Source organism: Hibiscus syriacus, unplaced genomic scaffold, assembly GCF_006381635.1.
Source record: "Hibiscus syriacus cultivar Baekdansim isolate YM2019G1 unplaced genomic scaffold, ASM638163v2 tig00110372_pilon, whole genome shotgun sequence".
Lineage (NCBI taxonomy): Eukaryota > Viridiplantae > Streptophyta > Magnoliopsida > Malvales > Malvaceae > Hibiscus > Hibiscus syriacus.
The window spans coordinates 1,761,534-1,833,622 of record NW_024062709.1 but is presented as its reverse complement, the minus strand read 5'-3'; the positions used below and the strand labels follow the sequence as shown (position 1 = coordinate 1,833,622).

Genomic DNA, 72,089 nt, shown 5'->3' with positions numbered 1-72,089 from the left:
TATTTTTACCGAGGAAACCGATGGTGGTTTTGGACCCGATGTTATGGACATCGTGACACCGCTAAAGTGGAAGAAATTCGCCCGTCATCCTGGTTTGGTAAATGCCTCGGTGGTTAAGGAGTTATACGCGAATATTTCCGAGACCAACCAACACTCTATCTTCGTTCGAGGTAAGTAGATCCGTTTTACACCCACTATGATTAACCAATATTTTCATTTACATGATGTAGTAGATGGGCATGCCACATTCGAAGAGGAGGCTGATAGTACCACATACGATGGGGTCTTGGAGGACATTTTTTTTGAAAACACTGAGTGGAATGGGCGTCAAACGAGTCGATACTCGGTCAACCGAGAACGTCTTCAGCCGCGTGTCAAGTGATGGAATCTTTTCCTTAAGCATAAACTCATGCCCACTTCCCCAACACTACGGTATCACTTTCACGCTTACTGCTTTTACATTCGATAATGGTGTCCCGTCCTATTGATGTTGGGCGTATTATTATTCAGCAAGTTCATGACTGCTTAAGTAAAAAGGAAAGTGCTTTAGTGTTTCCTAACTTAATTATTGCCTTATATCGTAAGAAAAAGGTTGAGGAAAATACTTTTGATGAAATTTTACCTGGATTATCGAGCATTACTAGAGCCAGACTCCCACTGCTATTAGGACTTGAAAATCCTAAATCTAAAGAATCTACTCATGAACAATCTGCAGGTACTACACAATCAAATGCCGAGGCAAGGCTAATTGCTCTCGAGGAAGCTGTGATGCAGACTCAGACACACCTGCATGCTTTACACGGTGATATCCATAACTTCTTTGGATACGTGAAGCATAGAGATGTTGTGGTGGAATCAATGTTTCAAGAAATTATTCCCTACGGTCAATGGAATTTCTCTGGCTTCCCAGACGAAATTCTGTCAGCATTTAATGCTGAGGCATATCCAGAGCCCGAACAAGATACAACCAATCCTCCCACTGATGATCCGATTCCTACTCTGCACCGTTATGAAACTCCTGAATATCCACCCACTGTCCCTGTCGAAGAAACACCCAGCCCTGTCTCAACAACCAATCATTCTCCCACACCACGTAGTGGTCGACGCACCAAGACCACGGCTGGACGCATTGCGCGTCATTACTCCACTTCTTCCGAGTCCAGCCCAGCACCAATACGCAAGCGCACCAAGCAAGGAACTGCTAGCACCTCTAAGGCACCACCACCACGCGAACATTAAGGTACCTCCTTTGTATTCATTATAATTTAGTTGCATTTCATTGCATGACATTTAGTTTATATTTAGTTTAGTATAAGCATTGAGGACAATGCTTCCCTTAAGTTTGGGGGAGGTATTGTTCTTGGTAGGTCATATGCATGATAGCATTAGCGTAGTATTATGCCATGGCATCAGTAAATGGTAGGATAGTTAGATAGAATGTTTTTAGGATACCCGATGATGATGATTTTTGTTAGGCTATATTCTGAATGTAAATGACTGTTGAGAATGATAAAACTCACTCTAAGGTTTGATGCTTTGTGAAAATGTTACACGATTTGTATGCTTTTTATACTTAGAAAATTTAGAAATTTTTTTATGAAAGAACTCTAGTTAGTTTTGGAATTGAAATATAGTTTTGTGCTTAAAAGAAAAAAAAAAAAAAAACTCCCTTGGAAATGAAACTATGAATAAATGCTTAGGCATAGCTATAGAGGGACACTCCTATTTGTCGTGGCATTGCGTGGAACTTTCTTTAATAAATGACAGCCTTGTGCATATGAGTGAATGAAAGTAGTCACAGGATGACTGTACTTAACTAGCTCGGGGGTGGAAGGTATGCTCCCTTTCATCTAGAGTGTGGGAGAGTAGGTGTGATGAGCTGACTCCCTTCATAACAGCAAGTAATTAAAAAAAAGGGAGTAAAAATGTGCTTAATGAATAAGTAAATGCCTTGGCAAAAACTAGAGGACTAGATTAGAAATTATCTAAGTTTGGTAAGTATAGATTGGATACAATCACGCACACACACTACCACAAAGGATCTTGACCTAGAGAAAAGTACTTGAATTCTTGATAAGTCTAGCATGTTGAAGCCTATTTTTTTTCTGAGGGTTGAAATTCAATTTTATCCTACTGTCTTACTGTCGAACATTGCCATGACATTTTACTTATGTAACTGCTATCCATTGCTTGAGGATAATCAATAGCTTAAGTTTGGGGGTGTGATAACTTCCTAAAAAGGCTACTTTTAAGGCCTTTTTCACTTAAGTTATTGTTTGTTTAAAAGCTCATTTTAGGCATTTTAGGATCATGTAGTTGCATATAGTTGCATTTGTGGTGGTAGTGTTATTTTATTTCTTAATGGTGTTGCTTAAGGGAAATGTGCAGTTTGTTTGTGGTGTGCAGGGAATAGCAAGAAAAAGGATTCTTTGGGAAGCAATGCCGCGGCATCACACGTTGCTAAAGCAGAATGAAATGCTTCGCATTTCTGGCTCAGAAAAAGACAAAAAAGATATTTCTGCACAAGGACAGCTGGCACTAGACAGCTGTCTTGTACGTGAAGGACTGTTGTAACCGTCTGCCAGAGCCGCCAGAGGACCACTGCAACTTGGAAGATAAATTCACGCTCAACATGTGATTCTAGGGGTATTTTGCACCCAACAATATCATCATTACCCATACATATTTTTTTATTATATATGACAGCTCATGGGAGAGAGGAAGAGAGGATTGACGCACACGCATACTGTAGCAAAAATCATATTTTTATTTTCTTTTTCCTTTATTCTTCCTTGGGATATTCCTCTATTGATAAAGCTCCAAGGAGTGGCAAGCTAGGCGCCGAAAGGAGCTAGCGAGCTAGGTGGTTCAAGGTGGCCGAGAGAAGACCTCCGGTGGCGCGTCGAAGGCTTCTTCTCAACTTCCCTTTTTACTGCTATTTTATATTTATTTGTGGGGTATTGGAACAAATATTTTCATGACTTTGTGTTTGGATATTTTGAACCCCACCATGAACTAACTTATTTGGTGGTGGTTGATTTAATGGTTGTTTGAACTTTATTTTTAATGGTGTATTTAAGTTTATTTTGGTTCTTTATTTACTTTGCTTATGAATACTTCACCATCTAGGCTTATAAGAGGCATGGAAATGTCCATTTCTTAGATGAAGGTTAGGTATTCAGAAGAATCCTAGACTAAAAATACTTGTAATTATTCAGAAGAAACGCAAGATAAGATCCTCATAAGCAATGGGTTATTGTATTTTCAAGGGGCTTTAAACCGGCCTAGGAATATTATAACTTAATCCCTTAGATTTCGGAAGAGACTAGGATAGGATTTCAATGACTAAAAAGGGTATCTTTATCAATAGGGTAGGCTGTCCAACATCGTTGAGTGAGAGCAGATGCCTTGGCATCCTATTCTGTTAGGTTCTTTTGAACACTTTAGGAAAGCTCTGTCGAGTAAGTAAAGACCAGGTAGGTTAAATATACTTGAGAAATAAGTTTAGCAACCTTAGATCAATCCCTACCATTCATTCTCTTGGAAGCTTGTCACTGAGGATTATTTTCTTTACATTCTATTTTATTTTTATTTACTGTTTTTACCATTTTTCATTGCCTTGACATTTCACCATACTCAACATTAAACATCCATCATTGCCATTGCATTTCCATTTGCTACACCATCAGACCATCACTCCATATCCACCAGCATACACATTTACATTGCCGTGACATTTGTATATATCAAGACTAACTATACTTAGATAGAATAGTGCATTGCTTTGGTTAGACTTTTGTAATTCACCCAATCCCTGTGGAGACGATACTCACTCATCATTATATTACTTGAGCGATTGTGTATACTTGCACATTATTTGCGTATAATTTATAATACTCACAACACGCGAACAAATGTCTTTACCAGAAGTTTTACATATTACTTGAAACAAGGACAACCCACAATCGTGTTTGTAAATTTCAAAGAATTAGGCCTAGGGTTGGTTCTTTTCCTTAGACAGCCTTAATTATAGCCTAGGCAATCAAAGTATGCATTCATCATTGGGCATCCCTAATTCATTCCTTATAATAATCTTAACCTGCTTATTTCATGACAACCAAAATTTTCAACCAATTATCATCAACTGCTATTTAACAAAGTATGACATAATATGGTACAATACCTCCCCCAAACTTGAGGGATGTATTGTCCTCAATGCATGATAACTAAAACTACATGATGCTATATGCAGATGCGAAAAAAAAAAAAAAAACTAAAACTAAATGAAAACTCACTATGGTGGGGTGGCTTGACTGGACGCCCTTGTTCGACGTTGATTGGGAGGGGAGGGACTCTCAGTTCCCAAGTCTACTGCTACTGTCGTCGAAGGAGATGGCTGAAGTATACGTCCTGCGGTTCTCTTGTAGTGCTTCTTGCTGGTCAAGGCTCGTGCTATAGTTGACTGCTCGGCAGCAAGAGTCAGTTGTGCTGGAACTGGTGCTGGAACTGGTGCTGGACTTGGAGCTGCTGTGGTACTGGCGTTGTTTGATGAACTGGGGACGAAATGGGATCTTGCTCGGGTTGCTTCGATGCTGGAGTGAAATCTTCATCGGAGAATAAGTTGGGTAGGGTATCTTGACTGCTATCGGAGGTGGAAAAAGAGGAGGAGCTGAGGAACTCTTATGTGTCGCCTTGCCCTTCCTCTGGTACGGGTAGGACATGGGTTGCTAGTGGTGGTACATCAGTGGGCACTCCTGGGGGAACTTCTGGAGGGATATGCGATGTCGAGGCATTGTATGTGCTACCGCCTGCATTGTATTTGAGGATGACACTAGGGAAGGTCGACAGTCTGGTGTTAGTGCTCGGGAGCAACTCCTTGAAGAAGACATTGAGTTGCATGTCCCTAGCCTTGACATACTTGAAGTAAATTTCCATGTGATCCTCCAGGCGTATGATCTTTTCATGCGTTTCTCGAGTGTGCGTAACCACAACGGTCATTCTAGGCGTGACAACCGATTTTACTCTCAGCTCCAAACCTTCATGCGGGGTGTTGTCATCGAAACTCATCAACTCGGGTACCTTCTTCTTGGTGATACCCTCATTGGATTTAATGAAATCCTTAAAGGGCTCCTCAGAAACCTTTTTCTTCCTGCACAGTGCGGTTATCATGTTGGGAAATAGTAGGTTACCCCGATTCCTATTGGCACATTCATGGATTTTCTTGAAGATTAGTTCTCCAACGTCGATCTTCCTCCCGTATATGATTGAGTACAAGAGCATCAATCTTTTCACGAGGACAGTGGTGTTGTGAGATGTTGACATCAGATTTTCTTTGAGAAAATGGTTCCAAAACTTCACGTTTGGTTTAAGGGCTTGGCAATCTACTCTTTTTCTCGTTGGGGTATTTCCTTCGAACTTGGGCTACTTGAAGCATAAATCTTCCAGCACTCTGTTGTACGCTTCTTAATCCGCCTCAGCCACGAATCGTTTGTGCTATTCCTCCACTTTCCCCAACTTAAAGTATTTTTTGAGTGTTGAAGGGGAAAATCGAAGGAGCTTCCCTCGGATGTACACTGTGTGGTTGGACAGTCTTCGAGATGGGCGTAGAACTCCCTTACCGTGGCCGGTGCTACAGCTTTGGGATAGTGAGCAAACTTCTCCCAGTTGTGTTTTCGTATCACGTCCATCACTTCTGGTCCAAACGGTTCCTCATCCTCCGGCTGGGAAGATGAATTCATTTTCCAAATATATTTGTCGTTTCTGAAGGATTTTGTAGCGTGCTTCTACTTCGGCTGTTTCTAAACGTTCGAAACTCTGTGTTGAGGCTGGGGCTTTTCTTGATCGTACCATTGTACTTGGTTAGTATGGTGAAATCAGTGGTGGCGATGGGGAGGATTTCATTGAGAGAAAGAAAATTTTTCTTGTTTGGTAGAGAGATAGTGAGGCACGATGAAGAAGATGAAGTTGGACAGTTTTTTTCTTTAGAAGGTTATGGGTGGTTTTGGGGTAGTTTTGTCCTTACACAAAGGGAAAAGATTTTCGTATTCAATGAGAAATATATGATTTGATATAAAGTGGGTGAAAAGATCTTTTTCCATCTTTATTCTGCCACCAAAACCATACACCTTAGGGTTTACTTTTATTTTCATGCATGCTCCAACTCCTCATGCTACTATGTGTGATGTATACACCTGTAATAAAAAAAAATAAAATTAAATGAATAATAAAATCAGAAAATAACTTGATTTATTTATGTAAAGAATTCAAATATTTGTTGCCTAGGACATGAATTTTGTTCAAGTAAATAAAGAAAACTCTTGGGCATCATGTGCCAACGATGCCAGTTTGTCGCGCATGACTAGAGTTCCTTTGTACTCATTGAGTCTCTGCCCGTTCACCTTGAAGATGGATTTTGTCATTTTGGTTCTGTATTTTGATTGCTCCACTATCATTGACTTGATGTACGATGAACGGTCTTGACCATCGTGATTTTAGCTTGCTGGGGAATAACTTAAGACGTGAATTGTAGAGCAATACTTGTTGTCCAGAATAAAATTACCTTGGCAAAATTTTTCTATCGTGCCATCGTTTTATTTTCTCCTTGTATAGGCGGGCATTCTCGTAAGCGTGTGCTCTGAATTCATCCATTTTGCTCAATTCCAAGAGTCTTCTTTCTCCTGCAAGCTGAGCATCCATGTTTAACTTTTTTATGTCTCAGTAGGCTCTATGTTCGAGTTCAACAGGTAGATGACATTCTTTTCCATAGACCAGTTTGAACGGTGACATTCCCAATGGTGTCTTGAATGTTGTGCGATAGGCCCATAGTGTTTCATCTAGCTTCGACGACCAGTCCTTTCGACTTGGGTTGATTACCTTCTCAAGGATCTGTTTAATTTCCCGGTTAGACACTTCGGCTTGTCCATTCATTTGAGGATGATACGCCATAGTTATCTATGTCGTACTCCATATTGTTTCAGTGCCTTGGCAATCAATTTATTATCAAAATGCGTACCTTCATCGCTAATGATAGCTCGTGGTGTTCCAAATCGGGTGAATATATTTTTGTGCAAAAATTTTAAAACTATCTTGGAATTATTTTTAGGTGTTGCAATGGCCTCAACCCACTTTGATACATAATCCACTTATAAGAGAATGTACAAATCTTTAAAAGATATGGGAAAAGGTCCCATTAAGTCTATTCACCATACGTCGAAGAGTTCAATTTCCAGAATATTTTGCAATGGCATCTCATGTCGTTTCGATATGTTTCCTGTTCGTTGGCATCTATCACATGACTTATAGAATTCATGCGCATCTTTGAACAAGGTTGGCCAATAAAATCCAGAAAGAAAGCACTTTCGCTGCTGTTCTCATTCCACCAAAATGCCCTCCATATGGTGACGAGTGGAATTGGTGTAGAATATCTTTCTGTTCTTCTTTTGGAATGCATCTTTGAATTATTTGGTCTCCGCATTGCTTGAATAGGAATGGTTCATCCCAGTAGTATTATCGCACATCATTTCGAAACTTCTTTCTGCCCTGGCTAGATACATCAGAGGAACAATACCACTAATAAGAAAGTTAAATATGTCAGCATACCACGACGCAACTGTGACAAATAATATTTTCTCATCAGTGAAATCCTCTTTAATTTCTGTTATGACATGACAAACAGGTTTGTTATCTAGCCTAGATAAATGGGTGATTTGTCCAGTAAGGCCATTTGCTGAGGCATCTAGCATCATTCTAGTTGGTGCATTGACTCCGTAGTAAAACATCACCACTTGCGTCCAATCGTGAAAGCCATGGTTAACACATTTGCAAAGTAGACTTTTATACCTATCCCAATATTCATATATTGATTCATCATCTCCTTGGAAAACTTGCAATGTCATTGCGAAGCTGTGTATTCATATTGGGCGGATTGTATCGGAGTAGAAAACTCTTGCATAAATCTTCCCATGACTCAATTGAGCAGGAATGAACTACGCTGAGCCATGCTCTTTCTCTATTGTATATGGAGTAAGGGAAAGGTTTTAATTTAAACACGTCCTCATGTACTCCTTGTTGCCGAAACGAGTCGCATACTTCAAGGAAAGCACGAACATGTTACCTAGCATCCTCATTGGGTGAACCACCAAATTGTCCAACAGAGTTAAGCATGTTAAACATCACCGGTTTGAGTTCAAAATGAGTGGCTTGTATTTCAGGTGCCACTATTCCTGGATTGAGATCATCGAGAATCAGGTTCAAATGATCTCGTATCGCTCTTAGCCTTGCAACTTAAAGATGAATAGCTACATCAGGTCCTAAATCTCCCATGTTGTCTTGCATTTGAATTTGGTTTAATTGTTCTCTGGTTCTTTGGGCATGCAACCTTTGTCTGAGTGATTGCTCAATTTTAGGGTCAAATGGTTCCAAAGGCTTACCAGCAGATCTCAGGGTCATACAAAAACCTACAAAAGAAAATAATAAACTATGTTAGACTAAATATATATAAGGTGACACAAAAAGAACTTGTTATGGCTAAAAATTTCGTCAGTTGCCAATCCCCGGCAACGGTGCCAAAAACTTGATCGCTTGTAAATGTATATGTTAAGGCAACCAAATATGTGCAAGTATATACAATCGATTCAAGTAATATATGGTAAGTTTGTATAGTCTCCACAGGGATTGGATTAGAAATATATTTTCACCACAACTAGAACTAGTGTCACGTACTAACTCCTACTAAGTATCAACTTAAGAACTAATATTAATAAAACGAAGAAGTGATTTAATGATTGTAGAAAAGTTTGGTTGAAGCAAAATAAGTATGTAGAATACTAAAATAAAATAAAACAAGACAAATGTTGATATAAATATAATGCAAACAACCTCACATATTCATACATATGACAGAGCACTTATGTTAAACCTTTATATTGTCAACAATTATTTTTAAGTCTAGAATGAATTATTATGACTTGCTAAACTTGCCCGACATGATTACTAGGTATTCTTAGATGGTTGTTATGGCAATATCCCTCAGCGTTAACTACAACCTTTGGTTTGTCAAACTGTTGTTGTAGCAATACCTCTCAGCGTAAACTATAGTCGTTGTCTATCATACTCTAGCGTCTATCCCTTTTAGTCGATTGAAACTCACTCCTTATCTCTAAGGTAACAAGTTAGAACTTCACCATTCCGGATTTATTCCATTGATCATGTGGATCTATCTTAATTCTCTCGAAACTAAGAATCACTATCTAGACAAAAAGCTATCTCTCGATGCTCTTATATTGGCAAGACATGATTTACCAAAACCCCAGACCATCTCTCGATGCTCTTACAGCGTAAGGTAAAATATTTAAATAATGAGCAAAATAGTCATAAGCAAAACATAATTCATCATTCATAAAACATAAGAACATTGTTCAGGCAAAACAAAGTTTAACACCAAGTAAGACAGTCATGGTGCTATCAAATATCATCCAAGATTCAATGTTTAAGACAACCCTAAATAAATAAAGAGTTAAGAACAAAGGAAGAACGACTCCCAAAACCGGGGGCTCTGTCGCGACGATTCTGATCAGCACCGCGCCTGTCTTGGTGATCAGCCTCTCTCGAGACCTGATCACCGCTCTGCTAAAGTTTGGTTATGGAGGACACCAAGGAAGGTTGCTTGCTCATGCCTTGGATAAAGCTCTTCTCTCTTCTTTCTTGCCTTTTTTCTTTGGAGGCTACGACTGGTTATTTATAAGGAAAGATCTCCTAGGGCTTTACATGCTTTTGGAGTTTCCTTAAATAACCGTTATTAAATGCCCATACTTAAAAAGGAAAGGCGACTGTCAGAATAATTAAGGCTTGCTTGCACGTGAAGTAGGTCATCCAACTGGCGTATTTCATAGGCGGTTTCATCACACCTGCTTCAGACTTCTTCAGATAAACCTTGCTTCGGTGTGATAAATCTACTTTTCACGTTCTTATCTATTCCATTGGCCTTTGCAAATTTATGTTGTCACGACTGAAATGTTTTTTCCTCTGTAAGTTTCCTGCACAAACACTATCCAAACAACCCTTTCTCCTCAGCAGCATCAGTCAAACCAAATAAATCTTGCTGAAGCAAAATTTATCCACCAGAAGCTAACATAACCTATATGCAACTAAATGCCCACTAAAATGATGTGCATACTTTGTTTAGATGAGAAATAACTTAAGTAAAAAGACTGGAAATTAAGTCTTTTTACGGAGTTATCACACCCCCAAACTTAAGCTATTGCTTGTCCTCAAGCAATATATAATAACTAGAAGGAAATCAAAATTGTCATGGCAAGCAGTGTTAAAAAAATCATATGGTTTGAGATTTCAGCCCTCAACAAAAATATTTGGCCTCAACATGTTCGACAGTCATATCAGTCAAATCCCTTCCCTAGTCAGGATTCTTTTCTATTGTGTGTGCATGATTGTAACCAGTTTATGCATAAAGGTAATTAGAAAACTTAAAGCAAGCACTTCTGGATTGTCAAGGCGTCAAATTATTTTTCAGGCTTGGTTTATACTCCTAGTTATTTATCAAATTTTTTATTTTTTTTTTCAGGGGAGTCAGCTCATCACACTTACCGTTCCATACTCTAGGTGAAAGGGAGCATACCTTCCACCTCCAAGCTAGTCGGTAGAGTCATCCTGTGACTACTTTAATTAACTCATATGCCCTGGCTACTCTTAATTTCTTATAGAGTTTTCTGTTTATGCCTTTGCACAGAGGAGTGCCCTCTTTTTTGTTTTTCAAGTTTTTAAACACTGGAGAGTTTTCACTTTACCCTTAAAATATTTTAAAGGCTTGGCAAGCATAAAGTCTTTACCAAAAGTTTTATAGATTACCTTAAACAAGGACAACCCACAATCGTGTTTGTAAATTTCAAAGAATTAGGCCTAGGGTTGGTTCTTTTCCTTAGACAGTCTTATAATAATTCTGGCCTAGGCAATCAAATTATGCATTCATCATTGGGCATCCCTAATTCATTCCATACAATAATTTTAACCTGCTTATTTCATGACAACCAAAATTTTCAACCAATTATCATCAACTGCTATTTAACAAAGTATGGTAGAATATGGTACAATACCTCCCCCAAACTTAAGGGATGCATTGTCCTCAATGCGTGATAACGAAAACTAGATGATACTATATGCAGATGCGAAAAAAATAAAAAAAAACTAAAACTAAATGAAAACTCACTATGGTGGGGTGGCTTGACTGGACGCCCTCATTCAACGTCGTTTGGGAAGAGAGGGACTCTCGGATCCCAAGTCTAATGCTGCCGTCGTTGAATGAGATGGCTAAAAGTGTACGGCCTGCGGTTCTCTTGTAGTGCTTCTTGCTAGTCGAGGCTCGTGCTGTAGTTGACTGCTCGGCAGTATGAGTCAGTTGTGCTGGAACTGGTGCTGGACTTGGAGTTGCTGCTGGGACTGGCGTTGTTTGATGAACTAGGGATAGAATGGGATCTTGCTCGGGTTGCTTCGATGCTGGAGTGAAATCTTCATCAGAGAAGAAGTTAGGTGGGGTATCTTGACTGCTATCGGAGGTGGAAAAGGAGGAGGAGCTGAAGAACTCTTATGTGTCACCTTGGCCTTCCTCTGGTATGGGTGGGACATGGGTTGCCAGTGGTGGCACATCAGTGGGCACTCCTGGGGGAACTTCTGGAGGGACATGCGATGTCGAGGCATGGTATGTGCTGCCGCCTGAATTATATTTGAGGATGACTCTAGGGAAGGTCAGCAGTCTGGTGTTAGTGCTCGGGAGGAACTCCTTGAAGAACGCGTTGAGTTGCATGTCCCTAGCCTTGACATACTCGAAGTAAATTTCCATGTGATCTTCTAGGCGTCTGATCTTTTCATGTGTTTCTCGAGTGTGCATGACCACAACGACCATTCTAGCCGCGACAATCGATTTTACTCCCAGCTCCAAACCTTCATACGGGGTGTCGTCATCGAAAGTCTTCAACTCGGGTGCCTTCTTCTTGGTGATACCCTCCTTGGATTTAATGAAATACTCAAAGGGCTCCTCAAAAACCTTCTTCTTCCTGCGCAATGCGATTATCATGTTGGGAAATAGTAGGTTACCCCGGTTCCTATTGGTACATTTATGGATTTTCTTGAAGATTAGTTCTCCAACGTCGATCTTCCTCCCGTATATGATCGAGTACAAGAGCATCAATCTTTTCACGAGGACAGTGGTGTTGTGAGATGTTGGCATCAGATTTTCTTTGAGAAAATGGTTTTAAAACTTCACGTTTGGTTTAAGGGCTTGGCAATCTACTCTTTTTCTCGTTGGGGTATTCCCTTCGAACTTGGCCCACTTGAAGCATAAATCTTCCAGCACTCTGTTGTACGTTTCTTGATCCACCACAGCCACGAATCGCTTGTGTTGCTCCTCCACTTTCCCCAACTTAAAATATTTGTTAAGTGCTGAAGGGGAAAATCGAAGGAGCTTCCCTCTGACGTACACTGTGTGGTTGGACGGGTCTTCGAGATGGGCGTAGAACTCCCTTACCATCGCCGGTGCTACAACTTTGGGATATCAAGCAAACTTCTCCCATTTGTGTTTTCGTATCACGTCTATCACTTTTGGTCCAAACGGTTCCTCATCCTCGGCTAGGAAGACGAATCCATCTTCCAAATATACTTGTCATTTCTGAAGGATTTTGTAGCGTGCTTCTACTTCGGCTGTTTGGAAACGTTCGAAACTCTGTGGTGGCGATGGGGAGGATTTCGTTGAGAGAAAGAAAATTTTTCTTGTTTGATAGAGAGATAGTGAGGCATGATGAAGAAGATGAAGTTGTACATTTTTTTCTTTAGAAGGTTATGGGTGGTTTTAGGGTAGTTTTGTCCTTACACAAAGAGAAAAGATTTTTTTATTCAATGAGAAATATATGATTGGATATAAAGTGGGTGAAAATATCTCTTTCCCTCTTTATTCTGCCGCCAAAACCATGCACCTTAGGGTTTATTTTTATTTTCATGCAAGCTCCAACTCCCCATGCTACCACGTGTGATATATACACCTGCAATAAAAAGAAATAAAATTAAATGAATAATAAAATCATAAAATAACTTGATTTATTTATGTATAGAATTCAAATATTCATTGCCTAGGAAATGAACTTTGTTCTAGTAAATAAAGCAAACTCTTGGCCATCATATGCCAACTATGTCGGGTTGTCGCGCATAACTAGAGCTCCTTTATACTCCTTGAGTGTCTGCCCGTTCACCTTGAAGATGGAGTCGTTGTTTTGGTTATGTATTTTGATTGCTCCACTATTATGGACTTGGTGTACGATGAACGGTCTTGACCATCGTGATTTTATTTTGCCTGGGAATAACTTAAGACGTGAATTGTAGAGCAGTACTTGTTGTCCATAATAAAATTGCCTTGGCAAAATTTTCTATCGTGTCATCGTTTTTTTTCTCCTTGTATAGGCGGGCATTCTCGTAAGCGTGTTCTCTGAATTCATCCATTTCGCTCAGTTCCAAGAGTCTTCTTTCTCCTGCAAGCTGAGTATCCATGTTTATTGTTTCATCCATTTCGCTCAGTTCCATTGTCGTACTCCATATTGTTTCAGTGCCTTCATCGCTAATGATAGCTCGTGGTGTTCCAAATCGGGTGAATATATTTTTGTGCAAAAATTTTTAACACTATCTTGGAATCATTTTTAGGTATTGCAATGGCCTCAACCCACTTTGATATATAATCCACTTCTAAGAGAATGTACAAATCTCTAAAAGATGTGGGAAAATGTCCCATGAAGTCTATTCCCCATACGTCGAAGACTTCAATTTCCAGAATATTTTGCCATGGCATCTCATGCTGTTTCGATATGTTTCCTATTCGTTGGCATCTATCACATGACTTATAGAATTCATGCGTATCTTTGATCAAGGTTGGCCAATAAAATCCAGACTGAAGCACTTTCGCTGCTGTTCTCATTCCACAAAAATGCCCTCCATATGGTGACGAGTGGCATTGGTGTAGAATATCTTTCTGTTCTTCTTCTGGAATGCATCTTCAGATTATTTGGTATCCACATTGCTTGAATAGGAATGGTTCATCCCAGTAGTAATGTCGCACATCATGTCGAAACTTCTTTCTGCCATGGCTAGATAAATGAGGAGGAACAATACCACTAATAAGAAAGTTAACTATGTCAGTATACCCAACGCAACTGTGACAAATAATATTTTCTCATCAGTGAAATCCTCTTTAATTTTTTGTTATGTCAGGACAATCAGGTTTGTTATCTAGCCTAGACAAATGGGTGATTTGTCCAGTAATGTACCATTTGCTGAGGCATCTAGCATCATTCTAGTTGGTGCATTGACTTCATTGTAAAACATCATCACTTGCGTCCAATCGTGAAAGCCATGGTTAACACATTTGCGAAGTAGACTTTTATACCTATCCCAACATTTATATATTGATTCGGCAAAAACTTGCAATGTCATTGCAAAGCTGTGTATTCATATTGGGCGGATTGTATCGGAGTAGAAAACTCTTGCATAAATCTTCCCATGACTCCATTGAGCCGGAATGAACTCCGCTGAGCCAGGCTCTTTCTCTATTGCATAGGGAGTAAGGGAAAGGTTTTAATTTAAACACGTCTTCATGTACTCCTTGTTGCCGAAACGAGTCGCATACTTCAAGGAAAGCACGAACATGTTACCTAGCATCCTCATTGGGTGAACCACCAAATTGTCCAATAGAGTTAAGCATGTTAAACATCACCGGTTTGAGTTCAAAATGAGTGGCTTGTATTTCAGGTGCCACTATGCCTGGATTGAGATTAGGGGTGTAAACGAGCCGAGTCGAGCTCGAGTATTGCTGAGCTCGACTCGACTCGAAAACTCTGAAATGGAGCTCGACTCGACTCGACTCGAAAACTCGAGAGCTTAAAATTTTTAAGCTCGACTCGAACTCGAAATCCTGAACTGAAGCTCGTGAGCAGCTCGAAAAGGCTCGAAATGAAAAAAAAAATCTTAAACTTAACAAGATTGAATCCTCAAATTCAAACTCGAACCTAAACATTAAATACATGAAAGCCTTATTGTATTTTTTTAAAAAAATCAACACATAAATGTTAATATTATTAATAATTTATTTTTTAAAAAATAAAATCTTAATATATTATATTTTCGAGTTACTCACGAGCTTTTCGAGTCGAGTATCAAGTAGCTCGTTTCGGCTCGTTAAGAATTCGAGTCGAGATCGAGTTCGAGTCGAGTCCATTCGATCCGAGTATTTATCGAGCCTTGACCGAGTCGAGATCGAGTCCATTCGATCCGAGTATTTATCGAGCCTTGACCGAGTCGATCTCGAGTAGCTCGCGATCTGTCTCGTCTCATTTACAGCCCTAATTGAGATCATCGAGAATCAGGTTCAAATGATCTCGTATCGCTCTTGGCCTTGCAACTTAAAGATGAATAGCTACATCAGGTCCTAAATCTCTCATGTTGTCTTGCATTTGAATTTGGTTTAATTGTTCTCTGGTTCTTTGGGCACGCAACCTTTGTCTGAGTGATTGCTCAATTTTAGGGTCGAATGGTTCCAAAGGCTTACCAGCAGATCTCAGGGTTATATAAAAACCTACAAAAGAAAATAATAAACTATGTTAGACTAAATATATATAAGGTGACACAAAAAGAACTTGTTATGGCTAAACATTTCTTCAGTTGCCAATTCCCGGCAACGGTGCCAAAAACTTGATCTCTTGTAAATGTATATGTTAAGGCAACCAAATCTGTGCAAGTATATACAATTGATTCAAGTAATATAGGGTAAGTTTGTATAGTCTCCACAGTGATTGGATTAGAAATATATTTTCACCACAACTAGAACTAGTGTCACGTACTAATTCCTGCTAAGTGTCAGCTTAAGAACTAATATTAATAAAACGAAGAAGAGATTTAATGATTGCAAAAAAGTTTGGTCGAGGAAAAATAAGTATGTAGAATACTAAAATAAAATAAAACAAGACAAATGTTGATATAAATATAATGCAAACAACCTCACATATTCAGACATATCACAAAGCACTTATGTTAAACCTTTATATTGTCAACAATTATTTTTACGTCTAGAATGAATTATTATGACTTGCTAAACCTGCCCGACAGGATTACTAGGTATTCTTAGATGGTTGCTATGGCAATATCCCTCAGCATTAACTACAACCCTTGGTTTGTCAAACTATTGTTGTAGCAATACCTCTCAGCGTAAACTATAGGCATTGTCTATCCTACTATAGCGTCTATCCCTTTTAGTCGATTGAAACTCACTCCTTATCTCTAAGGTAACAAGTTAGAACTTCACTATCCCGGGTTCATTCCATTCTCATGTGGATCTATCTTAATTCTCTCGAAACTAAGAATCACTATCTAGAAAAAAGGATATCTCTCGATGCTCTTATATTGACAAGACATGTTTTACCAAAACCCCAGACGATCTCTCGATGCTCTTACAGCGTAAGGCAAAATATTTAAACAATGAGGAAAATAGTCATAAGCAAAACATAATTCATCATTCATAAAACATAAGAACATTGTTTAGGCAAAACAAAGTTTAACACCAAGTAAGACAGTCATGGTACTATCAAAGATCATCCAAGATTCAACGTTTAAGACAACCCCAAATAAATAAAAAGAACAAAGGAATAACGACTCCCAAAACTGGGGGCTCTGTCGTGACGATTCTGATCAGCACCGCGCCTGTCTTGGTGATCACCCTCTCTCGAGACCTGATCACCGCTCTGCTAAAGTCTGGTTATGGAGGACACCAAGGAAGGTTGCTTGCTCATGCCTTGGATAAAGCTCTTCTCTCTTCTTCCTTGCCTTTTTTCTTTGGAGGCTACGACTGGTTATTTATAAGGAAAGATATCCTATGGCTTTACATGCTTTTGGGAGTTTCCTTAAATAACCATTATTAAATGCCCATACTTAAAAAGGAAAGGCGACTGTCAAAATAATTAAGGCTTTCTTGCACGTGAAGTAGGTCATCCAGCTGGCGTATGTCATAGGCGGTTTCATCACACCTGCTTCAGACTTCATCAGATAAACCTTGCCACGACGAGATAAATATGCTCTTCACGTTCTTATATGTTCCATTGGCCTTTGCAAATTTATATTGTCATGACTGAAATGTTCTTCCTCCGTAAGTTTCCTACACAAACACTGTTCTCCTCAGCAGCATTAGTCAAACCAAATAAATCTTGCAGAAGCAAAACTTATCTACCAGAAGCTAACATAACCTATATGCGACTAAATGCAGCTAAAATGATGTGCATACTTTGTTTAGACGAGCAATAACTTAAGTAAAAAGACTGGAAATTAAGTCTTTTTACAGAGTTATCAGATTCATATTTATAACCCAAATAAATATAACTTAGACATTTCTTATTTGTATACATGCCATATAAAAAAATTTAAAATAGTAGGATGTCATTACTTATACTTTTAATTGTTCTTTGTTGATTGATGCCAACTTGACTCCTTACTTCACTTTTCATCACAAACTAAGTATTCACTTAGTGAGGCATTATAAACATACTAAGGTGATATAAAATATTAAACAGCTTAACAACATCATAACATTATATTTATTTATATAAAACTTAACTTAAAATATCATAATAATTCAAAACATTAAACTTAAATTAAAATAAAATCATTAAATATCCAAACCTATTTATTCAAGCCATCTTTCCTCATCAAAGACCTAAAAATCATCATCTCATGATTTTGTCAAAACCATGATAATCAATAATAAACATAACAATCATGTCATACTCTATTTCATTCAAATACTTTTCAAAACTTTCTTATTTTTATACTCATATCTTATTTTCAAATTCATAGCCCAATGCATATTTATGAGAATGCAAAGTACGTGAGTCATACATAAAGTGTGCACTAGGCACTTCAGTGCAAAATCATCAACATAAGGTGCACTCCAAGTGCAAACATGTCATATGCACCAACGGTGCCATACGTAATGTACATGAATGTACCATAACTTAACTTGAACTTTACTCAACTTCTTGGCATGCCAAGTGTACCTATGAATCTCAATGAAACATACAATGGACTTTTCCATTAATTATTATATATTATTCAATTATCAAAGATGTCAATATATCAATATATCCAACTTTTCATAACATAACATAATGGGCAGTTCATACCCTAAACATTTTATTTCCACATAACATTTATATATCATAATCATCATCAATTATCTTTCTTTAACCTATAAACATCATATTCATCATGTAATAAATATCCTAACTATTATATTTATTGTAATAAAGTTGACTTATTTCAAGTATTTATAATAACTTATAACATAGGAGTAGCATGAAAACATAATTTATGACAAGTTTTATATGTTGGCAGTATGCACTACTTTCAAAGAAATATTATTTTGTATTAGTCTACACACTTAAAACTTATTCCATTTATACCAATAGAAACTAGACTCAAATAAAAATCTAACTATATAATGAAATTTTTCTATTTCATCTTATACAATTTATAGTGAATTTTCAAAATTGACATACAGAAGTTGTTTTGAGCAGAATCTGATGTCCTACTTCTGACCTATTCTCAATTAAATATTCATATCTTTTTGTATACCTATCGAAATCAATATCCATTTATTTTAAACGAAACTATACTGACATATGAATCCAACAGTATAAAAATCATCCTCTAATTATTTCTATATAATTTATGAGGATTTTCTAAACTTACTGTTCAGAATACAAATCTGAGCAGATTTCACTAACTTATATTTTTAGCTTATTCACTAATTCTATTAGCATATTAATTGAACATATATGTATGAATTACAATTCACATAATTGTTAGAAGTTACTTATTACCATATTAATTTTGTCACTGGCTCATCACAAGCCAATGTTTGCTCGATAACACAAATACAAATTAAATATGCACTCACATGGTGTCCTTAGCTTATAAACCTTCCTAACACTTCATATTACATCCTTAAGCTTCTTCTTAGCTTTAACATTGCTTGATCTTGATTTCAATCATAATCTAAATGAACTTACATAACATATACATTTCAAACCTTATGTTAGAATCTTACTAACATAGGCACACAATAGAAAATAAATTCCTTAAAACCTTTCGATGCCCATTCGATACGAATTTCATATCACATAATTAATGTTGACCTTAATACTTCAAATTGATTAACAAAAACCTTTTTATCCAAATTCACCCAAACTTCACATAACATTTTTCAACTTTCCATTTTAACTACTATTTATGAATTCTTTTAGAATTCATATCAACTTTCCATTTTATTTCAAATAGTCCTTTTCCTTTTAGCTTTAATTCAAGTTTCAAACAACTTGATTAAATTTCAGCCATCTAATTTCTAGCCTAATACCTCAACAACTCCACTATTATCACTTAAGTCACTAACTTTCTCAATATTTGCCATTCAGTACTCAAACTTTGTCAACTTTCGAAAATAGTCATATTTCACATTCTAACATCAAATTCAATATTCTAAGTTTCAATTCCAGCATAGTACATCATCTTTCTAACATTTTCATATAAATCCCATAATTTTCCATAATTGTCAAATAGGTCTCCCAACTATCATAAAATTACAAAATGGTCCAAACAACTTTCTAAAGCATGTAGAACCTTTCAAACATCATTTCTAAGCCTAGGAAAAATTTTCATAATTTTTCCTCAATTAATTCCTTAGGGCTGAATATCATAGTGGTTAGGGTTCTTGATTTTCACTTGATTCGAGCATGGATTCCACCTCTAAATAGCATTTCAAGGCTTCTACAATCAAAGCCCTAACATGATTTAACCAAATCACAATTTGCTCAAAACTCTAGGTTATGGCCAAATGAAATTTCACCCAATTTCAAGTAGTTTTAATCATCATACAAGTTTTAAAATTAATCTCCAACATAAAAAAACATAAAAATCTTTCATCAAATCCTCAAAATCTAAAAATTCTATAAAAACCCTAATTTCCAAACTCATCATATAAGCATGATCTCCATGTAATATTTATACCAAATGATAGAGAATTTCAAGGAGATTAATTTTCATTCTAATAGCTTAATCCAAAAATCAATCAAATAAGCTTAAAAATAAAAAAAAATAAAAAATTCTTACCTTGTAACTATGGTGGTGCACGTTTTAGGGCAGGAAGAAACTAAAAATTTCTGATTTTTTTCAATTAAAACATAATACACTTGGCTTAATCTATTATAAATGAATTTAAAATTCATTTAATGTGAAATTATTATTTTACCCTTAATGAAACGTGACAATTTCAACTTTCATTGTATTATCATCTCTTTTAATATTCCTGTTGAGTCGAAGATTCAGGTTGACTTCTTCCTCTACCTCTACCTCTTCCCCTCTAAATCATAGAAGCATACTGTTCTGTATGTGCAAGATCCCCTGCTATCATTGGACAATCCCGGATAAAATGTCTGGTATCCCCACATTTAAAACAAGCTCCTGAAATCATTCTACAAATCCCCGAATGATTCTTTCCACAATGTGGATACTGTTTAGCTTGGCCCAAGTTAGATCTCCCAGTTCTAGATCCCACAGACTGAGTTTGTCTGGCTTTCATCGAATTTGATCCTCTAGCAGATGATGCAACTGACTCTGATCTTGCATGGGGTCGAGAACCAGTATCTCTACCCATTTTTGATGGTGCAGAACTCGAAGAAGCACCCATTTTTTAAACGTATGTGCTCTTAGATCTCAAAACCTTTCATTATGAGCTCTTTCCAGAGCTTTGCCACGGTTAACTACTTCTTGGAATGAGGACTGATTCAACACAATCAACACCTCTTTCAATTGAGGACACAAACCCTCCACGAACGATTCACAAGCATCATTCTCTATCGGAATAAGTTCGGTAAAAAATGGCTTAACTTGTTGAATTCAAACTCATATTCATATACTGTACAATTACATTGCTTTAGATTCATAAACTCTTGCTTTATATGTCGGATAAACTGATCTCCTATGTACTTATGCTTGAATTCCTCTAAAAACAAGGACCAAGTTACCTAATCACCAGTCATCCTCAGTGTAACATTGGTCCACCATATTCTCGCTTGTCCTCGGAGTAAAGAGACCACTCCATCCAGCTTCTCCGTATCAGAACAATGAAACCCATCAAGCATTATTTTCACATCGTTGAGCCAAAGGTCCACAACAATAGGACCTTCCTCAGCTTCACCCTTAAATTCTGGAGCTCATAATCCCTTCAACTCCTTCGCAACATTCATTCTCTGAGTTGAAGATGAAGAGGCAGGTGGTTGGAAATGCGCCAAGACAGCGTCCAACGTCCTGAAGAAAATATATTGATCTCCTGCAAGCACTCCAGAAGGTATCTGGCCAGGGCAGGTGAATTACTACTCTCAGCAAGCCTATCATCTCCCGCTTCACTTCGAGAACTATCATGTTCAGACATCTAATAAGACATAACCATATCATTCTATTAGCAAGACATCAAACTCATTATTCTATCAGATCAGAAGTTCTCACTATTTTGTTGGCATGTATAAATTTAAAATCACAATAAACTTAGATTTATGCCTAGAACCGGATAAACATTAGCCCTGATACCATTAAATGTAACACCCCAACTCGTATCCTACACAGATATGAATTCAAAGTATCACATTGACTTTTCAAAACGTTTAATTTTACAAAATCTCATAAAATTTAATAAACATTGCAATAATTTACAGAAATACCATCAAAATGATTACAAAATCGATCAAAGCATATATGATTTAAACTGTAATTACATACCAATATAATTATTACAAAAAAATAAAATACTATTTTAAATCACTTCTGATCTGATCTCTTCAAAGGAGATGCTGCCTTCCTAAACATTAACTCTGGTCTTCATGTTTCTTGGCACCTACGTGTAAACCACTTACACGCTAATTCATAGACTTAGTGAGGCATAATATAACATGTAAAAAATGAATTCATGAAACATGCAATCCTATCATTCCATCGTGACATTACAATTTTCATATATCTACTAAACTATAACATATATATTCATGAAATGCACAAATGAAACCTATCTTTTTATGAGGGTTTTAGTTCAATTTAACTTTTGGATGCCCATGCACATTATTGAGAACATGAGGTACGTGAGTACACTGAGGTTGTGCACATATGTTATCTCCACTGCTAGAATGAATTCCCACTACTGGCACTTAAAATTTGTCCCGAATGACCACTCATATATGCCCCTAAGGACCACATAAATGTCCCTAAGGACCACTCCTTAAGGATCATATATATATTCTAAAGGACCAAATATGTGTTCCGAAGAACCGCATATATGTTCCCAATTATTACATATATATCCCAAATGACCACATAGAACCCTCAACTCTTGGCATGCCAATTATACCTACAACTCTCATATCATATAACATGGGCTTAAATATGGATATGTTTCACATTTTCATATCTCTTCTATCATATCTCATATAAACACATCACATACTTCACATGTACATATATGATCACTTGTCTTATAATACATAACTTGAATTTGTTCTCTTATGGTTGTATATATCACATATTATATCATATTAACGCATGTATGAGTTATGCACGTACTCATTATAATCATAACATATGCATGTACATGAATATGAAATAATGAAATCAAATATAGGAAATAGACTTATATCAAGTCTATTATCATAAAATAATATATATATACTAACTATGGTATGCACTCACCTTAGCCTCACTTAATTCGAAACGATCTTAAAACTTTATCTCTCTCTCGTTTGTTTCTAATTCTTTGATTGTTCCGGAACTTGCTTATGCTCAATATCTACATAATCATACATTTATATACATATTAGCACTCTAAATATCATGATTCAATCCTTAATTTCTTAGACTAAAAGAAAGACATAATTCTATTTTCTATTTGGAGTAGTATCAGTACCCCTTGTAGGGCATCAATACTTCCCTAGCTGTGGTGTCGATACAGAGCTTGGGTATCGATACCCAATTTTCATTCTGGAATACTTATTTTAAAAATGGTATCGATATTGACCTTATGGTATCGGTACCCTTGGTATCAATACTATCTACCCAGGTATCGATACCCCTTGAATAACTTTGTCAAATTCAGGCCTATGGTATCGATACTGTTCAATCCAATATCAATACCCCTATACCAAATCTCACTCTTTTACGCTTGAAGTATTGGTACTGGATGAAGAAGTATCGATACCTATAGCCTAGATTTTACTTTTTAAACCCAAAAATTAACCCATATCAGCTTAAATCCTTCATGTCTTTTTCCCTTTTATACTCTTAACTTAAGAACACATACTCACACCAATTTATATTCATCTAACACATCTTTATCTTCAAAATCTCCTACTATATCTTGAATTTAAGAATCCTACCAAATTTCCAACATGTTCTAATTTCAATTCTAACACTTCATACTTCTTAATTAAGTTGATGGCAAGTCAATTATAATCTTAAACTTTATTTACTAACTCTCTTCCAAGATTTCACTTATCCCCCTCTTATCTTTAATCATTTTCTAACTCCTTCATCTTTTGATTTTAAGATAACTTAAGCTTTCCTTAAGCTTACGTATCATCTAAAGAACATAAACTAAACTTAAATTTAATGAATAATTCACCTTTTCCAATTAGCTTTCACGCCTGAAGGAAGAAGAAGAATAAGAGTTCTCTGAAAACTTTGCTTTTTTACCTTCCTAATTCCACGTGGTTTAAATATAACTACTACCAAATTTAATTATTTTCTTTACCAAATGACTACTTTATCCTTCTATTCATCATTCTTTGCAATTCAATCCTACACAAAATTTTCTATATAATTCCTTAAACTTTTCAATTTATCTACTATAGTCAGTAAATTTTGAATTTTTATAATTTGGTCACTAACCCGGTTTTTAGGATGTTACAAATCTTCCCCTTAAGAAAATTCGTCCTAGAATTTTCAATGCACAAAGAGATGGGGGTATCGATTCCTCATGTCCTCTTCACGCTCTCACGTTTCTTCCTCTACCTTGTGATTCCTCCACAATACTTTGACCAATGAAATAGTCTTGTTTCTTAGTTTCTTTACCTCGTGAGCTAATATTTGTACCGGTTCTTCCTCATAAGTCAGATCATTATGAACCTCTATCTCTTCTGGTGTTACAATATAGGAGGGATCGAACTTATATCTCCGAAGCATTGAAACGTGAAAGACATCATGTATCTTCTCCATTTCAGGTGGCAAAGCTAATTAACATGCCACTGGTCCCACTCTCTTAACGATCTCATAGGGTCCAATGAACCTGAGACTAAGCTTTCTTTTTCACCCAAATCTCAAGACCTTCTTCCAAGAAGATACTTTTAAAAACACTTTTTCTCCAACTTAAAACTCTACTTCTTTCCTCTTCAGATCCGCATATGATTTCTGTCTATTAGCTGCTGCTTTCAGATTGTTCTGAATCACTAGAACCTTTTCTTCCACTTCCTAAATCAACTCAGGACCAAGAACTTCTCGATCCCTAATCTCGTACCAATTCAAAGGCGTACGACACTTCCTCCCATATAGAGCCTCATAGGGAGCCATTTTGATGCTTGACTGGTAGCTATTGTTATAGGCAAATTCAACAAGCGACAAGTAATTTTCCCATGACCCTTTGAATTCTATTACACAGGCTCTCAACATATCCTACAGAATTTGGATAGTCCGCTCAGATTGTGCATCAATTTGAGGATGAAATGCTGTGCTAAAATTAAATAGAGTTCCTAACGCTCTATGCAAAGTCTTCCAAAACCTCGATGTGAATCTAGGATCTCGATCAGAAACAATTGAGACAGGTACCCCATGCAGTCGTATAATCTCCCTGATATACAGTTCAACATATTTATCCATGGAGAAATCAGATCGTACCGGAATGAAATGAGCTGACTTAGTTAATCTATCCACGATCACCCAAATAGAATCTTTTTTGTTCTGAGTCAAAGGCAACCCCGTCACAAAATCCATCGTTACATTCTCTCATTTCCATTGAGTTATAGACATTGGTTGTAATAGTCCTGACAGAACCTGATGCTCAGCTTTGACTTGTTGGCAAGTCAAACACTTGGATACAAATTCCATAATATTCCTCTTCATTCCTGGCCACCAATATCGACTCTTGAAATTCATATACATTTTGTTTCCACCAGGTTACATAGTCAATGAACTACAATGAGCTTCTGTTAACAAATCCTTTTTTAGCTCATAATCATCCAAAATAATTAATCTTCCTCTGTAATACAGATTCCCATCAGACTTGATCTCATAATCTTTCATATGTTTATTCTTTACTTGTTGTAACTTCTTCAAACACTTTTTATCTTTGCTTTACAACTCTTTAATTTGATTCAACCATGATGGTTTAAGCTTCAATTCTACACATATTGCACCCTCTCTATCTAATGAAAACCTTAGATCTAGAGCTCGTAAGGTTGCATACGTCTTCCGACATAAAGCATCCACTACCACATTTGCTTTTCCATGATGAAAGTCAATTACCACATCATAATCTTTTAGAAATTCCACCCATTTCCTCCGTCTTAAATTCAATTCTTTCTGGGACATTAAATACTTTAAGATCTTATGATCGGTATATAAATAGCAATGTTCACCATATAAGTAGTGACGCCAAATCTTAAGGGCAAATACAACTGCAACCAACTCTAGATCGTGTGTTGGATAGTTCTTTTCATGTGGTTTCAATTGTCTAGACGCATAGGCCACCACTTTGATTTCTTGCATTAATACACATCCCAAACCATTATGGGACGCGTCACTGTAAAGCACGTAGTTCTTACCAGATTCAGGTTGAACTAATACAGGAGCTTTTGTCAAAGTCTTCTTTAACATTTCAAAACTTTCTTGGCATTCCGGAGTCCAAGAAAATTTTACATCTTTTCTCATCAACTTGGTTAAAGGTAAAGCTATCATCAAATTTTTTTAATGAATCTTCGATAATAACCTGCTAACCCCAGAAAACTTTGAACTTCCAACACATTCTTTAGAATTTCCTATTATAGAATAGATTTTATCTTTTGGGGATCAACCCAAATTCTTTCTGCAAAAATTACATATCCAAGGAATGTCATTTCATTCAACCAAAATTCATATTTAGATAATTTGGCATATAGCTTCTTATCCCATAAAATTTGTAAAACTATCTTCAAATGTGTACTATGCTCTTCTTTTGACTTCGAATACACAAATATATCGTCAATGAATACCACTACGAACTGATCTAAATAGGGTTGAAATATTCTATTCATCAGATCCATGAAAGTAGCTGGTGCATTCGTGACTCCAAATGGCATAACATTGAACTCATAATGACCATATCTCATCCTAAAAGCTATTTTCAAAAATATCTTTCTCTTGAATCTTCAATTGATGATATCTCGACAGCAAATCAATCTTAGAGAAAATTGAAACTCCCTTCAACTGATCAAATAAATCACCAATTCTAGGGAGAGGATACTTATTCTTAATAGTCACCTTATTAAGCTGTCTATAATCAATGCAGAGACGTATAAAACCATCTTTCTTCTTGACAAACAAAACTGGAGCTCCCCACGGCGATACACGTGGTCTAATAAACCCTTTGTCCAACAATTCATGTAATTAAATCTTTAACTTCTGTAACATTTTTAGAGCCATTCTGTATAGTGCCATTGCAATGGGCGCTGCTCCAGACATTATCTCAATCTAAAGTTTCACCTCTCTATCCGAAGGTAAACCTGGCAACTCTGCAGGAAAGACATCTGGGAACTCTCTGACTATGGGAATTTCTTCAATCCTTTTCTCCTTGGTTCTAATATCCATCACATTAGCAATGAAACCCTGACATCCTTGTAGTAGTAACTTCTTTACTGATATCACTGATATTATATTTGCTAATGGATTCCATATTTCACTAAATATTATAACTTGCATACCTTCTGAATTGATCAACGTTACTCTCTTCAGTCTACAATCAACATTAGTATGATAACAAATATAACCAATACATTCCAGTATCACTTCGAATTAATTAAAGGGTAATTCCATCATATTAGCAGTGAATTCAATTCCCTGAATGTGTATGGGACACACCCTATTTACTCGAGCACTATGCCCTAATGGATTCGTCACTATCACATCATTACTAGTATATTCTAACTGAATTTTTAATTCTTTCACCAATTTACTATTAATGTAAGAATATATAGAACCCGAATCAATCAATACTAAAACACGCTTATCATACAATTGAAAAATACCTGCAATAATCTTCAGGTCATCTAGATCATTATTAGTCTTTAAATTATAAACCCGAGCCATCGAGCAAATATCATATTGAGTCGAAGATTCAGGTTGACTTCTTCCTCTACCTTTACCACTTCCCCTCTGAGTTATAGAAGTAGATCATTCCGTATGTGCAGGCTTCCCTGCTATCATTGGACAATCCCAGATAAAATATCTGGTGCCCCCACATTTGAAACAAAATCCTAAAATCATTCTACAAATCCCCGGATGATTCTTTCCATAGTGTGGACACTGTCTAGTTTAGCCCTGGTTAGATCTCCCAGTTCTAGATCCCACAGACTGAGTTTGTCTGGCTCTCATCGGATTTGATCCTCTAGCAGAAGATTCAACTGACTCATATCTTGCTTGGGGTCGAGAACTAGTATCTCTGCCCCTTTTTAATGGTGCATAACTCGAAGAAGCATTCGTTCTTTTAAACGTCTTTGCTCTTAGATCTCCAAACCTTTCATTCTGAGCTCTTTCCAGAGCTTAGGCATGGTTAACTACTTATTGGAATGAGGACAGATTCAATACAACCATCATCTCTTTCAATTGAGGATGCAAACCCTCCATGAACCATTCACAAGCATCATTCTCTGTCGGAATAAGTTCGGCAGCAAAACGGCTTAACTTTTTGAATTCACACTCATATTCATATACTGTACGATTCCATTACTTCATATTCATAAACTTTTTCTTTATTTCTCGGATAAACTGATCTCCTATGTACTTATGCTTGAATTCCTCTAAAAACAAGGACCAAATTACCTAGTTACCAGTCATCCTTAGTGTAACATTGGTCCACCATATTCTCGCTTGCCCTTGGAGCAAGGAGACCACTACATCCAGCTTTTCCGTATCAGAAAAATGAAGCCCATCAAGCATTATTTTCACATCGTTAAGCCAAAGGTCCACAACAACATGACCTTCCTCAGTTTCACCCTTAAATTTTAGAGCTCCTAATCCCTTTGACTCTTTCGTAACATTCATTCTCTGAGTTGAAGTTGAAGAGGCAAGAGGTTGGAAACGCGCCAAGACAGTGTCCAACGTCCTGAAGAAAAATATATTGATCTCCTACAGACACTCCAGAAGGTGTATGTTCTTCACCTTGCCTGGCCAAGGCAGGTGAATTACTACTCTCAGCAGGCCTATCATCTCCCTCTTCACTTCGAGAGCTATCATGTTCGGACATCTAATAAGACATAAACATATCATTCTATTAGCAAGACAACATACTCATTATTCTATCAGATCAGAAGTTCTCACTATTTTGTTGGCATATATAAATTTAAAATCACTATAAACTTTGATTTATGCCTAGAACCGGCTAAACCTTAGCTCTGATACCATTAAAAAATAACACCCCAACCCATATCTGACCCGGATACGAATTTGAAGTGTCAAATTGACTTTTCAAAACGTTTAATTTTACAAAATCTCATAAAATTTAAACTTTTATTGAATCAACAATTCAATAATTTACATAAATATCGTCAAAATGATTACAAAATAGCATATATGATTTAAACTATAATTACATGCCAACATAATTATTACAACAAAATGACATACTGTTTTAAATCACTTTTGATATGATCGCTTTAAAGGAGGTATTGCCTTCATAAACCTTAACTTTAGTCTTCCTGTTTCTTGGTACCTACGTGTAAACCACTTACACGCTAATTCACAGACTTAGTGAGACATAATATAACATATAACAAGTAATTCATGAAACATGCACTCCTATCATTCCATCATGACATTATAATTTGCATATATTTACTAAACTATAACATATATATTCATGAAATGCACAAATAAAACCTATCTTCTTATGAGGGTTTTAGTTCAATTTATCTTTTGGATGCCCATGTACATTATTGAGAACATGAGGTACGTGAGTACACTGAGGTTGTGCACATATGCTGTCACTACAGCTCGAATGAATTCCCACTAGGGGCACTTAAAATTTATCCTGAATGACCACTCATATATGTCCCTAAGGACCACATAAATGTCCCAAAGGACCACTCCTTAAGGATCATATATATATATATATATATATATATATATATATATATATTCCAAAGGACCAAATATGTGTTCCGAAGAACCGCATATATGTTCTCAATTATTACATATATATCCCGAAGGACCACCTAGAACCCTCGACTCTTGGCATGCCAATTATACCTACAACTCTCATATCATATAACATGGGCTTAAATATGGATACGTTTCACATTTTCATATCTCTTCTATCATCTATCATATAAACACATCACATACTTTATATGTACACATATCATCACTTGTCTTATAATACATAACTTGAATTTGTTCTCTTATGGTTGCATATATCACATATTTTATCATATTAACGCATGTATGTGTTATGCACGTACTCATTATAATCATAACATATGCATGTAAATGAATATGAAATAATGAAATAAAATATAGGAAATAGACTTATCACAAGTCTATTTTCATAAAACAATATCTATACTAACTATGGTATGCACTCACCTTAGCCTCACTTGATTCTAATCGATCTTAAAACTTGATCTCTCTCTCGACAGTTTCTAATTCTTCGATTGTTCCGAAACTTGCTTATGCTCGATATCTACATAATCATACATTTTATATACATATTAGCACTCTAAATATCATGATTCAATCCTTAATTTCTTAGACTAAAAGAAAGGCATAATTCCATTTTCTATTTAGAGTAGTATCAATACCCCCTGTAGGGTATCGATACTTCCCTAGCTGTGGTATCGATACTGAGCTTGGGTATCGATATTGAGCTTGGGTATCAATACCCAATTTGCATTATGGAATACTTGTTTGAAAAAATGGTACCGGTATTGACCTTATGGTATCGGTACCCTTGGTATCAATACAAGTTGAGGAGAAAATTAGAGAGAAAATGGGATGATGACAAAGAATAAAAATGAATTATTTTATTTTTATTTATTTTTTAATGATTAAAAAATATTTAAGTAATCCACGTCATAACACCGTTAGAAAGTTAATGGCTAAGTGACAAAAAAAAGTTCAACGCCTAAAGTTCAGTGAGCAAATTGAAAATGTTAAAAATACGGTGACTGAAATAAGAGAAAGTAATATTCAGTGAGTAAGTGTAATTTACATTAAATTATAAGAAACATGAATAACTACATAAATAATTAAATATATTAATGAATTCAACCATTTACCAAATTCAAACCAAGGAATAAATTCATAAGCACTTTAGATTTTTTTTATAGATTCTAACATGTTACTCACGCAACAAGGAATAAATTCATAAGCACTTTAAGTATCTAGCATCTAGTAAAACAATCATGGCAACAACTGGTTTACCTTCTGTGCCATGATAGTTAAGGGTCAATCGTATTACTCCAAAGTGGATATGGGAATATCCAACATCTATCCATTTTCTTGGGAAATCAGGAGGAATTTCCAGGGTGACAAACTGTTCTGTTGTTAAACCTGTGATAAAGTGTTTATCAAAACGGAAAGATTGAACATATTCTTTTACTCATTTAGATGGGGTATGGATTAGGGATTTGAAGCTTTTAATGAGAGAACATATTGGTTTTTTATAAGTGGAATAGGGATTTACAAGGGGAAGTTCAGTAGGTTGAACTTTTTCTTCGTCAGAATAGTTTACTTCATAAAGAGAGAAAATCTTTTTAGAGACATGGGTTTTTAAAGGAAAATCTTCCATAGCTACTAGAGATTTGGAAGAAGAGGGTTTTGAAACAACTTCTTCCATGGATGTAAGGTTTCTTCTTCCTGAAAGTCTTTATAAATGAATAAATTTATCTAGGAGTTTGGCTCTGATACAAAATAGGAATGGGAGAACCGTAAATACTGTAGCAGGTATGCTATGCCAAACCAGGTTCTTCCAATGGCCAAAAGGCACTGCATGTTCTCGGTCTAAGCTTTCATGGTTTTTGATGCAAACATGATCTATTTGATATGGCAAGTTGCAGAACGTACACCAGGAAAACTCACTAGAGATCTATTCATTCATCTTTAAAACTTTAGAAAGAAGATGGAAGGGAATTTAGAAAGCCATTAGAGAAAACACACGATTTTATTTAAAAGGGCTAATTCCTGCCTCTTACAATCAACAAGTTCTCATTTTATAAGATGAAGGAGAAAGAACATTGTTAACTTCCTAAAAAGGATACTTTTAAGGCCTTTTTCACTTAAGTTATTGATTGTTTAAAAGTTCATTTTAGGCATTTTAAGATCATGTAGTTGCATATAGTTGCATTTGTGGTGGTAGTGCTATTTTATTTCTTAATGATACTGCTTGAGGGAAAGGTGCAGTTTGTCTATGATGTACAGGAATAGCAAGCAAAAAGGATTCATTGGGAAGTAATGTCGCGGCATCACATGTTACTGAAGCAGATTGAAATGCCTTGGCATTTCTGGTGCAGAAAATGACAAAAAAAATACAGTTGTATGAGGACAGCTGGCACTGCACATAGAATGATTGTTGTAGCCACCTTCTAGAGGACTAAGGCCACCTGGAGAATTAAGTTCATGCTTATGGTGTGATTTTAGGGGTATGAGGGGTATTTCGCACCTAACAACCTAATCATTACCCCTAGATCATTTTATTATAATGACACCTAAAGGGATAGAAGGGGAGGGACGTGAAGAGACACACGCACAGAGCAGAAGAAAAAAATCAGATTTTTATTTCCTTTTCATTTTCTTCTTCCTTGGGTTTTCCTCCATTGATTAAGCCCCAAGGAGTGGCGAGCTAGGTGTCGAGAGGATCTAGCAAACTAAGGTGATTCGTGGTGGTCGAGGAGATCTCCGGTGGCGCGTCGAAGGCTTCGTCTCACTTTCTTTTTTGCTACTATTCTTCGATTTATTTGTGGGTTGTTGGAACGAATATTTGCATGACTTTGTGTTTGGATATTTCGAACCCCACCCTGAACTAACTTATTTGGTGGTGGTTGGTTTAATGGATGTTTAGACTTTATTTTGATGATATATTCGAGTTTATTTTGGTTCTTTATTTGCTTTGCTTATGAATGCTTCACCATTTAGACTTGTAAGAGGCATGGAAAATGTCCATTTCTTAGATGAAGTTTAGGTATTCGGGAGAAACCTAAGCTAGAAATACTTGTAAGTATTCAAGAGAACCGCAAGATAAGATCCTCATAAGTAATGGGTTATAGTATTTCCAAGGGGCTTTGAACCGACCTAGGGATATTACAACCTAATCCCTTAGATCTTGGGAGAGACTAGGATAGGATTTCAACGACTAAAAAGGGTGTTTTTTATCAATAGGGTAGGTTGGCCAACATTGTTGAGTGAGAGAAGATGCCTTGGTATCCTATTCTGTTAGGTTCCTTTGAGAACATTTTAGGAAAGCCCTGTTGAGAAAGTAAAGACTAGATAACTTAGATATACCTAATAAATAAGTTTAGCATCCTTAGATTAATCCTTACCATTCATTCCATTGGAAGCTTGTCACGTGAGGATTATATTCTTTTCATTTTATTTACTGTTATTTACCATCTTTCATTGCCTCGATATTACATCATTTTCAACACTAAACATTTTATCTTGCCATTACATTTCCATCTGCTATACCATCAGACCATTCATCTACATCCACCTTCATACACATTTTCATTTTGCCGTGACATTTGTATATATAAAGACTAACTATACATAGATAGATTAGTGCTTAGCTTTGGTTAGACTTTCGTAATTTCTCCCAATTCCTATGGAGACGATACTCACTCATCACTATATTACTTGAGAGATTGTGTATACTTGCACATTACTTGCGTATATTTTATAGTACTCACAACACGCAACAAGTTTTTGGCGCCGTTGCCGGGGATTGACAGCCTGAAGTTATTTAGTTTTGCCATAGCATTTTACTTTGTTTTGCATTTTTATTTGTGTATAGTTTACTTGATATTTTTGTTTAATTTTTTTAGGTTTATTTAGTGTATGCCTAGAAGAATTTCTGAAGAGCCTTTGGAACCGATAGAACTTGAGATTGAAAGACTCTTTAGACAAAGTAGACGAGCATAACGCGCTAGAGGAAACATGTATCAGATTGGAAACCAAGGCATTGGTCAGGATGACGGAAATCAGAATGCCGTGCATTAGGCAATGTTGAACCTGCTGGTAGGCTGTGTGTTATTCGTGATCACTTAAATCCGATGTTGGATGATCTGAATCCTGGAATTGTGGCACCCGACATTCAAGCAGCACATTTCGAGCTGAAACCAGACATGTTCAATATGTTGAATTCCATTAGGTAGTTTGGGGGTATGCCAAATGAAGATGCCAGGCAGCACATTCGTAATTTTCTAGAAGTTTTTGATTCTTTTCGCCAAGAGGGAGTGTATGAGGATTTTCTGAAGTTAAATTTGTTCCCGTATTCATTGCGTGACTGAGCAAGGGCTTGGTTGAGTGGTGTACCAGCCGGTTCGATGGAATCATGGGCTGATCTTTGCAAGAGTTTCTTATTGAGGTACAACCCACCAAACATGAATACGCAGCTAAGGAATGACATATCATCTTTTTGCCAGGGCGACGACGAATCCATGTACGAGTGCTAGGATCGTTACAAGAGTTTGCTTCGAAAGTGTTCAAATCATGGTTTTCACGATTGAACTCAAGTAGTCATGTTCTATAATGGAGTCAATGCACCCACGAGGATGTTATTGGATGCCTCGACAAATGGGACATTACTGGATAAATCACCTACTGAGGCGTTTGCTATATTGGACAGAATTGCTAACAAAGATTATCAGTTTCCTTCTTCAAGACTTGGGAGTGGGAGGAGAGCACCTGGAGCATTTGAGTTAGATACCAAGGATTCGATGTCTGCTCAACTATCACCAATAAGCTGAAAAACTTACAACGTTCTACTGAGGTGAAGGAAGTGAAAGCAACTAGCTTGGCATGTCTATTATGCCAAGGCAATCATCATGAGAGCGAATGCCCAAGCAATCATGTGTCCATCAACTTTGTAGGCAATTACAATCGAGGAAACAACAATCCTTACTCTAACACTTATAATGCTGGATGGTGTCAGCACCCCAATTTCTCATGGGGAAATCAAGGAGCCCACAATGCTAGTCAACCTACTCAGCAGCAGACTCACAATGAGCCTCAAGGTTACCAGAATGTTATGCCATGGCATAATGTTAACAAATGAGCTTCAACTTCAGCAAACATGAGTTCCTTGGAAGCTACAATTCAAGAGTTCATATCTACTACAAAGACAATGCTGCAAGAGCATTCTACTTCAATTAAAAATCAAGGAGCTTTACTTCATAGTCAAAGCGCCTTACTTCAAATCCATATATCATCTTTGAGAGCTTTGAAAGGTCAAGTTGATCAGATTGCTACGGCATTGCAAGAGCGTCAGCAAGGGCGATTGCCAAGTGATACTGAAGTCACTAAAGGGCCTGAAAAAGAGCATTGCAATGTGTTAACTCTTTGGAGTGGAACACAAATCAATCAACAAGTCAAGGCTAGTGCACCACAACATGATGACTCTACTCCCACTACTGAAAGTGGTGAAGCTGAATTGCATGACGATACCATTACTGAGAAGGACAAGGAGGAGAGTTCTTCTGATGATTCAACTAAGACACCAGATTCTGATTCCAAGGCAAAAGCAATTCCTACTACTGCAGTTAAGGAAGCGAGACCTCCACCACCCTTCCTGAAAAGATTGAATAAGCATAATGATGAAGTTTAGTTCAAGAAGTTCGTGGACATTCTTGATCAGCTCCATATTAATGTACTTCTCTTGGAAGCTATTGAACAGATGCCGATGTATGCCAAATTTCTAAAGGAAATATGTACCAAGAAGAGGAAAGTATAGACTGTTGCCACGACAACAGAATTTTGTTCTTTATTGAGTAAGTTGATGCCAAAATGAAATGATCCGGGCAGCTTCATAATTCCTTGTTCTATTGGAGCTAATTTTGTTGGAAAGGCACTATGTGATCTTGGATCAAGTGTCAACTTAATGTCGAAATCGATATTCTTGAAGCTTGGCATAGGAGATACAAGACCCACCTCGGTTATTTTATAACTTGCCGACAGATCCTATGTTAAACCTGAAGGGAGAATCAAGGATGTTATAATACGGGTGGACAAGTTTGTGTTTCGAGTCGACTTCTTAATTATGGACAGCGAAGTTGATGCCAAGGCACCGATTATTCTGGAAAGACCTTTCATAGCCACTGGACGCATATTGATAGACTGTGAAAGAGGTGAACTCACCATGAGAGTGGCCGATCAGTGTGTGACTATCAATGTGTTTCGAACGCTCAAATATGTCGATGACACTGAAGAATGCCAAGGTATTTCTGAATTGAACTCAGTGATTGAAGAAGAGACTGAATATCTTTTCCAGAACAATTTCATTCAGCTAGCAGAAAATGATTATTGGGTGGATGATGGAAGCTTAGTGGAGTTCGATAACTTTTCAATTTTGGAGGAGCAATCTAGCTTACTACAAGCTAGATCAGGTATGAATTTTGAACCTCTAAATTTTGATGAATTCATTCCTCCTAAGCCTTCATTATTGCATGCACCAACTCTAGAGCTTAAGACTTTGCCAGGGCATCTTAAATATGTTTATTTAGGTAGCGATGAGACTTTACCGGTGATTATTTCTGCTAACCTTACTACTAATCAAGAGAAAAGTTTGTTAAGTGTTTTGATGCAGCATAAGAAAGCAATTGGTTGGACTATGACCGACTTGAAGGGCATTAGTCCCACAATCTGTATGCACAAGATTCTGCTGGAAGATTGTCACGACAATTCAATTGAACCACAACGAAGACTCAACCCTGTTATGAAGCAAGTGGTGATGAAAGAAATTCTGAATTGGCTTGATGCTGGAGTGATTTACCCTATCTCCAATAGCTCATGGGTGAGCCATGTCCAATGTGTTCCGAAGAAAGGAGGCACGACGGTGGTTACTAATGAGGAGAATGAGCTATTATCCACTCGCACTGTTACCTGATGGAGGATATGCATGGACTATAGAAAGCTCAATAAAGCTACAAAGAAGGACCATTTTCCTCTACCTTTCATCGACCAAATGTTGGATTGATTGGCCAGCAAAGCATTCTATTTCTTTTTGGATGGATACTCGGGGTACAATCAAATTGTCATCGCACCAGAGGACCAAGAAAAAACTACATCCACTTGTCTCTATGGCACTTTTGCCTTTAGGAGGATGCCTTTTGGACTCTGTAATGCCCCGACAACGTTTCAGCGCTGTTTGCAAGCTATATTTTCAGACATGGTTGAGGATTTTCTAGAGATATTCATGGATAACTTTTCTGTTTGTGAGGATGATTTTGAACGATGCCTCGGCAATCTAGAAAAAGTTCTCAAAAGATGCGAAGAGGCTGAGTTGGTCTTAAATTGGGAAAAATGTCACTTCATTGTGACTGAAGGCATTTTATTAGGCCATAAAATTTCACACAAGGGTATTGAGGTGGATAAGGTTAAGATTGAAGTGATTGAAAAGTTGCCACCACCAAATTTGGTCAAGGGGATAAGAAATTTTCTTGGACATGCTGGATTCTATAGAAGGTTTATCAAAGACTTCTCCAATATTTCTAAGCCCTTGTGCACATTGCTTCAACAAAATCAACCCTTTGTATTTGACGAGTTATGCCTCGGCGCATTTACTGAGTTGAAATGACAACTGATCTCGACACCCATTGTAGTTCCTCCCGATTGGACATCATCATTTGAGCTGATGTGTGATGCAAGCGATTATGCCGTAGGAGCTGTTTTGGGGAAACACCGAGGTAAAATCTTTCATGTTATTTATTATTCTAGTCGCACTCTAAATGAAGCACAATTGAACTACACTACCACTGAGAAAGAATTACTTGTCGTGGTATTCTCTTTTGATAAATTTAGACCTTACCTAATAGGCACTAAAGTTATTGTTCACACTGATCATTCGGCTATAAAATATTTAGTGAAGAAAAAAGATGCAAAGCCTAGACTTATTAGGTGGATCTTACTTTTGCAAGAATTCGACTTAGAGGTGGTAGATAGAAAAGGAATTGAGAATCAAGTTGTTGGTCACTTATCTAGGCTAGAGAACAATTCTGAATGCCATGACACTGTAGATATTAAAGATAAATTTCCTGATGAGAAACTTTTATATGTCGCGGCAATTCCGTGGTACGTTGACCTTGTTAATTTTCTTGTTAGTCTGCCTTTTGATTTAGATAGTCAAGCTAAAAAGAAATTCAAACATGATGCAAGACACTATTTTTGGGATGAGTCATATTTATTCAAGCATTGTGCCGATCAGCTCATTAGACGATGTGTACCCGAAGAGGAACAACGTGATATTTTGTACCATTGTCATTCGGCCCCATGTGGAGGTCATTTTGGTGGAGCAAGGACTGCTGCTAAGGTCCTGCAATCATTCTTTTACTAGCCAACTCTGTTTAAAGATGCCCAAGCATTTTACAAAGCTTGTGATCGATGCCAACGGACTAGAAACATCACCAGACGATATGAAATGCTGCTGCAAAATATTTTGGAGATAGAATTGTTTGATGTGTGGGGCATTGATTTCATGGGACCATTCCCATCTTCTGAAGGAAAATTATATATATTGCTTGCTGTGGATTGTGTATCAAAATGGGTGGAAGCAATAGCGACAACAAGGAATGACTCCAAGAGCGTGCTCAAGTTTCTGCACAATTACATTTTCACTCGGTTTGGAATACCCACGAGCTATTAAAAGTGATGAGGGAACTCATTTTGATAACAAATAGATTGCCAAGGCACTGAAGAGATATGGAGTTCGACACAAGATTTCCACGGCATATCATCCGCAGACAAATGTCTAAGCAGAAATTTCCAATCACGAGATCAAGCAGATTTTGGAGAAAGTGGTAAACCCAAGGCATAAGGATTGGTAGCCAAAGTTGGATGAAGCACTTTGGGCGTATAGAACAGCATTCAAGACTCCTTTGGGGATGTCACCCTTCAAGCTAGTATATGGGAAAGCTTGTCATCTCCCAGTTGAACTTGAACATAAGGTGTATTGGGTCATCAAGTGATTGAATTTTGATGCTCAACTAGCTGGGGAGCAGAGATTACTAGAACTTAATGAAATGGAAGAGTTTAGAGCACAAGCATATGAGAATGCTCGGATATACAAGGAGAAAACCAAGAAGTGGCATGACCAGAAACTGATGCCACGGCATTTTCATGTGGGGCAACAAGTCTTGCTTTACAACTCCAGACTTAAACTCTTTCCTGGGAAGCACAAATCTCGATGGTCATGACCATTTGAGGTGAATTATGTCTACCCCCATTGAGCTGTTGACATCAAGAGAATGGACAATGGGGACGATCTTCAAGGTCAATGGCCAGCATCTGAAAGCCTACAATGGAGTTCCACCACCGCACAACAAGGATGTGTTACGTCTGCACGATGCTGAAGCGTGCTAAGAGGAGAACCAAAATTCGATGCCATGGCATTGAATTTGTGTCTGTGCATAAATAAAATTTAAGCTTTTGTTTCATTTTATTTTGTAATTAATTTTTGATATGATTTGTAGGGACCACAGTGCTGCAAAACCATGCAGGAGCGGTTATCCAATTAGAGGAAAAGACAGCGCATTAATGGGAGAGATATTTCTTTGATTTTATTTCTTTTTAATTTACTTTAATTCTGACATTACTTTTCTCTCTCCACAGTTTTATGCCATCATCATCATTTCTTTTGACAATTTTTTTCCTTCATCATACACGCATAACCCCCACCCACTAATTTCTCTCTTAACTATCCTATCAACCCTTTTCCCTCCTAAATATTTAACTTTTTCTTTTCTCTTTCATCCTTAATATTTTTTTAACTTTTACTTTTTATCTCTCATATTCTTCATCTTCTTTCTTTTTTTCTCCATAGCCAAAACTATGCAAAGCTTTTGAAAGCTATTTCGTTTTCCATTTTTTTCTTACTTCACAACTGTTGAAAATGGTGCGCACAAGACCGGCTGCACCCGAAGGTTCCAAGTTCCAACAGTTTGAGAATGAGGAGGCTAAGGCTCAGTTTTAAAACTTTAAGAACCCTAAACTCTTCTTCGAGTTAGGTTTCATTCTTACCGAGGAGACCGATGGTGGTTTTGGACCCGATGTAATGGATATAGTTACGCCGCTCAAGTGGAAGAAATTTGCACGCCATCCGGGTTCAGTGAATGCCTCGTTGGTTAAGTAATTTTACGCAAATATTTCAAAGCCAAACCAACATGCCATTTTCGTGCGAGATAAGCAGATTCGTTTTACATCCACTGTAATTAATCGTTATTTCCACTTGCAGGATATAGTGGATGGGCATGCCGTGTTCGAAAATGAAGCTGATAGCCACACTTATGATGATATTCTTGAGGATTTATGCTTTGCAAACACTGAGTGGAATGGGCATCAAACAAGTAGATACTCGGTCAATATAGAGCGTCTTCAGCCGCGTGCTAAATTATGGAATCACTTCCTTAAGCATAAACTCATGCCCACTTCTCAGAATACAACGGTATCACTTTCACGCTTACTGCTTTTACATTCGATAATGGTATCTCATCCTATTGATGTTGGGCGTATTATTGTTCAGCAAGTTCATGACTGTTTAAGTAAAAAGGCAAGTGCTTTAGTGTTTCCTAACTTAATTACTACATTGTGTCGTAAGAAAAAGGTTGAGAAAAATGCTTTTGATGAAATTTTACCTGGATTATCGGGCATTAATAGGGTTAGACTTCCACTGCTATTGGGAATTGAAAGTCCCAAGTATAAAGACTCTGTTCATGAGAAACCTGCAGGTACTACACAATCCGATATCGAGGCAAGATTACTTGCTCTCGAGGAAGAAGTGATGCAGATTCAGACTCACCTGCATGCTTTGCACGGTGACATCTGTAATTTCTTTGGATATGTGAAGCATAGAGATGTTGTGGTGGAATCAATGTTTCAAGAAATGATTCCCCATGGTCAACAGAATTTCCATGGCTTCCCAGATAAAATTCTGTCGGCATTCAATGCTGAGGTATCTCCAGATCCTGAAAAAGGTGAAGACGATCCTCCAGTTGATGACCCAACACCTGATCTGCACCGATCTGACACCCATGAATATCTGCCCACTGTCTCTGAAGAAAAAACACCTAGTCCTATCCCTGCACCCGATCCTTCGCCTGGACCCCCTAGTGGTCGACGCACAAAGACCATGGCTGGACGTAAGAATATTGCGCATCACTACTCGTCTTCTTCCGAGTCCAGCCCAGCACCCCTTCGAAAGCGCACTAGGCGAGGAGCTGCTAGCACCTCCAAGGCCACGCCACCACGCAATCATTGAGGTACCTCTCTTGCATTCATTTTTATTTAGTTGCATTTCATTGCATGGCATTTAGTTTATATTTAGTTTAGTTCTCTTTAAGCATTGAGGACAATGTTTTCCTTAAGTTTGGGGGAGGTAACGTTCTTAGTAGGACATATGCATGATAGTATTAGCATAGTATTATGTCATGCATCAGTAAATGGTAGGACAGTTATATAGAATGTTTTGAGGATACCCGATGATGATGATTTTATTAGGCTAGAATCTGAATGTAAATGACTGTTAAGAATGATAGAACTCACTCTAGGGCTTGATGCTTTGTAAAAAAAAATTACACTATTTGTATGTTCTTTATACTTAGAAAATTTGGAACATTTTTATGAAGGAACTCTAGTTAGTTTTGACATTGAAATATGGTATTGTGCTTAAAAGAAAAATCAAAAACAACTCCCTTATAAATAAAACTATGAATAAATGATTAGGCATAGCTATAGATGGACACTCCTCTTTACTGTGGCATTGCCTGAAATTCTCTTTAATAAATGGTAGCCTTGTGCATATGAGTGAATGTAAGAAGTCACAGGATGACTCTACTTAACTAGCTTGGGGGTGGAAGGTATGCTCCCTTTCACCTAGAGTGTGGGAGAGTGGGTGTGATGAGCTTACTCCCTTCGTAACAGAAAGTTAAAAAAAGTGAGTAAAGAAAATGTGCTTAATGAATAAGTAAATGCCATGACAAAAACTAGGGGACTTGATTAGAAATTGTCTAAGTTTGCTAAGTATAGATTGGATACAATCATGCGCACACACGACCACAAAGAATTTTGACCTAAGGAAAAGTACTTGATTTCTTGATATGTCTAGCATGTTGAAGCCTATTGTTCTGAGGGTTGAAATTCAATTTTGTCCTACTGTCTTATTATTGAACAAATACCATGACATTCTGCTTGTGTAACTGCTATCCATTGCTTGAGGACATGCAATAACTTAAGTTTAGGAGTGTGTTAACTTCCTAAAAATGCTACTTTTAAGGTTTTTTTCACTTAAGTTATTGATTGTTTAAAAGTTCATTTTAGGCATTTTAAGATCATGTAGTTGCATATAGTTGCTTTTGTGGTGGTAGTGCTATTTTATTTCTTAATGATATTGCTTGAGGGAAAGGTGCAGTTTGTCTATGATGTGCCGGAATAGCAAGCAAAAAGGATTCGTTGGGAAGTAATGTCGCGGCATCACACGTTGCTAAAGCAGATTGAAATGCCTTGGCATTTCTGGCTTAGAAAATGACAAAAAAATACAGTTGTATGAGGACAGCTGGCATTGCACGTGGAATGATTGTTGTAGCCACCTTCTAGAGAACTAAGGCCACCTAAAGAATTAAGTTCATGCTTATGGTGTGATTCTAGGGGTATGAGGGGTATTTCGTACCTAACAACCTAATTATTACCCTTAAATCCTTTTATTATAATGACATCTAAAGGGAGAGAAGGGGAGGGACGTGAAGAGACACACGCACAGAGCAGAAGAAAAAAATCAGATTTTTATTTCCTTTTCCTTTTCTTCTTCCTTGGGTTTTCCTCCATTGATTAAGCCCCAAAGAGTGGCGAGCTAGGTGCCAAGAGGATCTAGCGAGCTAAGGTGATTCGTGGTGACCGAGGAGACCTCTGGTGGCACGTCGAAGGCTTCTTCTCACTTCCCTTTTTGCTATTATTTTTCGATTTATTTATGGGTTGTTGGAACGAATATTTGCATGCCTTTGTGTTTGGATATTTTGAACCCCACCATGAACTAACTTATTTGGTGGTGGTTGGTTTAATGGATGTTTAGACTTTATTTTGATGATATATTCGAGTTTATTTTGATTCTTTATTTGCTTTGCTTATGAATGCTTCACCATCTAGACTTGTAAGAGGCATGAAAATGTCCATTTCTTAGATGAATTTTAGGTATTCGAGAGAAACCTAAGTTAGAAATACTTATAAGTATTCGAGAGAACCGCAAGATAAGATCCTCATAAGAAAAGGGTTATAGTATTTCCATGAGGCTTTGAACCGGCCTATGGATATTACAACCTAATCCCTTAGATCTCGAGAGAGACTAGGATAGGATTTCAATGACTAAAAAGGGTGTTTTTCATCAATAGGGTAGGCTGACCAACATCGTTGAGTGAGAGCAGATGCCTTGGCATCCTATTCTGTTAGGTTCCTTTGAGAACATTTTAGGAAAGCCCTGTCGAGCAAGTAAAGACTAGATAACTTAGATATACCTGATAAATAAGTTTAGCATCCTTAGATCAATCCTTACCATTCATTCCATTGGAAGCTTGTCACGTGAGGATTATCTTCTTTTCATTTTATTTACTGTTATTTACCATCTTTCATTGTCTCGACATTACATCATTTTCAACACTAAACATCTTATCTTGCCATTACATTTTCATCTGCTACACCATCAGACCATTCATCTACATCCACCTTCATACACATTTTCATTTTGCCGTGACATTTGTATATATAAAGACTAACTATACATAGATAGATTAGTGCTTAGCTTTGGTTAGACTTTCGTAATTTCACTCAATCCCTGTGGAGACGATACTCACTCATCACTGCATTACTTGAGTGATTGTGTATACTTGCACATTACTTGCGTATATTTTATAGTACTCACAACACACAATAAACACAACAAAAAAACATATTTTACACGTTTGTATACAGTACATAAGATTCTAGACAAAGTCTGGTGCTCTTAAAAGTAAAAGATAAAAACATTAAAGTGACTACAGTGATATGTCGCTATAGTCGGTGGACTCGTCAGAGGTGATGTTCAGCTCAGTTATTCGATCTTTTTTTCCTTCTTTTTCCTGTAGCATGCTAATTGATAAGCCTCGTGCCAATCTTCTGGGTCTATTTCCATCTTATCTCATGTCTGTGCTTTTGATGAGTTTGTCATTTTTTATGATTCGCCACTTTTGCTGGCAGTACTACTGACCCAAAGATAATCTTGGGACCATTCTGATGGATCTAACAAGATTTCTTGATATTCACGTGTTGCCTCCTTGATTGCTTTGTAATAAGGTGTCAAGAGTGTAGGATCTGAGGGCCATGAGTCCCATGGTCATCCACATTTTGTGGTGGCCATATTTCAATGGAAATCTATTTGTTTATCTGGCACAAATATCTTTGGAGTTCTCTATACTAGTCATCAAGTTTTCTCACATCATCATGGTATATATGGTGTATCCAGGCTGTAGGAAGTGTTCCAAGCTACTTTGATGCTCCATGATGTAGGAAGTAGTGTGGCTTGTAGAAAATGATTAGTATATATTTTCCTGGAGTCTTTTGAGCTTCTTTGTTCACCATCTCTAGCCATTGATTCAAAGGATAAAACTATTGGAAAATAACAAAAAGATTCTTGAGTTCAGGGTGAATCAATCCTAGTCTTGGTTAACTCAATCCTCTGATGGCTTTGTCAAGGAAATACTGAAGATCTTCTAAAACAAATTGGATGGCTACATGGTTTATATGGGTGAAATACCATAATAATTATTTTAGCTCGTCTGGTACTTCAAAAAATTCAAAATAGATTGGAAGAATAAAAGGATAATCAGGGTACAATCCATGAGGTATTAAGAAAAGACCTCCATAAAATCTAAAAAGATCTAACTGGTGTTCAAACATCATATCTTTGACTTTTGAATGGAATTTGTTTTCAATTACCAGTCTATAAACTTCAAGATGGCATTATGGATTGAGATTTGGAGGGACAGAAAAAGTTGTTTTTGAGTGAGAATGGGGTTTTAGTCGTTTTGAGGGTGATGAAGATGAAGCTCTGAACATCATTATTTTTTGGATCTGATTTTGGGATGATCTGTATAATATATCTGCAAGAACATTAGTTTTACCTTTTATGTGCTTGCAATAAAATAATTATTTTAAAAACCATTCTGCCCATCTGAGAAGTTAGGATGACCTTCTGTTTGAACTTCAGCATCTGAGAAAAAGAGGACATATTCATTTCTACCAAGAAGTGATGTCCTATTAGATGAAATTCAAACTTGGTGATTCCTTTCTTGACTGCTAGAATCTCTTTGAAGGTTGAGTGGTAATAGATTTCTGTATCTGAAAATCTTCCACTCTTGTATCCGCAAACATATTTCTTCTTGTCTTTTTCTTCTAAAAGAATTGCTCCCCAATATTTATCACTTGCATCTGTTTGGAGAATTCTCTTTTCATATGAGGGAATCTGTAATGGCAGTATCTGCTGGAGTTTCTCTTTCAACAATTTAACTGCTCTGGTCTGAGGTTCTTTCCATGGTGGAGGATCTTTTTTAAGCAGATTCTTGCTGGTGTAGTAGTAGTTGTTTTAGACGTCGTTGTTACTGCTGCTGCTTTTCTGTTTTCCTCCTAGAAATCCAAAGGTTTTGATTTTTTTCACTCAATTTGACCTTTTTGCATGCATTTTTCTTTATGTTAAATTTGGTCTTCTTGCATTCAAAGATTTTTTTTACTTTCCCCTTCTGATTGATTGTTCTTTGAGTTCTGAGTAATGGGTGTATTAAATCCTGGGTTTCTGTGTAAGTTTTGATCTGTTTGTGGCTGTTGGTTATTGAATATTTTTTGGGGGGGGGGGGGGTTATTTTAACTTCTTGCAATCTAATAAATAAAAGAGAAATTGAGATATGAAAATCTTCAGGTTGTTTGAGTTGCTCGTAGCATTGTTCACATTAGGCGTGTAATGAAGCTGAACTCAAGCTTAAGCTCGTGGTCAGGCTCCACTAGAAGCTCTAATCTCGAATTTGTACTCAATCTAGTTTCACTTTTAAAGCTCTGGTTAGCTTAGATATAGATTGGTGTCAATTAAACTCATTTACCTCAAAAGAATAAACTCAGTATCGTTTCCGAGCTATTTGAGTCAAGTGTAATGTTACTCAAGTTTACCTTAATAGCTCAAGTTGTTGAAGCTGGAGCTTGACTAGATAATGATTGAGCCGAATTCGAGTTTTTTCAAGCCAAACCTAAATAGTTTACTAGCAAAGGTGTCCCCTTTACACCCTAGTTGAGACTGTTTTACTGTCAACCGTTATTTGTTTTGGTTCCTAATAATTTTTACATACCGACCAAAAGTATGGTGCAAAATAGTGTTTAATTTCTTCTGAAATGTTTGAAAATTAGATGATTGGGACTGAATGACTGTCACATAAACCTGAACAGCTTGGTATGATACAGTTTTCTTTTATAAAGAACGATGTATGCCCGAAGCACATGAGAAAGGTTAAGAGCAACTGGAGTAGAACTATGGAAATATTTTGTCGAGTGTTTTGAATTTTTAATCGTAATGGTACATTGTTTGATTTAGAAATTGATCCCCTGCATTGGATTTAACATATGACTACTAGGTTGAGCAAATTTGCAAGTTCAAGCAGTCAACTTGCTCGAATCTGCTTGAATTTGGCTTGTTGAACTTGTTAAACTCTAGATGTGTCCCTCGTTGCATGTACTATAATTGGTCTTTAAATGTTTTATCTTGTATCCTCAGTTAATTTTGCTAATGATTTTTTATGTGCTAACAATTATTAGAATGGTTTAGGCTGTTTGGATCCGGAGAATTTCAAAGAGTTTAAACTTGTCAAGCGGCTGCAGCTGAGCCATAATGTGGCAAAGTTCACGTTTGCACTTCCTACTCCAACTTCAGTTTTGGGTCTTCCTATCGGACAACATATAAGTTGCAGGTTCAGTTGATTGTATTCATTGTTTTCATATTCTTCGTAGTACAATGGTTGTTGATACTTTCAAAATACTTGTGAACTTGACTAATATATAGGTTCTATATTTTTTATACTAATAGGGGCAAGGACAGCCAAGGCGAAGATGTGATTAAGCCATATACGCCTACAACATTGGATTCGGATGTTGGCTATTTTGAATTAGTTATTAAGGTACTTGCCTGAAACTTCATGCTGGTTCGGGTGGTTTGATAGTTACGTTTCTGGGTGTTTTGATCCACTAACTTTATGATGAAACATTGCTCGTACGTAGATGTATCCTCAAGGAAGAATGCTTACCATTTCAGGGAGATGCATTTTGGAGATTATCTTCCTGTGAAGGGACCCAAGGTATATGGTTTATTTCATATGAATGCATAAACATTACAATACATTTGATTTATTTTATCTAAATGAATAACCTATGTCAGTTTTTCCATGTATAAACATTTATTTAAATGAACTCTTGTTATCGAAGGCTTGCTTCCTAGCTGACTTCCTTGACTCTTTGTAATTATGTTCGACTCGATACTTCACATATGATTCTCATTTCTTTATGTTGCTGTTTCATTCTTCAAGGGGAGATTCAAGTATCAACCTGGCCAAGTTCGAGCATTTGGGATGATTGCTGGAGGCTCTGGTATTACTCCAATGTTCCAAGTATGTCAAGTCGATAAGTGCCTATTTTGCTAGTATTTAAGAGGCTTAGAAGTGTTTATATAAGTACACATCCCACCTAATTTTTTTTCTGGTTTCTGTTTCGGGTTAGGTAGCCCGAGCCATATTGGAGAATCCAAGAGACGCGACAAATGTACACATTATTTATGCGAATGTCACGAATGATGACATTCTTTTGAAGGTATTTTAATTTCCAATTTGGTTATTAATCTGTCTACTGCTTTCCTTATCGGTTAATGAAAACTAACCAGCAGGTTTGTTCCATCTTCCCTACCGGAAAAGAACAATACATCTTGCCGTTAAGGTCCAAACATAAGATTGACCCAAACCCTTTCTTAAGGACCTGTTTTGGCATCTGTGTAAGACTCGTATTAGGACATCGGTACGAGGATATGACACTCAAAATACATAGAAAAACTAAAAAAAAATTAAAAAAATGCCCGTCTCAAATATGTATCCGTATCAAACACAATACTTGAATTGAAGTGCAAGTGATTTAAGAAGTCATTAGATCAAAAGTAAAATCGAAATCATCAATTTGCAGGAAGAGTTGGATAGCCTTGCCGCCAAGTATCCGGGTCGCTTCAATGTCTACTATGTTTTAAACCAGGTTAGTTTCATTCATCTGGCCGTCTCCTTATCCGAATACAAAGCACGGTTATAATCCTCCCCTCGTTTTATAAGTAGAGTCGATGGGAATATGAGCATGATGGATAATGCTATTAAGCTTTAGTTGAAACAAAGAATAATATCCCCCGAGTATCGAGCTAATCTCCATTTCATTAACGAACTGTATTACAATGATGTCAATTCCTCAGCCTCCTGAAGTATGGAACGGTGGTGTTGGCATTGTGTCGAAGGAAATGATTCAAACCCATTGCCCTGCACCAGCACACAATATTCAGGTACAGTAACCTACTTTATGTACTCTTGTCTTCGATCGGTATGCCTGAACTCTGGTTCGACATCAAGAAGAAACTCTAATTGGATATAGGAATCCGCAAATTCTAAGGTGTGGATCGCCACCAATGAACAAGGCCATTGGCGCACACCTTGAAGCTCTCGGATATTCGCCCCAAGTTTTTGAATTACTTTCATTTTGACCATTTAGAAATTAAATCGGATAAAGCAAGGTGATGTGACGTTTTTATTTTTCTGACATGGACTGCTATCATTTAGGGATTTGTATGGGTCGGGTTGGATCGAGTTTTGGTCCACCCGATCCGAGAACAAGAGAGTCTCCACCCGAGATTCGACCCAACCAAAACAAGGTTTTATCCGACCCAACCTGACCTGAATATATGACTTAGAAACCCGACCCGAAATAAAAAAATATTTTTATTCAATAAAAATAATGACTTAATTGAAAAAATATATATATATAGATGGTATTATTGTAGTTATTTTTAAATATATAAGGTAAAATTATATATTATTTTCGGGTCAGGTAGGATATTTTCACCTTAAACCTGACCTGACCCGACCCGTATATCACACTTAAAAAAACTTGATCCGACCCGACTCAAACCCGAATTTTTTTTTAAAAAAATATGATCCAATCGGCTTCAAATTTCGTAAAATTCAACTTCAAACCCATAACTTATAATATCCAAAATCACTGTAATTTAAAATCTCCACATGTGATGAGCATGAAATTAAAATATGTAGCTCGTTTCTTTTCTTGACATATCCCATTGTTGAGATTCGAAAGAAGATGCTTCATCTTTCAAAAGTCGAATGAAATATGAAATTAGAGTTTTTAAAAAATATATAAAAAAGTTTTGATATTATTTATATATTTTTTAAAGATAGATGTTTGATCACAATGATATTAAGTATTTAACGGTAGAGTGCTAAAAAAAGTCATTTAAATTTTCAGTAATTGAATTAAAAAAATAATTTTTTGTGACCAAAATAGAAGTGATATTAGAGTTGATTGATAAAAGTATAATTTAACCTTTTTAAAATATGATCGAAACGAACCAATTGGCTCAATGCATCAAAACTCGAGGATCGATTCAATATATTAAAAGTTGAATAATGTTTTCAAGGTCTCATTGGTAAATAAATGAATAGTTAAACAAATTAGGATTAATTACTAATCCCAAGATTTGTTGTGGATACCTATAAATCACCCCCAACATTTGATGCTCTTTCAAGTTTCCTAAAGTCCATTAAATTATTATTTAAAAGAAAGCAGTTATGCGTATAAACCAACCGAACGAACACGAACGGGATATGTTCATGTTCGTTCGTTTAACTTTAACCAAACATAAATAAAAATAGCTTTTTTTTCTTTCCTAACAATTTTAGGATTATATTTTATTTAATTGTTTTGAGTTATTTTATTTGTATTTAAAATTATTTAAATTTTAAAATATTTATAGGTATCAAATTAAATTTATTGGGCTTTAATATTTTAAATGAGTCTAGAGAGATTTGGCTAAACATAAATGACCGCACATAAATGAACGAACATATTATCGAACATTCACGAACGTAAATGAAAGAACGAGCCATCTGTTCATGTTCGTTCGTTTAATAATTAAACGAACATAAACGAACTTCCCGTCAAACGATTCGTTAAACGTTCAGTTCATTTATAAGTCTACCAGCAGTTAGATGTCATCTCTCATAAATTAAAAATGAATTCGGGTAATGGACATCTATAGATCCTGATTACTTAAATTATTTTATGAATTGTGTATTTTTAATACTACTTTAATTAATGTCTAGTATGGTTGATATTTTCATGAATAAATAAGATCAAAATAGATAGAGTAGTTAGGCCTTGTACCTCAAGTTTCACCTGCCCGGGTTAGGTACTTTTATAAACCTAACCCTGGGAAATTTCATATCAATTTATTTGGGAGACTGTGTCATCAACCTATTATTATAGTCATTAATTTTTTAAGCATTATTGTTTGTGTCAATTGCTAAATTTTGTTATAGGTTATTGTAATGGCTACTACTTTAAAAACCGAATAATATGTTATTTATAATAAAAACTAATTATAATAGTAAATAATTTATTTGTATATTGAATTGAGTGAAAATATTAATATATCTTGTTTATTTTGAGGTTTTGACAAATAACTTATAGTTGATTCTAGTAGCTGGTTTGATCAACTGATTTGATTAACTGATTTGAGAAAATAATTTGATTAATTGTTTATATATAAATGTTTGGTAAAATTTAGCTGATAGATAATAGTTGATATGTGTAAAATGACAAATAAGGGTATGATACATTTAGTTGTTAAGTATATATACGTTTTATAATACTTTAGTCTTTATTGGGGTGAAATTATTCGGATAAAATGTTTTTGAAAGTGAATTAAAAATTCCTTAAGAAAATTTGTGAATATTTTTGAAAATTTTAATTATATTTTTAAAATTTAATATTCACAAATATTAACCTTGTGAGATTGATACACACTATTAACTTTGTATAAAATATCGACACTACATTTTTTTACTTTCATGTTTTGCTATATTTTCTTAACTAAAATATATTTGAGAATCTTCAACTAGAAAATAGAATAATAAAATAAAATTTCAGCTTAAATATATTAGGATGAAAGCTATATCATTATATTAGGTTTTATGGTGAGGATGTAATTATAGAAAAATAGGTCAAATATGTCATTTAACATCTTATTTTGCAATTATCTCTTTCAAACCGTTAGATTTTCCAGCGTTTTCATTTCAGCTTATTTTGCACAATAAGCTCTTTTAAAAAGATGTTTACCAAAAACTAAAATGGAAGGTTTAATTACCAATTAACTATTTATGCCCAAATAAACTAAAAGTTCTTCAAAAAATTGTTTGTCAAACACCCCTTTGTGTTTGTGGTTAAAGATGAATCAAGTGTGTTAAGATATTATCGCACCTTTTGAAAATTTTAAATTCAACTTAAGTATTATATATATATATATATATATTATTAATAATCTAATTTTACACCATTGTAATTTCACAAATTTTCGTTTCCTAAAATTTTAGTATAAATTCTTAATTTTTCACTCCTAACATAAAATCATACCTCCATCTGTATTTGTGGTCTTGTCTTATTAATAAGATATTTTAAATAAGTTATCATAAGATGTGAGGGTTGTTTTGAGCATAAAATTACAATTTAGGAAAATTGATATTAATATTTTCAATTAATTAAGATATTTAGTTCTAATATTATGGGCAGTTTACGAAACTTAATTGAAATTAATTAGGGTTATTTTAAAAATTTAACGGTAATATTCATGTGTGATACTTCATCATTGAAAGAAAAACCACATCATCTATTATGTTAACTTTTTAACGGTGAGTATCAAATTGAAATCTAATCCAAAAATTAGATATGATTTTGAAAATAAATAAAATTGAGGTACCAAAAAAGAATAAAAGTAATAGTTTAAGTACTAAATATGTAGTTTATCCTATATTTTATTTACGTGCGCAAAGAAAACTAAAGCCCGCTTCTTGAGAAAGTCCCTATTCTCGCGCTGCTATTTTCTATGAATTTTGATTGCGAGTGAGACAAATCTCAAAATTCAAACCACCATCAAGACAACAACTACTTCCCGTTGTTTGGTTTGGTTTTCTTTCAACTCATTTGCTTGATTCCTGAGAATTTTGTTCTTTCTTTTTCTTCACTCGTTGCTTCCTTTTGTCACCCGATTTATTGTGTTCCCGAAGAAATTCGGACAACTCTTGGTCGTGAATTCACGGCCTTGCATGAGTGATTTGAAACCCTTTTGTTTACAATGGATTCAATTAAGATGCGATAAAAGATTATCGGGAAAATCTGGGTACGTATTTTCTTTGATTTTCCATGGCTGAAAAGAGGGGATCTCCCATCACCAGGATATCTTTCTTTTGCTTGTTCTTAACAACAACGGTGATGTTCGTGTTAACTTCAAGAAGCCGTCCCGCTGTATTTGATCCTAAATCTTTTCCAACCGAGAAGCTTCTCACTGATTTCAACAATGGAGGTTCCCAAACATCTAATCAAAGCAACGTCGAATCTTCAGACAGATCCAACCGAGCGATTCCCGTGGATAACGGGAGGGAGGAAGGAGGGTTCAAATTGAGTTGCAATGGGAATTTGAAAGAGCCATTGAAGATTTACATGTATGATTTAGACCCTGAGTTTCACTTCGGATTATTGGGTTGGAAACCCCAAGGAAACCAAATTTGGCCTGATATTAGAACAACAATCCCATCATATCCAGGTGCATTGAATTCACAACACAGCATAGAATACTGGCTGACATTGGACCTCTTAGCTTCAGAATTTTCCGAAAATCCAAACACCCGACAAGCCATCTGGGTAAAAAATTCCAGTGAAGCTGATTTGATATTCGTGCCATTCTTTTCATTCTTGAGTTACAATCGGCATTCGAAGGTGATTCCCCCAAGTAAGAAGAGCAAGAACACGGAATTGCAAACCAAATTGGTCAAGTTTTTGAGGAATCAAAAGGAATGGAAAGTTTCAGGTGGGAGAAATCATGTGGTTCTGGCTCATCATCCTAATAGTATGCTTGATGCCAGGATGCAACTCTGGCCTGCAATTTTCGTTCTTTCTGATTTCGGAAGGTATCCCATCAATATAGCCAACGTCGAGAAAGATGTGATTGCGCCTTACAAACATTTGATCAAACGTTATGTCAATGATTCATCTGATTTCGATAGCCGGAAAACGTTGCTGTTCTTCCAAGGTGCCATATACAGGAAAGATGTATGTGTTCCTTATCTGAACATCGTATTCAATATTTGTATCGAACACTTGTGCCCTGTTTTTAGTTCTTGTTTTTCTTGATTGCAGGGTGGATTTGCTAGGCAAGAGTTGTTTTATCTTCTAAAAGATGAAAAAGACGTACACTTCTCATTCGGGAGTGTCCAAAATAATGGAATTCGCAAGGCAAGTGAAGGCATGCATTCATCCAAATTCTGCCTAAACATTGCCGGCGACACCCCGTCATCGAACCGCCTTTTCGATGCCATTGCTAGTCATTGTGTTCCGGTCATTATCAGCGACGAGATCGAGCTCCCTTACGAAGACATTCTCGACTACTCCGAATTCTGCATATTCGTCCGTGCTTCGGACGCCATGAAGAAAGGGTTCCTCATAAACCGGATCCGGAGCATCACGAAGGACAAATGGACTCGAATGTGGGAGACATTGAAACAAGTCGAGCCTCTGTTTGAGTTTCAGTATCCCTCCAAGGAAGGGGATGCGATTCAAATGATATGGCAGTCGTTGGCTCACAAAGTGCCCGGTGTCAAGATGAAAATAAACAAGTCTAGGAGGTACGGTCGTTTTGTTCCTCGGACAAGGAGAGGGCTAAGAATTACACCAGCGCCAAAAAGCTTCTAATTAATTATAGGTTCTAACGAGCGTCAAAAGACAAGTATGTGTCTAATACGAGTATTTATCTTACTTTCAAATATTTTTTTGTATGCTTTAAAGATCACATCTTTATGTTTTTTTTGTTGTCGTCAAGTTACAAAGTTTCGCTTTGATTAATTTGGATCGACTCGAGTCACACACTTGATTTTGGTGAGTGAATCTTTCAGCAGGTCATTATGTCTATTTTTAGATATAAATTCAATATCAATATCAAACATGAGCATTTTCGGAAAAAATAGGATTGATAACATAATTAAGCACTTAACCTTCCTTTTGTGGCCAGAGATAAACCGATAATAATTGACGTCTTAAATTCTTCCTTGTTGATGAACTAGATATTTTGATCAAATCCGGTTGTTCAATGGATTTCGTACCAAACCAGGCCTTTATTCGGAGGCCATAAAGCAAATAGGCCGCTCAATGCAATTTCATTACGACACCATTAATGGTTTTTTTTTTCCCAGTACCCCACGTAGGTAAAAAATTTAGGATAGTGGGACTCCCGAATTTTATTGAGCAAAATACGATATTTGCTACAGTGTCATTATTTAATTTGGGTTATAATGACTCATCACGGCGTGACAAGTCTATTAAAAATATATTTTTAAAATTTTTTAAGAAATAATATTTATAAATAAAAAAAATCGATGAAATTTGTCATGTTAAGGTGACGAGTTCCTTCAAATAAAAAACAACTCGTTGGACAATGGGCAGTAACGACCAAGTGAACTCGTCAACTCGAGGTGACGAGTTCAGCTGGGGATAATTTTAAAAAAATAAAATTAAAAGAAAAATCAATTTATTTAATTTTTACGAAATACAAAGTAAATAAATAAATGTAAAAAAATAAATTTTTACATGAAAATTACGAAGTAAAAATCAATTTATCTATGTTTTCTAAGTTCTTGACGATGTCGCGGAGTGGTCGAATGATAATGTCGCCGGGCTCGTCGAGTATGTCGGAGTCGTAGGCCTTGATCGTCATCATCTTCTTGCTAAGAAGGTGTACCCAACACACTCTGCAATCTACCTTCGAAAGACGCTAATGGATTTATGAAATTTGACACCATCATCGTCGTAACTGCTTCGACTTGGCTTTGGTGACCATATAGGATATGGTCCCATGAACCTCCAACCCAATTCGATCGAGTGTACTACGATGCTTTCTTCTTTGACTTGGACTTGGCACGTGTGGTCTGATGATGTTTCCACTCTGTCCTCTCTTCTGATGTCGTGAGATATGATTTGCCATTTTGTTCTTAAAATCAAAGATAGTGAGAATGATTGAAATCTAAGTCCAGCGGTGTAATGTCCTGACGATAGGGGAATAATAGTCTAGTTGATTCCATAGGTTAATATAGTAAGCGTGTCATGCCGACCAATTTTCATCATGTTTCCCACATGTATTGATTGTGTGGAGCGCGTCCATATTAACCGCGATTTTCTTAGGAATCGACTAATGCGTCGTAAACTGGAACATCACTCTATCAACCGCATTCCACTGAACAATTGCTTCGTGCAATAATGATGTCACGACACACCAGAAGTGGGGCCACTCTAAAAATCCCGCAAACAATACATGGTAGATCTCCTCGTCGACATATGAAAGCCAAGATAACTATAAATATTAAATATCAAAGTTAGTATATATAAAGTTAAAAAGATTAAAAAAATAGCGTATGTCATACTGCGAATCGACCGGCGTTGTCGATCCTCATCCGTATGTCTCGTGCATTGGCATCCGCCAACTTCATCTCTGGTATTTTATTACGCCATCTAAAATAATAAAAAATAAAAAATTATAAACACAAAATAAATAAAATTTTGAGATAAAAAAGGTTAAATAAATGAAGTTAAACAATTACCTTGCAGCCAACGAAAACTCTACTAGAACGTCTGTAATCGGCGTAAAAATGGTAAGCGATACCAGGCCCATGATTGTAGCATTAACAGACAGCTTGCTACATCGGCTTTTCGACTACGCTGGACAATTGCAGCCTTGCAAAGCTCCCGCTAAAGAAAGACTAAAATCGTCGAACCCTAACTGGTATTCCAGCACACAGTGAAGTCTTCCAAATATCGTAGATATTGGGTGTGCGCCAAATTACCGGATTTGTCTAGTAATAATATCCATCCGATCACTTGGAGAAGAAATGCTGGGGATGCGAAAACAAAATCCTCCTCGGTAGACTTGTCTGTGACTTGGAATTCGGACTCCAGCCATGTTATCATTACCCGATAACCCCTCATGAAGTCGGATGGTGGATATTTTCCCAAGACTTGGAGGATCAACGTCGTGGGGTCGTAAGATTTATGACTCACAATGGGAGCTCCATTCACCTGAACATCGAGTTGGTAAGCGACGTCTTCCAGAGTAATTGTCGCTTCTCCACTCGAGAAGTGGAACGTGTGCATCTCGAGACGCCAGTATTCGATCAGAGTCTCGATCAACGCCGGATGCACCTTGAAGTCACGTAAAAATATGGCCGAAATAGATCGGATTGATGCAGATATACCATCATCTGCTGATGCGACTCTTTGGTTGTCATCCCCCGACTAAGAATACTCCATTCGTTGTTTGTCGTGTTGGATCGACGAAACATGGACATTATCCAAGCGCAACATATAGTCTCAGGTTACCATTTTTTGAGATTTTCACACAACGTATATTTTGTTTTTCAATTTTTTTGGATTCAGGGGTTGGTGAAATGCCAAAATCCTAAACCCCTATTTATAGTCTTACCCCCAACAATTATAAACGACTAGTTTTTTAAAATGGCTTGCCGAACTCGTCACATCGTCACCTCGATGTGACGAGTTCCATTGACCGTTGTTGCCCCTCTTCCCATTGAACAACGACTATTTTTTTGAATTCGAAGGAACTTGTTACCTCAATGTGACGAGTTCCATCGATTTTTTATTTTATAAATATTATTTTTTTTAAAATATTTAAAAATATTTTTAATGGACTCGCTATGTCGGCGTGACGAGTCATTATAACGCAAATTAAATAATGGCACTGTAGCAAATGTCGTAATTTGCTAAATAAAATTTGAGTATGCCCAATACCCTAATTTTTTTACCCACCTAGGGTATTAGGTCAAAAAACCCACCATTAATAGCTGAGATGTTGATTTTCTTAGTCCAAAGAAAAAGAAATCACATTAAGCATGCTTAATATAAAAATAATTGTACGAATTTATTTAGGTGTTTAAATTATTTTTCGGTTAATTCAAATATTTAATGTTTCCAACATTATATTTTAGATGTTTGGATCATTACCATCGTTAAATTTTACCGTTAAATGACACGTGTAACATTTATAAAATTTTTATTTTTTAAAAAAATATTATTAAAAACTGCCCCAACTCGTGTCCTCCCCCCTCGGTGTTCTTTCTGCAACTTTCCAAACGACCAAAGCCAATCAAACAATTGACTGTCACAACCGATCAAACTACAAAATAGTCTGCAAACGACCGACTACCACGGCAAATCAAAGGGATTTAAGAAATTTTCATGGATTTGAACTTTTAAAGTGAAATCTTGCATTTACACTGTTGTTGGGTGTTCGAGTCGTTACGAAAGTATGGGGTTTTGGTTGTGGGTGGTTGGTCGATCACACACTGTTGGGTGTTCAGCTGATTGATGGTGTTGGTGGCGACAGTGATGACAAAAGGACTGAAATTAAGGATTTAAAAGATTTTAAAATTGAAATTTTTAAAATTTTATAAAGGAGATACGTGTCATTTAACATTGACATTTAATGACCGTGAAGAACCAGACACCTAAAAGTATAACGTAAGAAATGTTAAACACCTGAATTAATCGAAAAATAATTTAATCACCTAAGTGGAAAAATATAGTCTGAACACTTAATTTTATATTGATACCTCTAAACATAGTTTAAAGAATCATTTCTTAATTAACCAAGTAATATGAATAAAAATAAAATTCTTAAATTATACAGATATTGGATTTTTAAGTAAAATAATGCTTTAAATTGACGAACAAATATATCTATATATAAGTTGGTGTCACCGATTTACTTGAAACAATATTGAAACATCATCTCTTATAAATTATAATTAATGTTATATAAAAACAATTTACTTTTATATTATTTATAATCTTTTAATGAAGAAGTAAATTTAAGTAGTAAATGTGTTGTGGAGCAGAGTCCATCAAAGCTGAGTTAATAAAAAAGAGCATTATATAATTAGTTAATGTTTTTTTTTTGTTTCTAAGTGCTTATATTTTTTTACTAATTTTTATCTCAATTTTTTCAATGAACTTAACTGAAAAATAAAAATGAAATAGAAATTTAAACAACTATTTATTCTACTTCCAATCATATATCGTTAACTTTGTACTATGGGGCCTATTATTCATGGGGATCATAATCATTGGTGGTGGTGCCTCTCATCTCACATGCCAACCTTGCAAAGTTAGGTGGACATCATATTTGTGCTTGAAAGTGAGGTACTCACAAATTAATTAATTTGTTTATTTAAACAAATAAGTATTATGATTTTGTGGAATTGTTTAATTATATCAATTTCAAGGCTTATTATTATTAATTTAGATTTTATTTAAAATATTAGGTTATTTATTTTGTGTAATCTAAATTTAGATAAATATATCGGTAATTTAGATTTAATTAAGTTTAAGTGTAATGCATCTTTTAATTGAATTAAATCATGGTTTAGATTAAATCAATCTTTTATAGTCTCTCAATCATTTGACAATTCATATCTTATAGTCGCTAGTGCTTGAACCTAAAATTGTTAAGAATAATAATAATATCTTTAACTACTGAAGTTATTTGGTTCATGCAATATATATATATATAGAGAGAGAGAAATCTATGTATACATACAATAAAACCAACACGATAAAGATCATCAAGGCAAAAATGTATCATAGACATAATTAAAACCTAACAAATTAATGTGCAATAAAAACTCATCATATAAACCCCTTTGCCATCTCATGTGTCATGTCTCTCCTATATTACATTAACTCTTAATTTTTTAATTTCAAATATAAAATTCATTTTTTATTAAGCTAAAGTTATTACAAAGTAGTATCTATTCTAAATATTCTCAACTATTTAACAATGAACGCTTAATCATTGTGTTGTAATCGCTGGTGCTCAAACCCGTGACCTCTAGGAACAACAACGATTCCTTTAACCACTTATGTTAGTTGGCTCGTGCAAATATAAAATACAATTAAATTTATAAATTAAAATAAATTAATCTCTAAAATTTAAAAAAAAAATATTAAGAGTTAATTTTATTAAATTAATTTAAGTTTAGAATCAAATTTAACTTGAAAGTTTTATGATCTATTTGATCAAATTTATCAATTTCAAATATCACATTGCATTTTATTTATTTTTACAATATTCATGTTAATAACTATGCCAATTGTTTAATACTCAATCTTATTATATAATTTTAAACATAAACATAAAATATAAATTTTGAAATATATAAAAATTATATTTATATTAAATATATACTCGAATTTAATGTCTACCAGAATCACGATGTTAAAACTGTGTCAGTACAGTTGAGTAAGGAAATAACTTAAAAACATAACAGGATTACTGAGTTTGTCTTGTCCCTGAATCCATGCAAATGCACCTTTTTTTTTCAGAATTGAAGTACATCTAAAATGATTGTACTTTACAGAAAAATTAATCATTAACTAACTCTTTAAATTACAACAAGACGATTGATTTGGTTTTGGTGAATGAATTTAATTAATCCTGCATATCTAACGAACTGATTTAAATAAAATTTAGACATCAAACTTAATTATACACTTTTTTAAAATTAAACTTAATTATATACTAATACCATATTAATATTAGTTATATATATTGTATTTGTCATGTTTGGGGTCCATATTATCGAGCGTTTTTATTAAAAAAATCCCCTAAAATTCATTTATTAGATAAATGATCAAAACATGAATTATTTGGAAAAATACCTCTCAAACTGCCCACCTAGGATTACATCACGTTCTGCAAAATGCGTAAAAAGGCCATGCATTGTATAGGTCGTGAGACCCGTCCGATGTGGAAGCACTTTACAAATTACACGATTTAATATTTGGGTAAACGGCCTCGCGTTTTGCAAAACACAAGGTCCATGAGAATTTGAATTTATCGCGGGTTGTATTTTATGAACTCGTGTCCTACAGAATGTGAGGTTTATGCATTTTCAGCCACATTGCAAGTGTTTGTATGGATGTTCAAGGGGTATGTTCAAGTAGTTAATCTGAAAATTTTCGTAATTTATAAGATTAGAAGTATAGTATTGTAATTTATCTTTCTGTTGAGGCCAATATCGAAACATACGAGATATTGTACGAGATATTGTAAGGGGGTAAAAATCGCGTTGAAAATTATTCTAAAGCTTGTTTTGTGCATGAAGAAAAAAACTAAAATGGTTTGATAGACATATTCGAGGGGTATTTTCATATAGTTAATCTGAAATTTTTCGTAATTTGTAAGATTAGAGGCATAGTATTAGAATTTATATTTTAGTTGAGGCAAATATCGACATATATCAGATATTACAAGCGGGTAAAATCGCATTAAAACTGGTTCCAATTGAGGCTAATATCGGCACATACGAGACATTGTAAGCGCGGTAAAAATCATGTTGAAAATGGTTTGAAAGCTTGGTTTTGTGCATTAAGAACAAACTAAAATGGTTTGATAGACATATTCAAGATGTATTTTTGGGTAGTTAATATGAATTTTTTTGTAATTTATAATATTAGTACTTATGTTTCAATTGAGGCTAGTATCAACACATACGAGACATTGTAAGCGGTGTAAAAATCGCATTGGATTGAAACGAATGAATATATTTTGTTAATTACAAAGGTAATACAATGAAAAAACACGATTAATTGATATGAGGGCGTGACCAATTAGGACATTTGTTCTCAAGTGTCTAGGATTCCTATAGATAGTGCATAGTTTTGACTGTCTGGTTCTTTCTCGATGTTCAACCAAATCCTTATCATAGTACATTCGCGTTAATCGTGGACGACCCCTTTTTTGTGCGTCGTAGTGAAAAATATGGTCGTATTCTAGGTTCATCATCAACTTCATCCGGATCTCATTCATTTCTAATATGAGAAAACTCGTATTGATAAACCTTGGATAAGGTTTCAAGTAAGTATACCAAATCAACAAATCTCATATAGTGAATCCGTACAGAAGAACAAGCAGCAATGACGTGTACACATATATATTTGAATGTTTGGAATACTCCGCAGTCGCAAGTTCTTTCTCGTAAATTAACTACATATGTGTTGTAATGTATGCCTTCAAATGACATCGAATATTTCGAAACATAAAATTGATTTTGTTTGCGAAAGATGCATGTCATATCCATTTGAATGCTGCACAAATGTTTGGAATTTTGTGAGGAGGTCTGGGTGGACTATGTAGCCACCTGCCATTCAGTCAACTGCTTGCTTTCTCAAAGTTGCAAAAAGTGTTGTAAACCGATAAAATGTCGCTTTGACAACAAAAGTGATAGTCAAATGTAGCACTCCCTTCAGTGATAAATTGATTGTCTCAGCTAAGTTCATTGTCACGTGACCATATCATCAACTCCCATCAAATGATCGAAGCCATTTCTCCCTCGAGATTTTAGCAAGGTAGTTATAGCCTTGTTGATTTATATTTCTCAATTCTTGAACCATCTCCTTAACCTCACGTATAGAATGCGTGTGACCTATCCATTAAAAATGCAACCGTTAATTAGAAATAATAAATGAAAATATATCTTAAACACAAAAGAGTTAAAGACGAACCCATTCAAAGTTCCATTATGTGTTTATCTTCAGTCTTTAACTTTTGCAGATAATTCAAAACAATGTGGCATGAATAGTACTAATGATAAATATAGGGATGTTGCCGAGACTGACCCATATGTTGGATTGCGTATTTAATCTCTATGCCTCTGTCAGATATAAGACATATTACATCATCTTTATCATGCAAAACATGTGATAGAGCATGTCTTCGTAATTTCTTAAGGAATAATTCCCAAGAGTATATATTCTTTTTCGACTAATGCAAAGGTGATGAGAATAGTTTTCCTATTGTCGTCTTGTGCAACCATCAATAACAGTATTTGTGTGTATCTACCATATAAATAAGTGTCGTCGATCTGAACCATCGGCTTGCAGTGGCGGAATACATTAACACACTACAAAAATGTCTAAAATAACTGGTAGAATTGCCACATGCCTTGTACGACACAATCATTTTTGTACGCCGGTGTAGTTTCCAATTTTAAAATTGTTCTCAATATGTGTTTCTGCATCAATTTTAGCCATGACCACAACTCTTTGTACAATTCCTCCCATTGGTCATACAATTTTTGTTGAGCTTGAGATCTTGCATGCAACGATTTATGATAGTCAACTTTGTAGCAGTATTGAGATGTAATTGTAGCAATAGAAGTGACAAAATATTATATGTGGATTTACTTTGACTAGTGGAATGAAAACATCGCAAAGCACGTGCATATTCAAGTTATGATGATCCTGACTGAGGCTGTTGACGGTGTATATATATGAGGTTAGACTTATTTCGTTAGCTTCCATATATTGTTCATCGTCTTCAACCGTGACATAGGAACTCTCCAATTATATTCCTGATTCTTGTGGACACATTCAACAATGTACTTGTCCATGTCTGTTTTTTCACAATCAATGTAATCGAGCGACATATATTATAGTTCGTAATGACAGTGACAACAAATTTTTTTTGTCCTGAACGTCATTCCAATATAGAACTCACCATCACCACGTTGGTTGTATTGCTCAATCTGTGGGAATTACAAAAATTTCGGAGCGTTGAAGACTTCCATATCAACTGTTGTGAAGTGGGATATTAGCTGGTAATTAGAGGTGTAAATGAATCGAGCTTGAATGAACAAGACTATGTTCGCGTTCGTTTGTTTATTTTTAAAGGTTTTCGTGTTTAGCTTGCGTTTGTTTAATTTTTAATATCATGTTCGTGTTCGTTTATTTATTTTTTAAGGTGTTAGTGTTCGTTCATTTAACGTTCATGAATGTGTTCATTTAATGTTCGTGAACATGTTCATTTAAATGTTTGCGAACATATTCGTTTAACTTTTGTTTAGTGTTTGTTTAATGTTCATGAACATGTTTGTTTAGCGTTCGCTAATATGTTCATTTAACATTCGTGAGCATGTTCGAACATGTTCGTGAACATGTTCAGAAATGTTACCAAACAAATAGAAAAGAACAAATTAAACAAAATCACCTAATAAAACTTATTCAACATCCACAATAACAAAATACAATCTTAAAACATACTAGTAGTACTTAAAAAAATCCATAAACATTTCATGGATGACTGTCTTTTGTTTCTCCGCATTTCAGTTGTTGAATTTATATGTTTGCAAGCTGTTTTGAATTTCTATGAAATGTGTTCTGGGAAAAAGGTGAATTATTCAAAGTCACGCTTTTTCTGTTGCCCTTCATCGCCTGCTGCCATGAGAGATAAATTGAGTAATATCCTTGTTGTTGAGCTAACGGATAATCCGGGATCATATCTTGGGATGCCTCTGATTATTGGGCGCAATAGGACTGCTGCTTTTGGCTACCTCCAGGATAAAGTCGCCACTCGGGTGCAAGGCTGGACCAAAAATATGTTATCTTATGGAGGACCTGCAATGTTTATAAAATCTGTAGGTCAGGCTCTTCCTGCGTATATGATGGGATGCTTTCTAATTCCCGATGGTATTTTGCGTGAGATCTCAACCATTCTTCAATTTTATTGGTGGCCGGGAGATCTTGGAAATCGAGTTTGGCCATTAATTGCTTGGAACACTATATGCCAGCCAAAAAGGATGGGAGGTTTAGGGTTCATTAACCTTCATGTTTTTTATTTAGCAATGCTTGCTAAACACATCTGGAGATTCCTAAGACATCCGTAAAGTCTTTTGGCTCATTTTTTGTCGGCCAAATATTTTCCTTCGTGGGACATTGTTAATGCTCAATTGGAGAATAGACCTTCATACGCTTGGAGAAGCATTTGGACAGCGCTGCAACACTTTAGACCGGGATTTTATTCACAAGTGGGAATTAACAGTAATGTCTGATTGCATCACGACTTATGGGGAAGTATTGTGCCTGTTCAGCTTTCGGATGTTTATTTGGACAACCCGGAGAATCCGATCCGTGTAGAGGACTTCATGGTGACAAATGAGCCTCGCTGGAATGAAAGATTAATCCGAGAAGTCTTTGCTGTGGAGGATGCATCTACGATATTGCGAACTCCGATCGCCCCAATCCAATTGGACTTAATCGTTTGGGCTGGTCACTCTTCAGGTACGTACTCTGTCAAATCTGGTTATTTGTGGTTGTCCAAATGCAACAGAATTTAGCTTCCTTCATCTCGGTTGTGGCTTGTGCTTTCTCGTTAAAAACGATCATTACAAGAAAATATACATTTAATGACACACGAACGATGAATTACAATAATGTATGTCATAAAAAATGTCGTGTTTTTTAAAATCTGAATGATTTATGACTTACAACCATGTGTGTCATATTTAATAGTCATAATCTAAAAAATTTGTAAAAACACGGAGTACACTTTTAATTGTATGTCATCCGTAAAAGTCGTCTTTTAATTCCCCCACTATTTTCATCCTTTCCCTCTTCTTCCCCCCTCGATAATTATCAGTTCACGCCGCATGCTTTCCCCTTTTTCTCTTTGCATCAATGGATTTGTATCACTGGACAATGGAAGCAATGCTTCTAGGCTTTCATCGCCTCATCCCTGGCCTCTTATTGCTAAAATTCCAGGTTAGTCTTCCTCTGTTTGGTTCTTTAAAAAAATCTAGAAGTTAAAGGAGTGAACATTAACAAAGAAGTGTTGAGCACCGTTTCAATTTTGCTTTTGGATTTTGAATCCTGGATTTTGATTTTCCCAGAGGGTAAAACTAAACTTCGTGGGATTCTACCTCATCTTCGTCTTCTCTTGATGACTCTATCGGCTTAAACCAAAATTCTAATTTCAGACCGGTTGGCCAACGTTTCGGTTTGTTGACACTCACTGAACCTAGTCGTGGAAATGGTGACGACTTTGCCAATGCATCGTTGAATTGGGATTTTGAATCCTGGATTTTGATTTTCACAGAGGGAAATTCCCTGAAGTTCTGCTTGTACATAAAGTTCGTTTCCTTTCCTTTCCTTTTACCTCTAACTTTGATCTCCCGTCTGCTTTCCCTTTCCTTTTACATTGCTTCTGTTTACTTTTTGTGTTGTAGACGGAAAAGGGTCAATAGAAATAGAAATAGAATAGGAATCCCTACAGAAGAGAGTTCCCGAAGGAAAAGGGGAATTAACCAGTTCTGGAATTCACCGCTACAAAAATCACATCCGATTTTAGCGGCAACCAAAGCTTTTATCTTTCACTATTTTTTTTTCTTTTTCAATCTACTTGTAGTCTGTTTTATTTTACATAGCAATTTGGGATTTAAATTTATTTTTCCCTATTATTGTCTTTCGTTCTTTTGGCTTTCTTCTCCTATGTTGATTTGCCTTAGAAGTAAATTTTTCAATTATCATTTCAGCTCTTCCTATTCAGTTGGATAGAAACGGATCAAGCCTGGTGATGCGGCTAAGAACTTTTAAGCTTTACATTTACAATTTTAAATGACAGATTGGTCTGAATTTATAAGCTCTATTCCATCAATGAAACTTAATTTTAAATTTTATAAAATTATTAGTTAAAAATATCGAAATTTAAAAATATCGCCTCCATTCTCTTTAAATCTTTTGTGTTATGTGCTTTTTGCATTTTTATTTTTGGACACTTTTCAAGCTGATTGTTGATGTTACATGGCAGCTTAGAATTCAGGTAGTTTCGATGCTTGATCTTATGAAGTTGAATTATTGTGTTAAGTGGTTAGATTCTTAGTAAATATGTTTGGATTTAACTTAAAAGTTCCATTTCTAGAATGTTATGGTTGTGCGATGTTGAACTGTTGATTGTAAATCATACCCTGAAGTTCTTGTAAGTGATGTCGAAATGCTTTTGTATGATAATTCTTTTCGATTCTGAGATCCCTGGATATTATCCTCGGCCATAGAACTTTCTGCATACTAGTTTCTTCTTTTCCACCTTATTGTTATTGTTATAGTCTTTGCTTGGTTTTTCATTTTGAGTTGCGAACTTCCGATTATCTCAAACGATAGTTGAGCAATCTCAACGATTCAAGAAATTATGGCTCATTTACACCCCAGTTTTCATACTGTGTAAATTTTACTGTATTGTGTCGTTCTTTTCTCCCTTTACAATATCATGCAACAAAAGTCCATAACTGATCAAGCTTTATTAATTCATTACTTGTGATAGTTAGGTTTAGGTTACAACTAAAGCAATGATGTTTTTTTTCGGTTTCAATTTGATTAGGAATGAACTTTTCGTTTATGCAATTCATTCTCTCCATTTTTACGTTATTTATTTCTTATTGCAGTGGGTGTTGTCTCCCAAGTACTTCAATTTCTTGTTTCCTATGACGTTGACAATGATTCACATGGCATACTCCGGAATCGTTGCATTTTTCCTTGTTCGTGTTTTCAAGGTATGACTGACATGCAACTAACTTTAATTTCTTTTCCATCTAGCATTGCTAACTATTGTAAGGAATGTCTTCATACTAAACTGTTGAATGCTAAACCACATACTCCCATCTCAACAATATATGCAAATGCAACTAGCTCTAGGAATGCCAAGTTTGTCTCAATAAAATATGTTTTTTTGGTTACATTGTCCCCATTTCCAGAACTTAGTGGTCTCTTTATGACCTGAAACTAAAGATCCATTGTGTTTTTTGTGCTTTGTATTTTTACCTACAGAGGCGAAATATAAATTTGAGAGCATAGATATTATTTTTCTATGCAAGCTTCATCTTCCATTGTTTTGCCTAGTTTTGTAATGCATTTTCCTCTCCCTCAATCTTGTCATGAAAGTTGTAGCTCCTGTCAAAATGACATTTGAAATGTAAGTTCTATTCTTTATCTAAAATAGCTGTTATTATTCTCAGTTACTGCTTAGCTACAGTATCGATGTTCTCTTTCCTAAACAAATATTCTCGGTGTTGTAGATATGCAACATGTGTAATACCTATAAGTGCCTTCTTTGCATCAAGTAGTTGGTAAGTATTTAACTGTGGTATGACTGGAATTTGTGTTTGGTGTGTGGTGTAGTGTTTTCCTTATTATGGTGTGGTTTGTGTTGTGTAATGAGTTACTTCTGTCAGTAAAAAATACATACTGCTTGAAAACCCTGCCGAGACTGAAAGCAGAGTATTACTTGTGAACTTGTTGCTTGTTTCAGACTCTTTTTTGTTTTAAGTATAATATTGTTCCTCAATGATATGTCTGCTTTCCTATCCTAATGGTTGTTAAAGAGTTACTGCACCTAAGTTGGTAGGTTGACTTGAGTTTGTGAAAATTCTCAACTAAATAAACATGGATGATTATTGTTAAACTCAAATCAAGTATAGATGCAGTAGCAGTACCTGCTACATGTATTGTTTTATCTTTTATTTTGTTTTTTAAACTTGAACTAAGGTTAAAGGGGTTTCGCGGAGTGGTCAAGTTGCATTCTCTGCATAATAAAGTTTCTTAATTAAGCATGATCCTAATTTGTTAAATTACTGCCATTTGTCTTGCTCCGTGTTTTCATATCTTAATGCCTTGCCCTGAAACTGGTTCTGACAGTACTAATTTTGTTTTTCTTATACTTTTAATGAAAATTAAATTTTAAATGCATTTAAGCTATTGAGTTGCCAAAAAGTTTATGCTATAGGCTACAAATTGCTTATACGATATAAAGCTTATTATGTACTGGTTATGCACAATTTTGACATCTTTATTTTATTTTGCTTACATTTTGTTGATATTGTTTTTGCATATTCTAAGCATCCTCATTTTTTTTTGTCAATACAAGTTTGGCAACACTGCCTATTTGCACATATCTGTGGCTTTTATCCAGATGCTCAAAGCTCTAAGTATGTGGAAACAAAGTGCATTATTTGATTACATCCAACGAAATCACTCTATAATTGTAATGACTGGCTATTTATGTTTGCAATATTACAGTGCTAGTGGCAACATTTTTCATGGGTGTCATGTGTGGCACTGATAAACCAAGGTGTGATGTGTTCTTAAACATGGTGCTGGGCATCATCGGAGTTGTCGTTTACATGAGTTGGTGGTCGTACATGCTTGCTGTATTAGGTGTTTTTACTGTACTCACCATGTGGGCAGTTGTTGTAACTGAGGGTTGCAAGAAAAATAAAGCTGCAGTACTATGGGTTTAAACTAGCATCTGCTGCAAGGTAAAGTCAGTGCTACTTACCTAGACATTAGATGCATTTGGTGGAGAGACATAGGCTTTGGTTTCAATTCTTCTTTGTGCAGCATAGATAGTACAGTTCATGGCTAATCCGAGCAGGGAGCAGTAACTAATTTTATGTAAACTAGGACTATTGTTGAATTCATTTAAGGAGATTTGTAACTTTCAGTGTTTGTTTATTAACTTTTAATAATGGTTATATGTTCTTTCTCAATGTCATATTTTCTTTGTTTTCTTTGACTAATGTGAATATTTAGTATATAAATTGTTTATATATAATATGATATATATATTTAGTATTATGAGACATTAAATGTGATTTAGTTTGATTATTTGTCAATCTACAATATATATATATATATATATAATTTACGAAATACAATCATGACACACAAATGTGTGTCATCTTCATTTATGATGGGGGCTTCAATGACACGCAATATGAGTCATACATGCGTGTTATTAATTTATGATACACAAATATGTGTCATCTTTATTTATGACGGGGGTTTCAATGACGCTCAATACGCGTCATAAAATGAGCATCATAAATGTGTGTTATAAATGTGTCTCATAAATGTGCGTCATAAATGTGCGTCATAGATTTATGACACACAATTGTGTGTCATCTGAGATTTATGTCGGTGGCTTCAATGACGCGCAAATGTGTGTCAACTGTACCCATAGATGACGTGTAATGAGCGTCATTAAAGGGTTTTTTTTTCTAGTAGTGGATGCCTAGAGTGCGTGTTTTTGGTTAGAGAGATGTTCATGAGGCTCTATCGGTCAGACGTAGGATGTTTCTTGCTGGTATTGTTGATGGTTTATGTAGTCTTTGTGGTCAATGGGAAGAGGTGGTGTTGCACGCTCTCCGTAAGTGCTCGAAGGTTTGGCCATTGTATCAGGTTGCTGGTTTACCTCCATTCCTTACGGCTGGGAGTTTGATTCATGTGGATCATGGTTGGAGTCCTTCTATTCTTAACTGATGCCAACATTTTCACATATTCCATTATCATTCTTTCTTAAATTTGGCATAGAAGGAATGTGCTCGTGCCTGAAGGATGTCTTTTGCCTAGTTGGTATGTTGTTTCGTCTTCCCGGTCCTTGCAATCTGCTTTTGAAAGTGATGTTGCGTCGAATTCAGAGAACTCCAACATTGCAAGATACCGGATTATTCGTCAAGTTGGCGTAAACCACCTGCTGGATATGTGAAAGTCAATGTTAACGGTGCTTGCCTTTTGCAATCAGGTTATCCGGCCGTGGGAGTGGTTGTTCGAGACTCGGAGGGTATGGTGCTCGCTGGGAGGGGAAGCTATTTAGATTGTCCCCAGGATTCCATGCTTGTTGAAGCCCACGCTCTTTGCACTGGTCTCCGTTTAGCGGTAGCGTTGGGGTATAGCAAAGTTTTGGTTGGGAGTGATGCGCAATCACTTGTTCATCAGGTTCACCATTTTTCTTTTGATTTCTTCGGTGTTGCAGTTTATTCTCGGTGAAGTGCATCATATCCTTCAATCCAATGCTCACTTTGAGATTCATTCTATAAGTCGTTATGCAAACGAGGTTGCTCACACACTGGCTCATTTTGCTTCAACGTCTTCATATATTTCTTTTGATTATGATTATCCCATGTGTTTAAATTGTTTTATTGTAGAGGATGCTATTAATAGTTAATGCATGGTGGGCACTTTTTTCCCCTATTTAGGTTAGAGGGGTTTTTAAGCCCGTTTTTATTATAAAAAAGTTATTTTTTTATTTTGATATTTTATAATTACTTATTTATGCTTAAAATTATAGTTTTTTTTACTTTAGAGATTCATTTATATCAATTCAAAATTTAAGGGAATGTTACTCTTAAACAGCAAATATTTTCAAAACACTGAAATTGAGATATTTTTAAAGAATTAGCCTTATTTATTTGATTTTCTTCGTTTATAAAATTCAAAATACTATAAGAACAAATTCATAAAGGGTTTTTTTTCTCAAAATAGAGTTACCCTAATAAAATATTAAGTTATCTTATTAACATTATAAGATTTTTTCCTCTTAACGGCGCTGCATTTTTATCGGTAAATTACATCATTCATCTCTCAATTATCTTCTCACTCCTATTTTAATACTAAAATTTAAAAAAATTCGATTGAACAACTCAACTTTCAAATTACTCTTATTTTAATCAATCTAATATATTTTATTAATAAATTTTATGTCATGATATTTTTATTATTATTTTATTAACATATAAATAAAAATGATTTTTTTAAAGTTAAAATGATTAAATTAGTAGTAATTTAAAATTAAGTAATTTGATGTGACTCATCTAGTTCTATTCTTGGAGGAATGGCGTTATCAACCCCGGGCTGTGTTGAGGCAAGTCTGGAAAAATTCATGTATTTACTGTTGGACTGAACTTTGCTCGTGACATTCAGTGGTCGCATGTGATTTTTAAATCGGATTATACTCTAGTGGTCAACAAGATGTATTGTAACACCCCAACCCGTACCCAACCCGGATACGAGCCCGATGTGTCACATTGACTTTTCAAAATGTTTTTCTTTAAAACTTAGCTAAAAATTCAAAATCACATTTCTAGAAAAATGAATATTTTACATTAATTACAATCATATGATTTTACAAAACTGATCAGAGCGTATACAATTCAAATCTTTATTTACATGCAAACTACATTCCTTGTAACAAAATACATACTATTCAAATACTTTTCTGATCTGATCTTTGAAAAGGAGAAGCTTACTTGTCTTATCCCTCTTTGTTCCTCAATCTTCTCGAAACTTACGTGTGAAACACTCACATGCTAAGTCATTGACTTAGTGAGGCATTTAAATCTTATAATAGAAACTCTAAATACTTAACAATGCCTAAACATTTCATACAAGGATATCACACAAAACCATAGAACATTTCATATAATTAAATGCATACATACACATATCTCATCATTATTATCATTATCTCATTACACTATCAATATTATTATCATTCATATCCTTTAAATTATATACTCTTGTATTTAATCTTCATATACCTCATACAAAACATTTCACAAAACAACACACATAACATCACATGCACTTTATTTATATTATATATGTTAATAGCCCATGTACATTTCTGAGAACTAAAGATATGTGAGTACATTAAGTTTGTGCACATATGTTGTCACCATAGCTTGTATAAATTCCCACTAGGGGCATATAAAATTGTCCCTAATGACCACGTAGAAATGTCCCGAAGGACCATATAGAACCCTCGACTCTTGGCATGCCAGCTATACCTCTAACTCTCATATCACATAACATGGGCATTATCATTTTTTATCACATATCACATACTTCACATAGATCATATCACATCGTATACTCTCATAGCTCATTGTCATATATTGCATATCACATATACTTGTATTCACATAGTTCATAATTACATAGCTTATATTCTTCTTCACATAATCACATAGATCAATGTCATTGAACTTATTTCACTTTCTCAAGTTATTAGATAGGCATATAATCTCATATGTCCTGTCTAATAACATATATCATATATGCATATAATAACTTATATCATATCATATAGCTTATGTTTTATTTTCTTATATTCACATAAATCACATAACATATAATGCATACAAGGCATATTCATGTGTGCATGTAACCCCATAGTTTGTATCCTATATAATTTATACTTTTTTCTCTTATGTTCACATATATCATGTAGTCTATATAGTCACATAGATTGCATAGCACCTAGAATAACATATAAACTTACACATGTACTCATGCAACATCTTTCATATAATTCGTATAGTAATGTTATATACTCATATCTCATAATAATTTCACATGACTATATCTTAGGTTCATTTCAACACATAAATCATATAACACCTAAATCTTCCTCATAGAGTTTATCCTACATGTTCATATAATCTCTTGTCACAATATCTCATATTATCCTATATATAAAT

General features: G+C 35.7%; 1 protein-coding gene and 1 pseudogene across 2 annotated transcripts; both read left to right on the top strand.

Moving 5' to 3' along the window:
- The first annotated feature begins 40,174 nt into the window (after nt 1–40,174).
- On the top strand, nt 40,175–53,834 carry LOC120121442 (probable arabinosyltransferase ARAD1). Of its 2 annotated transcripts, XM_039140796.1 has the most exons (3): nt 40,175–40,180; nt 52,326–52,995; nt 53,083–53,834. In XM_039140796.1, exons 2-3 carry the CDS (start codon nt 52,387–52,389, stop codon nt 53,632–53,634), a joined length of 1,161 nt encoding a protein of 386 aa, XP_038996727.1. In that variant the 5' UTR covers nt 40,175–40,180; nt 52,326–52,386; the 3' UTR covers nt 53,635–53,834. The 2 variants fall into 2 exon arrangements, with proteins under 2 accessions (XP_038996727.1, XP_038996726.1); XM_039140795.1 differs by lacking the exon at nt 40,175–40,180 and having other exon boundaries at nt 51,819–52,995.
- LOC120121398 lies at nt 45,067–48,361 on the top strand (annotated as a pseudogene).
- Nucleotides 53,835–72,089: the final 18,255 nt, after the last annotated feature.

Excerpts from the sequence above, each read along its gene's own strand:
- LOC120121442 (XM_039140795.1), top strand. The coding sequence starts at position 52,090 with ATGGCTGAAAAGAGGGGATCTCCCATCACCAGGATATCTTTCTTTTGC. Across the intron at positions 52,996-53,082 it reads GTGCCATATACAGGAAAGAT|GGTGGATTTGCTAGGCAAGA; the intron begins GTATGTGTTCCT and ends TCTTGATTGCAG.